Here is a 60,948-nt window from a genome sequence, read left to right on the forward strand (position 1 = left end):
TTTAGCCAGATGCTTAATCCCAGATTTCATTTTCCCTGGTTTGTTGTTTTGGCTACCCTCTCCTCCCGACGAGTCTGAAACGTTATGCGACTTAAAATCATTGGTTTCTAACTGGTGAGTTACTTCAGATGACTTAAAATCCTTGGTTCATGATTGGTCCGTACCATTTGATAAATCAGAAGTGACCGCGGCTGATCGGGCTGCTACAGCGCCTATGTTAAGCCCAGCACTGCCGCCACTCGTAGCCGCACCTAAAGGAGATGAATGATGAGTATTTAAGACATTAGAGAGACATCCAGAGAGGTACTTAGACATTAGACTTTTCCCATAATTTTTCACATAGATAAAATTGTATAGAACCTGGGAGGCACTAACATATATCGGAAGACTCAGAAACATTACAAATTTAGATAGATGTAGATTTTTTATGATACCGCTTTGGCAGAATCAGTTATTACCATATTATTAGTAATTTTAGAATTTAACCCCTTGAATAAGATGATTTAAAAACACTTTCAATATAACATTATCTTACTAAAGGAAACTGGTTATAGTATTCAAGAGTAAGTTATTGTACTCAAGGACTTAAGTCATCGTGCTCAAAGGGGTTACACTCTCTTACTCAAGCGGCTCGTTCATTGTACTCAAAGGGCTAGTTTATTGTACTCTTTGGATATAATTTAATTAGTAAAAGCCAAGAGCGCCCCCTATTAGGTTGCGTTGAGAAGACAAGGGTAAGCAAGCCTTTATAGAAACATATAAACTACTGGTATTTTCTAAAGCACTACAGGCAGTGGAAAGTTAGGTAGGATATCGGCATCTTATTTAGAGTGTATAAAGTATTAAGTGAACATGAGACAGAACATGTAAATTTGTTGATCAATATTTTTTTTTAATTACAGTACATCATAATAAGTATTGCTACACATATGCAGTAAGCAAGGACGATGTATATAGTGGCAGAGGTGTCGAGTAGTGAAGTAACTGTCCTTAAGTACCTTTAATTAAGTAGATTTTTCAAAGATTTACCATCTAGAGAGAATATTTATTTTGAAGTATTCTTACGTATAATTTAGGAAAAAATACAGTACTTCAACTTAAGCACAATGTTGCCAAAATCTGTAGAGTATGAACTACTTTCTTGTATAAAGAGAAAGACGCTAATAATACATGTAAACATTATAGGGGTTAATTCTATTGAGTGCATCAGTGAGAGAGTAAAGTACTAGTAGGTTACTATATATACTTCCCAAACCTGTTTACCGGTACACACACACACACACACACACACACACACACACACACACACACACACACACATGCACATTAACAAACACAACTGGCACAAGAAGCATCCCACATCTTTAAGACTAATCTATATACCTTAATATACTTCTTTTTTTTCCAACCCAAACACCATTTCTACCTCACTACTTCCTGCCGTCCCTGTACCTCACTCACCTGCGGGAGGGGTGTAAGAGAGAACCAGCTTTAGGGTGCCAACAGTGGGGGAGTCAGTGGCATCCAGGAGTCCCAGGTCATAGTCGAGGGGCGTGCCTGGTGCTGCGTGGACTACGTTCCTCAGGGCGATGGTGGCCTTGCCCAGTAGTCTGCAGGAGGCGAGGAGTTTACAAGGGCGGATCCATGGGGGGGTCCTGGGGTCCGAACCCCACTTTTCACCAGAAAATTCCAGTACTTTTTCTTTAATGCAGTTTTGTACTCAGGCATTTTTGAATAGTAAAAAGTATTTACTATTGACTTCAGAATATCCCCTAATATCAAGTGCGCATGGCTTCAAAATGCCCATGATATTGGTCAGATTAAAAAAAAAACATTCTGGAGGGGGGGAATTACAGTACACCCCCCCCCACCCGCACCCCAAAAAAAATGCTGGGTGGGCTCCCTGTGCTCGCCATGTTCCCCCACCCACAACTTCTTGGACCCCCTTTTGATATTCCTGAATCCTCCCCTGAGTTAAAGCATTCTGAACAGTACATTTTTTTTGTTACTTTACTGTATAATTTATGATAATGATTCTACTTCCTGGTATACCGTAAATTAGTATCTTCATATCACAGCATTCTGAGCTGTACTGTATCATAAATAGTCATTTTTCTTGAATAAACTAAATGAATATCTCCTTATATCAGCATTTTGAAATGTTTCATACTAGTTATGGAATAAAATGAATCACTATTTCCTTATTACTGGACTGTAAGGGGCAGGTAGTGCCTGCTGGATATAATGAATACCTCTCGTGGTAACAAATGCAGTTCAGTTATTTTAAACTATCATGCTTAGATAGAATAATATATTCATTAGCTTAGTTTAGAAGAATTTTAGTTGAGGAACACAATTAATAGAAAACAGACATGCAAACAACCTTATTGAGTAATAATCTCTTACCTGTTTCTCCCTATTCTTTCATAATCTTTCACTGTAATATCGATGCACTCGTCTGCTCGCGGCGCCTTTGTACCCAACTCCCATTTTAAGGTCTCGTCCCATTCTGGGTCTAGTGTCCCATCCTTTACTTCCGTTTTCTTTTTTTCTCCTGTAAAAGAAAATGAATAAAGAGAGCCATTATTTTATCCCTAACTCTTCTAAGTTTGTCTAACATGATTTTTTTTACGGGGATTAGCCTACCGGGCTTAATCTAGCTTTCTAATGTTATACTGATTTTAAGAGAAATACGAAAATAAACGAAAAAACCCTGTAAATACAAAGTAATGAATGGTCCTAAGTTAGGTTAGGTTGGTCTCACTGGGTTTGGTTAGGTTAGGTTAGGTGGTTCTCATTTGGTTTAGTTGGTTTGTGTTACTGAACTACGTCTGATTAGGCCTGTATATCCAGGTCTTCATCCATTTATTACTCAGTACTGCTATTAGAAATAAGTTTAATGGAAACCGTCCACCAGCGGCCGGGCTTCATTTCACTTTTGTTGTCCACAGATGGGGACAACAAGGTTACGATTTTAATACTAGTAAAATTGGAAGTCTGGGATTACGCATTACACGTGTTTTGTTTTTATTTCATGTTACTGATCGCAAGTGTATGATCAGGTCACGTAGCGGTGTGTCTGGTGTGGCGTTTGGGCGGGGCACGATAAGATAATTCGATTTTAATTGGCCAACCGTTACTGAGACATTGGTCTGTTATCTGACGGTCGCAGGCAAATGTCTCTCGTTATTCTTTCATTATATTCGATACCTTAGTTGTCAGGAGAGACGTAATAAATGAATAAATTATATAAACCCGTCTAGTTCAGTTTTTTTTTTATTCACTTAATAGTTTCCCAATATTGAGTCTGTAAAATATCGAAATAAGAACATAAAATTAATATAGGATTTTTTCATATGACTTATGTAATCATCATGAGTTACACCTGTATGTCCCACCAGTAGTTCCAACAGGTAGTTTTCCTCCACCACACCCAGCATAAGATCACACCAGTACACACGCTTACACTGTACATCTAACACTGGATCGGAAATTGCACATAAGAGTACTGACGCCATTATAATTTGATCAGTTATTAAATTGCATGATAAGAGATACTGAGATACAGTCATCTTAGAAATAGATGGAAGGGTGACAGTGACAGTGAGGGAAACTGACCCTGGAAGTCTATGGTGACGTAAGGATCACTCTTGCCAAGCGTCTCCAAATTCTGTAGGTTGGAGGCGCTCACCACCTTGATCTCCAGCGACATAGTGGCGTTCTGTGGGAGGAGACGAGAGATGTTAGTGAGGACCTTTGAGAACTAAGAGGAGAGAGAGAGAGAGAGAGAGAGAGAGAGAGAGAGAGAGAGAGAGAGAGAGAGAGAGATTTAAACACATACAGAGATAAAATAGTATTTGATATAACTCGTTAAGACTTCGTTAAGGGAACTGTGAGTGTAGAATGTAAGAGACGTTACTTTAATACTTTCATTACTTCAGTCAACCTTAAACTACACACTTTTTCCTCTTATTTAAGTAGAATTTAGGGATACTACTTTAACTTAAATCGATGTTTGGGTTAGATTACTTATAGTACTTCAACTTTAAGTAAAAAAAATAAGTACTTTATACACCTGTGTGAGATTGTGTAATTGTGTGATGGTAAAGTTTAATAATGTAGAAGTGTGTGTGTGTGTGTGTGTGTGTGTGTGTGTGTGTGTGTGTGTAAGGCTGGTATACACACTTCGTTATAACTGACTTTTTTCCACCAATCACAGGATACAATTAATGACGTCACATCAAAGGCCTAGTGTCATTGGTGGCATCTAACAAATGACCGTAAACTGTAGACCCTGACTGTGAGAGCTACACATAACTGCCCCCATGTTCCCTCACGCAAGCCCTGAGAACCTAACCTAACTATACCTAAACACTGCCTGCACCAATTGTCACGGGATAAACTGTGATTGGTCCAAGTAGCGAGCTGACATAAACACTAGTATCACCCTGTGGTGTTTGAACGTGGGGCTTGGGATGGGGTGACTGGGTGGCGTGGGTGGTAAATGGGTGGTTGCGTGGGGTGGATAACTGGGTGGTAAAATGTGGCTGGTGTGGTATAACTGGTGGTAAATGGGTATTGCGGGTGATAATCATGTAAATTGGTGGTTGGTAAGATAACTGGGCAAATGGGTGGTTGCGTGGGTGATAACCAGTGGTAAATGGGTGCACAGGTGATAACTGGTGTGAAAATGGGGTGGTTGCGTGGGGTGGATAACTGGGTGGTAAATGGGTGGTTGTGGTGACAAACTGGGTGGTAAATGGGTGGGAGAGGCAAGGCCAACTGGATGGGATGTAAAGGACCTTATTTTAATGGAATATGAAGAACAGTGGCCAGAATGTGTGTGTGTGTGTGTGTGTGTGTGTGTGTGTGTGTGTGTGTGTGTGTGTGTGTGTGTTCCTATTTAAATCAAGGAAATACAGTTATCAGGGCGTATTAAACTATGGTAACCGGACGCCAGGTTTCAAATTAATCAACAGAAAAATAATGAGACTTCGAGCGACTGTATAAACGTTTGGATAGTACGAAACTAAAACAAAAGAAGACAGACAGACAGACAGACAGACAGACACTTGTTCCTCGTCACCTACACAAACATATAAAATCCCCACAAACAATCCTGGTACCAATTCCACCCCTATCACACTAAACAGTAACTCTATCTTGTCCTACTTGAGTTAATACCTTCTCACGGCGATAGAGGTGAAAATCACTCCCGCAGGCTTGTATGTCTCGCCTATATGAATTCTTCCTCCTCCTCCTCTAGCGGCCACAAGCGTCGTCTCTATACTATAGCTGAGAGTTAAGTGTAAGTTGTTAGACATCACACTGACTCGCCTCTGGAAGTGGTTGATGGTGTACATACTCACACCCACTTGTATCAATCGCCGCTATCTTAAACCACGTTATCAAGAAGCTTATGTTCTTTATCTCACACAAACACATCATTAATATCATTATTATTATTATTATTATTACACACACACACACACACACACACATATATACACATACACACACACACACAATAATAATATCTATTTAGTAAAATTACCATACGAGTTTACAATTGGTTTAGCATATATTACCGATGCAGGTATACAGTTCAGTATGTGTATAGACAACGCAGGTATACAGTGTACATTCCCCCAAAAAGTACCTTCACGGTGATAGTCCGATGAATTTCACAATGAACACTGTGACTCCTGTTCTCTCGGTAGGGTTGTCAAAATCATTCGTCCTTTGTGTCATATTCCTCTCTCTCTCTCTTCTCTGAATCAAAATAATAGTATCTTTTATTAATTTTTTTATTTCTCTTTATCGCATTAGGTAAAGGCGAGAGAGTGGAAAAGTGTGTATGTGTGTGTGTGTGTGTGTGTGTGTGTGTGTGTGTGTGTGTGTGTGTGTGTGTGTGTGTGTGTGTGTGTGTGTGTGTGTGTGTAATAAATAATAATAATAATAATTAACGGTTTATTGAAAAAATTCTGCAGCCCGAAGGCTGAAAATATACATTGGACATAAATGACTTATTACATACATTGGTGGTTTAACAAAAGCCTTCATTAGAGAAGGGTAAAGGAACATACAGTGAACATACAGATTAATGTAGGTGTTGAACAGTAAACTCGTAGTGTAGTAATTCCCTCGCAGATGGTGTTATGAGGAGCCTCACGTGGTGTAGTAATTCTCTCACAGATGGTGTTATGAGGGACCTGGCGTGGTGTAGTAATTACCTCGCAGATGGTGTTATGAGGGGCCTCACGTGGTGTAGTAATTCCCTCACAGATGGTGTTATGAGGGACCTCACGTGGCGTAGTAATTATCTCACAGATGGTGTTATGAGGGGCCTCACGTGGTGTAGTAATTCCCTCACAGATGGTGTTATGAGGGACCTCACGTGGTGTAGTAATTACCTCACAGATGGTGTTATGAGGGACCTCACGTGGTGTAGTAATTACCTCATAGATGGTGTTATGAGGGGCCTCACGTGGTGTAGTAACTCCCTCACAGATGATGTCATGAGGGACATCGCGTGGTGTAGTAATTCCCTCACAGATGGTGTTATGAGGGGCCCGACGTGATGTAGTAATTCCCTCACAGATGGTGTTATGAGGGACCTCACGTGTGGTAATTCCCTCACAGATGGTGTGATGAGGGACTTGACGTGGTGTAGTAATTCCCTCACATATGGTGTTATGAGGGACATGTGGTGTAGTAATTCCCTCACATATGGTGTTATGAGGGACATGTGGTGTAGTAATTCCCTCACAGATGGTGTTATATGAGTGAGGTTTGGTCTTAGGCCTTCCTATCGTAGACGGATTAACACATCGCTGGTTGTTGTTGGGTCTCACGGGCCGTTATCACTGGGTACCTGGGACCTCACTGTGTGAAGGTTAACTTGGGTACAACTGTTACTGTTGAGTTGTTCTCACTGACTTACGCACTGTTCACCACTGTTCACCCCTGTTTAACACTGGTTCCGTTCCTTTCCTAAATGAAATTGTAACTTCTGGCGAGAACTTGCTGATATCCGGTGGGGAGGAGGGTTCAGGGGAGGGAGTTGGTATGGGCCAACTTAACAGTTGACCTGTGTGTGTGTGTGTGTGTGTGTGTGTGTGTGTGTGTGTGTGTGTGTGTGTGTGTGTGTGTGTGTGTGTGTGTGTGTGTGTGTGTGTGTGTGTGTGTGTGAGCTGTACCACACTAGCAGGTGAAGCCCAAGTGGTGGTCGGACCCTAGAGTGATGAAAGGGGAAGCTAATGCGTTGATGGAGTGCTTTACATGCTATAGGACCGAGCTTGTTTGACTGCATCTTGCTTGTGCTTGTTTGACTGTCTCTTGCTTGTGCTTGTTTGACTGTCTCTTCCTTGTGCTTGTTTGACTGCCTCTTGCACTTCAGTGGTTCAAAGTTGATGCAATACTGTAATAATAATAATTGAGTGTGTGTGTGTGTGTGCGTGTGTGTGTGTTCGAAATATATATTCATAATTACAACCAGGTAATTAGGTTCTTCTATATCTGCAGGTAGAGGAAGAAAACAAAATTAACGTATGAATCATTGGCGAATCCGGATCGAGAGGTTTGAAATGTCATCCAAGAATCGCTTCCTCCTCCTCCTCCTCACCCGAACCTTCAAGTCCAAACACTGACCTTCTTGTCGTTTCTACTCTACAATAATAACTAATGCCAGTTCAAGCAGTCAACAGTGCCTGGCGTTCCCATATACTCAAGAAGATCATGATTATGGTAGCCACAACTGACCCCCGAAAAAAGTATCTGGTTGTTTTGGCGGTCTTTTTAAAACAACATTAACTATCTCAATCGCCATGTTGATAATATTCTCACGTCCAGGAAATTGTACAGTATATGATTCATTCTCTTCCTCCATCCTGTATAAAAAAATCCGATACGATATCAAACAAGGAAGTGACTCATCATATACGAGAATCAACAATAATGTGGTGTTTTAATTCACTAGACGTTAAATTGTTGCTTAATTATAATTCTGGGGTTAATTTACGAGAGATATTTAAAATGAAGTTATATAGCCCTGTGCACTTGTAATAATGTACAATATAATGACTACCTGTTATACCTTCATTATTTTATACATTGTTCTACTTACAGGAAAATATTTAAATAGTCTCAGTAAATGGTGGACGTGTCTACCATCTGTAAGATTTATTGTGAGTATAACAAAGTATATAACGGTTAAGGTAGAACAAGGAATCACTACATTGTTAATTATTACAGGTGCACAGGGACTTTTCGATCACCTTCTACAGCCATGCAAACACTATGATTGAGGCCAGGTATACTGAGGTAGAGGCCAGGTATACTGAGGTAAAGACCAGGTATACTGAGGTAGAGGCCAGGTATACTGAGGTAAAGACCAGGTATACTGAGGTAGAGGCCAGGTATACTGAGGTAGAGGCCAGGTATACTGAGGAAGAGGCCAGGTATACTGAGGAAGAGGCCAGGTATACTGAGGTAGAGGCCAGGTATACTGAGGTAGAGGCCATACTGAGAGGTGAGGTAAGTGGTGAGGAGATGGAAAGTGTTATGAAGGTCACCGTCCATTGTTAGCGACTCATTGTCAGGATCTGAGAACACTCCCCCTACTTCCTCCTACACTCCCCCCCCCTTCTTTCTCTACCCCCTTACCTCCTCCTTTTTCTCTTCCCCCTTTACATCACCCTCCCCCTCACCTCACCTCACCTCCTCACCTTTTCCCCCCCTTTACCTCCTCCTCCCTTCTCCCCACTTTTTTTTCCTCCTCCTCCTCCTCCTCCTCCTCCTCCTCCCACACTCCACCTCATTCCCATCCCTCCACATCATCAGAATATCCTCCTCCTCCCTCCACCAGAAGACGTCGAGGAGGGGGAGGGGGGCGACTGGAAGGAGGGGAGGGAGGAGGGGGGCATGTGACTGGAGGGAAAGAGGTGGTAGAGAAAGCAAAGGAAAAAGTAGGTTGAGAAACTGAAGGAAGGAAGAGATAAAGAAGCTTTTGGAAGGAGAGAGAGAGAGAGAGAGAGAGAGAGAGAGAGAGAGAGAGAGAGAGAGAGAGAGAGAGAGAGAGAGAGAGAGAGAGAGAGAGAGAGAGGTAGGCAGTGAGGAACGAAGTATTAGAGAAGAAATATGAAGAAATAACTAAAGAATATAGAAACAATCGATAATTACTGAAAATATTAAAGGAGTGAGGGAGAGTGACAAAAGGTGTAGCGAGAAGGAGAAGGAAGGAGAGGTAGAAGGAGAGAGAGAAGGTGAGGAGGGGGGAGGAAAGAACTAATTACAACAGGAAGTGAAAATTGTTTTAGTTTCTGGTCTACTGCTTGTAAGGTTCAATGTTGTGTGTGTGTGTGTGTGTGTGTGTGTGTGTGTGTGTGTGTGTACAGCGTTGCTTCTTGATAACGATAGCATTATATCTTTTTTTGCCGGAAACTAATAATAAGGTAATAATTCTCAGGTATTTCCCCTGGATTTGCTTTGTGTCTGTCTGGCCGCCACGTATCATTATTAAAAACTCCCAGAAAAATGAGAGCCATTGTTTTAAAAGTAATATGTATGTGTAATGGCTTTGTTGACTGTACTTGGTCGAATTGCCATGTTGTTTACTATCGTTTATATACCTACACTGTCTAGGTTCATTGTTTATATACCTGCACTGTCTAGGTACATTGTTTATATACCTGCACTGTCTAGGTACATTGTTTATATACCTGCACTGTCTAGGTACATTGTTTATATACCTGCACTGTCTAGGTACATTGTTTATATACCTACATTGTCTAGGTACATTGTTTATATACCTACACTGTCTAGGTACATTGTTTATATACCTGCGCTGTCTAGGTTCATTGTTTATATATCTGCACTGTCTAGGTTCATTGTTTATATACCTACACTGTCTAGGTCCATTGTTTATATACCTACACTGTCTAGGTACATTGTTTATATACCTGCACTGTCTAGGTTCATTGTTTATATACCTACACTGTCTAGGTACATTGTTTATATACCTGCACTGTCTAGGTACATTGTTTATATACCTGCGCTGTCTAGGTACATTGTTTATATACCTGCACCGTTCAGGGGTACATTGTTTATATATTCCGCACCGTTCAGGCAATACATTGTTTATATACCTACACTGTCTAGGTTCATTGTTTATATACTCGCACCCGTCTAGGGTAATATTGTTTATATACCTACACTGTTCAGGTTCATTGTTTATATACCTGCAATTGCCCAGGTAATATTGTTTATATACCTGCACTGTCTAGGTTCATTGTTTATATACCTGCACTGTCTAGGTACATTGTTTATATACCTGCACTGTCTAGGTACATTGTTTATATACCTACACTGTCTAGGTACATTGTTTATATACCTGCACTGTCTAGGTACATTGTTTATATACCTGCACTGTCTAGGTACATTGTTTATATACCTGCACTGTCTAGGTACATTGTTTATATACCTGCACTGTCTAGGTACATTGTTTATATACCTGCACTGTCTGGTCACAGTATAGTATGGTGTGTCCAGGAAGCAGATTCACCCACTGACATTGAACGATTAACCGGACCGGAAGGTGCGGTAGAATCAGTGTCCGGCTGTACCTGTAGTTGTGTGTGTGTGTGTGTACGTATAAAGAACTGATGTGTGCATTCCAACAAAATATATGCAGATTTAGGTGAGGCAGTCGTATGTGTAGACAAGCTTGTGGGGGTGTAGATTCATGTGTACGTGTAGACAGACATGTGTACGTCAAGGAGCTCTATCGACCACGCCCATTGAGCTATTACGGCGACCTACGATAGGAGATAGGAGAGGGGTGGAGGGAAGTTACTGGCCTTTTAAGATAATGGTAAGGCTCTAGTGCCCGAGAGAGAGAGAGAGAGAGAGAGAGAGAGAGAGAGAGAGAGAGAGAGAGAGAGAGAGAGAGAGAGAGAGAGAAGCTCCATTTCCATGTTAAATTTAGCGTAAACATGTTTCTATGATCAGTACAGCACCAACCAGGATGAGAGTTGACGCTGATGCACGATAACATGACAACAAATACCTCTCTCGTGCTTCCATACATCTTAGGAGACATAGATACAGTTCGACGTTTTTTCAGATGTTTCCTCAACCGGTTTGTTATTCCTGCTGATAAACGAAGGACACTTACTCCCCTCCTACCAATGTTTATACAACCAATAATAGCACATTAGTTCACCATTACACCACGATCAATTAGCTTACCAACTGCAAGATTTACCTCTAAAATAGCCGACATTACCGCCAGAAACTATATAAATTTTTATGTTTAGTTAGGACTGGATCTATGACATTTTGCATCCACTGTTACTTCCTGGTAAAACTGTAAACAAACCTCTTTCACGTTTATAGAAAAAAAGTTAAAACTTCATTAAATTCTCTGTTATTGCCAATATGTTCAGCATTAATGTATCGCGTTGTAATGAGAAGGAATTAATACAGTATTGGATACCCCTAGAGGTCGCATTATCGGAGTTCTATACATTCACGTCCTTCCCCTGACTTTCATTCGGATGGTTGGCCCACCACTTTACCCCCCTCCCCCGCCCCCGCACTCGCTGTTATTAAAAACCCATTTCCCATTAGAATTTGATAATCACTAGAGTTAATATAATTTAAGATAATGACAGTGTTTCTGAGTGCATTAATGTTTTGAAAAGTGTTGTATTAAATGGAAATATGACGTAACAGTGGAAATCGTTGGTAGTGAAGGCCGTCTCGCCGCCGTGACTTTTAAACGAGTTGCCAGCTGATGTTACCTGTTGTGCGCTGGAGGATGTTTGCGGTCTCTTGTCAGGCTGGAAATTGTGTCTTACAGAAGGGATACACACCGACCAAAATAACTTCCCGTACAACAAACCAATGTGCGGAACCCGTTGACAGGGAACTGACTCTTACACACGAATGAAATAAGACCCAACTGTAGCGTACCAATAAGAGTGTCAGGGAAATATGAGCCTTATGTATTTTAACTCAAGATACATACATAAATACGTCCCCTAAACCAACCAATGAGCGGAAACTGTGTATAAGAGATATGTTATTACAGGCCAACGTTGCTCTTCGTGGTAATGACGGCGGCCACGGCTCGAAATAAGAGAGGTACCGTATCTAGTTGGCTCACACAAGTCCAACATGGATTCGAACCTGTCCTAAGACTTTACGTAGTGGATAGTTGCTTTCTTTTACGTTGCTTAAGGGGGAAATAGAAGGATTGATTCATAAAGTCATAACTTATCTAGGTCATGGCTGAAATGGTGTGGAAATGGTGCTGAGACTCTACACGGTAATGGAGGGAGAGTGGGTGGAGGACCTTCATCTCTTCCTTTTCCTCACCCTTCCCTTCTTTCCCTCCCTTTTCCTCCCACTTCCCTTCTTTCCTCCTTTTTCTATTCTTCCCCTCCCTTTTCCTCCTCTTCCATTCTTTCCCTCCCTTTCCTCCCTTCTTTTCCTCCCTTCCTTCACCACTTCCCCTTCCCTTCTCCTCACCCTACAGATGGTGAAGGGGGCATGAGCCGACCTTGTATGGCTGTACTCCTGACGGTGTTCAGGCGTTGGTCCCCATATGACCCTCCCACACACAAACACACACACACACACACACACACACACACACACACCATTAACACAGGTACAGTATATCAGAACAGGTGTAGATATACAAGTACAGGTACAGTATAAGAGTACAGGTGTTGGAGGTGAGTGAGTCAGTGTTGGAGGTGTGTGAGTCAGTGTTGGAGATATGTGAGTCAGTGTTGGAGGTGTGTGAGTCAGTGTTGGAGGTGAGTGAGTCAGTGTTGGAGGTGTGTGAGGTCAAAGGTGGAGCCGGGCAGGTGAGCTGGTGTTGAGGTGAGTCAGTGTTGGAGGTGAGTGAGTAAATGTTGGAGGTGTGTGAGTAAGTGTTGGAGGTGTGTGAGTAAGTGTTGGAGGTGTGTGAGTCAGTGTTGGGGGTGTCGGTTTACCAGACGGTCAAACAACCACTCACGCCCACACAGACTGACACACGAGCGGACAGGCACCCACAAACAAAAGACTTACACACATATACACGCTCATATATACAAATACAGCTATTCATACACAGCCATGTACACACAATACAGACAAACACACGCACATGTAAACACAATCATATACAGTACACACAACCATATACACACACACACACACACACACACACACACAACCATACACACACACACACAACCATACACAAGCACACACACACACAGACACACACACACACACACACACACACACACACACACACACACACACACAACCATACACACGCACACACACACATAAGCTATACACTATATATATCTCAGTGCAGGAGACACCAGCACCAACCCGTGTCGGCCATCAGTGTAGGTCAAAGAAACCCAGGTCCTAACAGGCTCACAACCTAACCTAATCTAATCTAACCTAAGCTAACCTAATCTAACCTAACCTAATCTAAACCTTACCTAACCTAACCTAATCTAAGCGAATCTAACCTAACCAAAACTAAGCTAATCTAAACCTTACCTAAATTAATCTAACCTAAACTAACCTAAGTAATCTGACCTAACCTAATTTAACCTAGGTAACAGCCTTTCTGTGGTTACTATTCGCCAGACGGTGGTTCTTATCCGCCTGGCTGTAGCTCTTCCTCATCAGATAGTGGCTATTATTATTTAATATACAGTAGTTGTTGGCTATAAATCGCTAAGTGGTCGCTATTTTTTTTTTTTTTTTTGCCCAAATATTCAGTATAAATCACCAAATCACGAATGTGTAAACCTACATCACGGACGCCACTTAAATCACATCTACTTTCAACTAACCGCGTCTAAATACATCTATTGTCTACGCGTCTAAATACATCTATTGTCTACGTTTGTCGATTCCTATACGTCTATCCGTACCTCGGCTGACGACAACCACGGTTCCTGCGAGTGGGAAGGTGAATCTCCCAGTGAACACAACACTGCGCGGTCATGGCTACAGAACACCGAGTCACGCCCGTAGTGTTTGTGGCCGTGATCCAACAGGTGTGAGGAAGCTCCTATCACGCCACCGCTGGCAGAAGGTGTGTGAAGGTTGGTCTGGCGTGGATTTAATAAGCTTACGTTAGGTTAGGTTAGGTTAGGTTAGGTTAGGTTAGGTTAGGTTAGGTTGTTATTTCGAGGTGGGGGGAAGGGGGCGGAGTATAAAGTCACACGTTACTTAGAATGATTCCGCTAACGTTGTTCTCGTGGTGAGAGAGAGAGAGAGAGAGAGAGAGAGAGAGAAACCATGAAGTAGAAAAATGAAGGAAGAAGACAATGAGGGAGTGGGAGAAGGGGGAAAAGGGAGAATATGAAGGAAGTGACAGAGGAAGGAATGTGAGAAAGAGGGATGGGGAGGGAGGAGGGAGGAGGGAGGGAGGTAGAGAGGGGCCTGTTTCCTGACCCCCTTTACCGAGCGTGACCTGTGACCTGTGTGGGAGGAGGATGTGTTGAGTCACGCTCTGGGGAAAGGGGAACAAAGGGGAGGAGGAGAGGGGAGGGGAAGGGGAGTGGAGAATAGGGAGAGAGAGAATGGAAGGTAGGGTAGGGGGGGGCGACGAGAGAGAGAGAGAGAGAGAGAGAGAGAGAGAGAGAGAGAGAGAGAGAGAGAGAGAGAGAGAGAGAGAGAGAGAGAGAGAGGACTTCCATGACGTCATTGAACTTTAGAAAGGAATGTGATAGGTGGAGAGCCAGCAGGATCTAGTGACGTCACCATTGCCAACGTCACTACTGCGGGGATGACGTCATTGAACTTTAGAAAGAAATGTGATAGGTGGAGAGCCGGCAGGATCTAGTGACGTCACTACTGTGGGGATGACGTCATTAAAGGTTATCGGAGACGAGAGCGGTTCCCTCAAGGATGTATTGACACCACGATACCTGGGATACAGTGGTACCTTGGTATACAGTTTAGGTTAGGTTAGGTTAGCCGAAACACTCTGGTACTGTATTTGCGTATGAGTGTATGTTTATGTATTTGTACCTGTATAACTGTAACTATCATTCTGTAACTGTCATTCTGTTCCTGTATTACTTATTCCCTGTTTGGATAACTGTATTATCCGTTACTGTATCCAAACAAAACTGCATAATCCATCAATGTATTCCTATAGAGCTGTATTATCCATCACTGTACCCAATTAAAACTGTATATAGGTGTATAATTAATCCATCACTGTATCTCTATAAAAGAAAATAATCCACATACGTCCCCACCTGGATACTGTGTACAGACATGGAGACCTACCCTAACCTAACTTAACCTACCCCTAGAAAAAAAGGTGTAACGCAGAGCAACTAAGATGATGACTTAACTCAATTATCTCGATTATCCTCGTACAGACTGAGGGACCTTGGGTACTAAAACAACTCCTCAGACAACACACAGAGGAACAGATCTCAGGGATAAGTTTAAAATCTTGAAAGGAATGAAAAACATGATCCCCAGGCCCCAGTTTTGTGAGACGCACCGCCAACACCAGAGGGATATAAACTTCAAGCTCGCTAACTCCAAGATATCATTAAGGATGACTATAAGGAAGTATTTCTTCACCTAAACCCAACCCTAACCTAACTTAATCAAACCAAACCAAACCTAACCTATAGAACAGTATATCCAACCCAAATTGTGGTAGAATCAAGAACAGAACTGAGCTTGAAAATGGCCCTAGACAAGACTATCAAGAAACTGGCCTTCTTCCTTCGGCATGGCCACCTCCTACTTTGAATGGCCATTAGGTACAATTAGGTAAATGACTGAATAAACCAATGATTGTATCCCTGTAATAACTGCATTATATCCTTGTTACATAAAATAATTCCATTCGCATGCCTGTAGTGGGACGTCATCGGCATTAAAAGGGAGTATACCGACCCTTTGGTGAGGAGGAGGTGAGGTGGAATGTGTTGTGGTAGTGAGTCACAGATAAGGTCATACTATGTTACTGGAGAAAGGGAGGGAGGGAGGGTAGAAGGAGGGAAAGAAGGAGGGAAGGCAGGAGGGAAGGAAGGAGGGAAAGAGTGAGGGTAAGAGGGAAATGAAGGAGGAGGGACGGAAGGAGAGTGGAAGAAATAAGGGAAAGAAAGGGAGTAAAAGAAAGGAATGAGAGAGAGAGAGAGAGAGAGAGAGAGAGAGAGAGAGAGAGGTACAGTAATTACCATATTGCCACACAAACCGATAAAAATACAATACATTCCATTTCACACACAAAACAATCCACTTGAATGTATACTTAAAATTTCGTTGTGTGTGTGTGTGTGTGTGTGTGTGTGTGTGTGTGTGTAATGAGTGATTGTCAGACCAAAGCTTACAGCCCAGAATTATGTCACATATAACAGCGAGTACACCACAGACCTCGTGGTACCACCGCATTCCGGGCTGACACACCTCAGGTCGACCCAAGGGACTTGACCTCGCCCGCTAATGACGTGAGCCGGTGACCTACAACCGCACCTAGCCAAGACACCTGGCCAGGACCACACCTGCACACAATTATCCAGATCAAACCAGTTTATTGTTAATTGTTAGAGGTCAAAAGCCGGCTGGGCCGACCCCATATAAAGGCCCTACAGTTCCGTCCACGGGCATTATCTTTATCATTATCATTCTGGTCAGACTGATTCTCATTCTGGACCCTGTCATCTCTCTCCCGTTCGGGTCGTCACTCGGTTCACTAAGGAGAGTCACGCACGTCCCCTCCCCAGGTCGGGAGGGAGACCTCCCGACCAGACGGCATCGCCAGCTAAGCAGACTCTCCCATAGGAGGCAGCCCAGCCAGCACTCACTGGGCCTACGTCAGGGTACACGTGAGTCTTGTCAGAACGTCCTAGGGTGAGTTACCTACTGTGGGAAGTGTATTCATTCAGGTGTGTCCGAGAGTCAGTGTCAAGTAACGTAAAGCATAATGTGTTAGTACCCCGATATAATAGTGATATTAACGTGTCCATGTCATTGAGTGAATTAATAAATAGTTGTATCGAAGAGGTGTTTAACAAGTTGTCCCTTTAAGAAGTAATATACGTGTATTGACATACGAGATAAGATAAGCGTAGTGACGCTGTGCAAATAACATCCAGGCCACGCTACCAAGTTTCCTATCTTTACATTCCTATACTCTATACTCTCTCCTATATATATATATCTTCCTCTTCTCTGTTTATTCTGTCTCATTACAATGGTGGCAGCGAACTATGACGTTAACCCACGCTCCCCTCGTCCCTTGTTATTGGTAACAGTGTACTTAACGTAAACCCATGCCTTCCCTCGGTTAGCCATAACACCTGGCTCGTTAGTTCAAAAGTGCGTAATAAGAAGTTCCTGCGTAGTAGCGTGAAAAGTGTCCTAGTGTGTCTCCGTTACAGCTCAAGTAAATGTCTCTCGTCGTGGTAGGCGCGAATTTTTACTAGAAATATGTTCAGTGCTTAACGTAATTTCTCAGTGTCACCCGCTATCTGTGGCATTCTCAGTAGCCCAAGTGCAGTTTGATTGTTGGTCAGTGTTGAATGTAGCCATTGTGTTTTAGTGATGAAAGCGGTGTCTGTACTAACTGTTATAACTTAACATGTCTTTTAACCTACATCCTCCTCCCTGTCCTAATCCTTACCTCACCCTCCTTACCCTTCCTCCCATCCCTGCCCTGCCCTGCCCCGCCCCTCCGTTCCGTGCACCTCCCCGCCCCGCGAAGCCTAGGTCTGGCCCGATCAACCGCGCCTCGGCTCCTCCCCACCTCACCCGCAACGCACCAGCCTGGCTGGGCCTGGCCAGCCTCGCCTCGCCCCGCGCCGCCCCGCCTCGCCCCACCCCGCTCGGGTGACCTCACGTCCTTCTGACCTGCCCCGCCGCTTGACCACACTAATCCCCCGTCTTTTGTCCCGTAAGCTGTGTGTTGATGATGATGGTTAATATGAAGTAATATTGCGATGAATGCAGAGCTTCACTCAGTGTATTTTTATGCTATTATGATTTGTGATGTACTCTTTGACGCGCAGTGATAAATGATATTTAGTGTAGTGCGCAGAGCTTCACTCCCCGACCCAGCCTGATGAGAACATTGTCGTGACGGAAATGATAGTTGCCAAACATTGACCTATCGTATAAAGTAAACTTTTTTTTTTGCGAATGCACTTCCAACTAATCCATCACCCCTTTAGGATTGTTTCTCTGTCAAATGTCACACACAGTACCACCCATGGCCAGCCGGACGTCAACCACAGTACATACGAGCAGAGAAGAACCAGCATGATGAAAGCAGCGTGATGAATGCAGCGTGGTGAAGGCAGCACGAAACCCACCACACACCACGTCACTTCTTTCAAGTCCTCCCTTGGTATAGGATTAAGAAGATTTTATATTTTTCTACTTTAGGAAGTAAGGAGTGTGGAATGGATCGCCACACAACGAACCCTGGTGAGCCCAGCCAGGGAGGGATTCACCACTGTGGAAGGTGTAAGACAGGACGGTCTTTGGTCTCGCCGACACTCACGTACGGAGGGCGAGCCCTGGTCCGCGGAACCTGCCTTACAGTCATCTAAGGAGACGACAGCCCAAACAGTGGACCGGCTTTCATCCCGGCCGGAGAGGGCCGGCGGCAGATGAACAGAAAATCGTCTGGAATATGTTGAAAATGATGATGTTGCAGAGAAGAAATGCAGATGAAGCAGAAAAATTCATCTGGAATATGACGGAAAACGAAGATGTATAAAGAAACTCAGATGGAGCAGAAAAATTCATCTGGAATATGACGGAAAACGAAGATGTATAAAGAAACTCAGATGGAGCAGAAAAATTCATCTGGAATATGAAAATGAAGATGTATAGAGGAAGAACGCAGATGGGACAGAAAACTCGTCTGGAAGAGTATAGAAACCAGGAGGAAGTGAGAAGAAGTCAGAAGGTGTGGAGAAACGACCTACAAGGTGCGGTATGTGAAGAAAGAAGACAGAAGACAGAAGACAGAAGATGTGCTATGTGAAGAAAGAAGACAGAAGATGTGCTGTCCTGACATCACAAGAAAGCCGATGATGAAGGACCAACCGACTACAGCTGCTGAGCTGCCGCCATCCCCTGTTTTTCAGATACCAGCCGGATGGAAGACGTGAGCTATGCCGGACCCAACTAATGTACTGATGTTGTTGATGTATAATAAAAAGATATCAATCCCCTAATATGTGAAGTAGGAACATTTTTTGTGTATTTTGAAGTATTTTCTCTGATTTTTGTTGATGTTTACTACAAAGAATGTCTTTTTTTAGTCTCACTTTTTTCTATGAGTTCATTTGATCAATGTCTTGGACTATGAAACACGATGTTGTAGCTATATTACTGACTGAGATGAATTATTATTTTGACATGGGCTGATAAGGAAATGTAACACCTGCTATTGTTTGTAGAATGTGATTTGCAAGGTTGCCTCGGACACTATGCTACATATGAAGGATTTTTTCATTCTATGTTCACTTGCTATGTTTCCTTTTTCTCCTGGCATAGAAGCTTTGATCTTGGCGGGAGGTATAGTGAGCTTTGTCAGATCAAACTAGCGCCAGTAGAAAAACATACACCTATGAGATTGTTGTTTGTAAATGTGAAACTATGTTATCGCCCCAGGGATTATCTTTGACACCACACGTGATGTTGCTGTCTATATGTGACATCAGTCTCTGTGATGAAGCTTTGGTCTTGGCGGGAGGTGTAATGAGTGATTGTCAGACCAAACCTTACAGCCCAGAATTATGTCACATATAACAGCGAGTACACCACAGACCTCGTGGTACCACCACATTCCGGGTTGACACACCTCAGGTCGACCCAAGGGACTTGACCTCGCCCGCTAATGACGTGAGCCGGTGACCTACAACCGCACCTAGCCAAGACACCTGGCCAGGACCACACCTGCACACAATTATCCAGATCAAACCAGTTTAGTGTTAATTGTTAGAGGTCAAAAGCCGGCTGGGCCGACCCCATATAAAGGCCCTACAGTTCCGTCCGCGGGCATTATCTTTATCATTATCATTCTGGTCAGACTGATTCTCATTCTGGACCCTGTCATCTCTCTCCCGTTCGGGTCGTCACTCGGTTCACTAAGGAGAGTCACGCACGTCCCCTCCCCAGGTCGGGAGGGAGACCTCCCGACCAGACGGCATCGCCAGCTAAGCAGACTCTCCCTGTGATGAAGGCAGCCCAGCCAGCACTCACTGGGCCTACGCCAGGGTACACGTGAGTCTTGTCAGAACGTCCTAGGGTGAGTTACCTACTGTGGGAAGTGTATTCATTCAGGTGTGTCCGAGAGTCAGTTAACGTAAAGCATAATGTGTTAGTACCCCGATATAATAGTGATATTAATGTGTCCATGTCATTGAGTGAAGTAATAAATAATTGTATCAAGAGGTGTTTAACAAGTTGTCCCTTTAAGAAGTAATATACGTGTATTGACATACGAGATAAGATAAGCGTAGTGACGCTGTGCAAATAACATCCAGGCCACGCTACCAAGTTTCCTACCTTTACATTTCTACTCTCTATACTTCCTATTCCTATATATATATATCTTCTTCTCATTGTGTTTACCCTCATTACATGTGTGTGTGTGTGTGTGTGTCTGTGTGTGTGTGTGTGTGTGTATAACTCTCCCTTGTTTTGGTTTCCTTCTGATTCATTCATTTCCTGGACTCATATATTTTTCTCTTTCCAAAACGGTTCCCTAATCTGCCCACTACTACACTCATCTGTCACTATACCGGAGTACCTTAAGCCTCGGTTCTGGGTCCACCTCTCTTCCTCTACATAACTGATCTGGTTAATTCTTCATCCCTCCCAGCACCACAGACTCCATTACTGATGACACTAACATACATACATACATACATACATACATACATACATACAGTACATATACCCAGTCATCTCTTTCAGCATACAACTAAAATACCTTCAACACAGATCTAGAATCATAATGCAATGGGGGTTTAAAATAAGCTGATTACTTACAACACAAACAACTTTTGTTTCGTAAATAAGATCATTATCAGCCTCCACTTTCTCCCATTCAGTAACAGGTCCATTATATACCAGCCACCAATGTCGCTTGTCTTGGTCTAACTAAAAGTCATTTTTAGCTTGTCCATAATTTACCCCCGTACAGAATTGATCATCGTGTGGTGGCTAAAGAGAGCTAGTTGAATTAGATCTTATTTACCAATCAGAAGAAACAAAATAATCTTAAGGGAGTTTTTAATCCATATTTTGCTTCATAGCTTTACGAAGAGAGTTATTTTAGATGGTTATTTTGACGTTAGAGCCTCTCAGAATCCAAACTCTATACCCCCAACGGAGCTAATGAGAGTTACCCAGTGTCTAGAGAAGGGAAGCTCTTGTTAGTACCTTTCAGAACTATGGCTAAGAATTATTTCATAACTCCGGCCTTGTTACATTGATCATCTCTTACGTAAGAAATATATATAACAGTAATTTATTATCTTCACAAAATTTAGATTATTACGGCATTTATCTTATATAACTTCCGGTACACACACACACACACACACACACACACATACATACCATGTGCTAGTGTTGGTCTTATCTATAAAAAAAACTATACACACATTTCCTTTAAATACAATATTCCTTATTAACAATTATTTTAAACTTAAACATTCATACACAAATGAGTTTTAAAGTATTTTCTGTGTCGTATCTTTGTTCAGTTAGTGTTGTGTTGTGTTGTACAGTTATTATTGTATTGTGTCATGTTGTGTCGTGTCGTGTTGTGTCGTGTTGTGTCGTGTCGTATCGTGTTGTGTCGTGTTGTGTCGTCGTGTTGTGTCGTGTTGTGTCGTGTTGTGTTGTGTCGTGTTGTGTCGTGTTGTGTTGTGTCGTGTCGTGTTGTGTCGTGTTGTGTCGTGTCGTGTCGTATCGTGTTGTGTCGTGTTGTGTTGTGTTGTTCGTGTTGTGTCGTATCGTGTTGTGTCGTCGTGTTGTGTCGTGTTGTGTTGTGTCGTGTCGTGTTGTGTCGTCGTGTTGTGTCGTGTCGTACACCCGTCAGTCCGTCACACACTTTCCAATTATGTGGCTACTTCAGTGATGACACGTGTATAGAATGACCTACTTATCTTTCTGTTTCCTGCGAGCACACACACACACACACACACACACACACACACACAGATACTCACTAAAACACTTTCGGTCGGTAACGTCAGTTTTTGGGACTTTCCATCTTGCGTTATTCTCACCGAGATAAACAAAGTGTTGCTATATACACCGTTACTATTTATTTAGAGCATTTATAGTTAATCTAGATATAACTTTTTCTCACTTTAATAACAACTGTAATTATTGATAAAAAAGTTTATCTCATTAAATACAATATTATTTTAGTCAGAGAAAGATGACATTGTACTCAAAAGGGTTAAGAACGTTTACGCAATTTATTATTATTATTATTATTATTATTATTATTATTATTATTATTATCATTATTATTATTATTATTATTATTATTATTATTATTATTATTGCCCCCAGGCCCTGATGTGGGTCGTTGACCTGTGCCCTGGTGGGCTAATCCCCGTAAAAAAAAATATCAAGGGATTAACATCATACTCAATGAGTTAAATACATCATACTCGTAGCGTAAATTCATAGTATACTCAAGGTGTTGATTACATCTCTTACTCAGTGAGATAAAATTCAATGTAATAATATTCAACAGGTCATCATCGTACTCGAAGGGTTCAACTAGGTGTTTCAACCAATCCTTAAGTTTAACACATGCCAAGTCTTCACTATTTATGGGGAAAGACGGCAGCTCACCTTTTAGTTGCCACGCGGACGTTGTCAGGTGAGGGCGTGTGTAGGCGTGGCGCGGGTGTATATGTTGGCGATCATGAAGGCGTGTGTGTGTGGGTGTAGCACGGATACAGGCATGTGTGTGTCTGGGCGTGTGTGTGGGTTTATGGTAAGTATGTGTTGTGTCTGGGCGTGACTGTGTTTATTTCACAAGACACACATGCTTTCCTGGCCTTGCCCCTCCCGCCACCCCAACTAGAAAATTGCAGTAAATAGTTTCGTAAAAATACAGATCTGTAACCTTGTGCAACTCATGAGAAAGTGCTGTAACTCAAGGCTGTACCGAGTGTAATTTTTCTATTATAAGATTGTAATTTGTATTTATTTTGTTTTGTTCTTAAATCAGGGAAATATACAGGTAGCTTACAGGTAAAGGTTAAGAATCAAGAATGGGTACAGAAACAAGTAAGGTTACAGAAAGAAGTACAGGTCCAGGTAAAGGTACTAACTCAGGTACAGATACAAGTACAGGTACAGTTAATGAGATCTCAGACAGTTAGCAATACACAAACACGACTTAAATTTCACTTTATATCACGTCTTCTCTTCACACACACACACACACACACCTCGACCTGAGAACACAAAGCGTTACCACCACTACCACCATCATCACCACAATCACCAATACCACCACCATCGTCACAACCCTCACTACTGCCACACAAACATTACAACTACCACCACTACTACTAAATCCACCACAACCACTGCCACCACCACCATCGCACCAAGCACAAATAACAACCATCACCTTACAAAATGCTATGACTTGTATGTGAGAATGAACAAGTCTCATAACTCCCAAACTATTACCACAACCCACAATAACTTATACCATAAACGCTCACAAACCACTAACCTAACCTAATGACCAATTGTGTGAGTGTGAGGTACCGTATTTCGAGGTCACAGGTGGCAGGAGTATTTCTTAAGACAATACAGGATGGACGAGTTCTTCATGGTGCAGGCAGGAAGGTCTCGTGTTTACAGAAGATCGTCGTTATTATTATTATAGTTTTATCGTTATTAATATTGTTTTTATTATTTTTTGTATTATCATTATTATTTTTAATTATTATTCGTATTATTATTATTATTATTATCATTATTATTATTACATTTATATATTTTGTCTTTCCGATAAAACACCTCACCGGCATACTCGCTTATTCAGCCATTCAACATTAGGGTGAGCTGCGAGGGTTGTGTGGTTAAGTGACACCTGGCGACTGTTACTGGACAGGAATACCTTTATCTTAGGTAGCTGTTACGATACCACCTCACACACACACACACACACACACGGTCCAACCTTTTCTCACATCACTTATCTACACACTCTCTCTCTCTCTCATTTTTTTTATTTATCTTACTTTTTCTCTTCCCGCTCTCTCTCTCTCTCTCTCTTCTTATTTCTTTTACCTTTCTCTCTCCCTACTCCCTTCATTATATTTATTTTACTTTCGTCTTATTATTATTATTATTACTATTATTATTATTCATTTTATTCCTCTCTCTCTCTCTCTCTCTCTCTCTCTCTCTCTCTCTCTCTCTCTCTCTCTCTCTCACACACAGTAACAACAAACCACCAAATAATTGCAGCAGGACCGTCACCACACAAGAATAGCCAAACGAAATATTTACCCACACATCGTCCTTGTCACCTTGACTTTAAAAGCTCCCTGGTCTTATTTTGTTCATTCTTACTCTACGTTCTCGGGGTAAAATAGATCACATGAAGATTAGGAACCCCGGACGATTTCATCCAAACGCTAACCTAATCCAAACCCATACCTAATCTAAACTAACTCCACTTACCAGTACTCTAAACTAAACTAATAAGATCTAGCCTCACCTAATATAACCTAAGTTAATTTAATATAACCTTATCTAACATAAACCTAACTTAAACCTAATCGAAACTAGCCTAACGTAATCTAACCTAACCTAACCTAACCTAACCTAACTCCTCCAGAGAGCGTTATAGTTTGGTTACTCAAGTGAAATAAGCTGGGGGCAAATCTTCGCGGGATCGAAAGATTTACTCTCAAAGATTCCCTAGTCAGACTATATCCCAGCTGGTAGCGTGAGAAAGGGATTTAAATATGTCCACGTGATCCCCGACATAGAGATGGGTATACAAGTTATATAACGTTAGGAAGGTGTAAATTTTGTCTCTGAAACAAGACAAATTTCGGCAAAAATACCAACGATACCAAAAATGGCTTAAAAATCGTTCTGATGGACCACTTATCTACAGTTATGAGGAGGAAATGAACTTACATCACTGATAATCTAAGCTCTGAAGATCGGTCACTCAGTCACTGTCACTCAAGAACTCAGGTATAATTGGATGCTCGCTTGATACGTACTCATATAAAGTTTGCCAGCAGATACAACCAACTTGTGTGGTGCATTCTTACACATACGGAAATCAAGAAAAAACGCACTTATTTATTGACTTATGTTACTTAATAGTGTTTTAAGACGAAAACTTAATACATGCATGTCTACATCGTCTTAAGACTCTATAAGTAATTCCATTCTGCACTTTAGCCAGCGAATATGTGGCTTTGCATGACAATCTAAGCCACCCGTTACTAGCCTAGTATTAAACTTTCACAGGCAATACAAAATTTTTAATATCATAAAAACGGATCACCTGAAGACTCACCACCCCAGTCTATTTCACCTTAAGATTATTCATCCTAACACTATTTTGGGGGGTTAGGTTAGCGTTAGGGTGGTTAATCTTTAGATGAAATAAGCTGAGGTGGAGATTCTTCAGGTAATTAAAAATAACTTATTCCTCCCATCAGCTCATAAAGCAAGCAAAAACGCAAACAAAACAGATCCTATGCAATGGAAGGCGACGTGTGGCAGGCATCAAGAGGCTAGGCAGCGTGTTTAGCCTAGCCTTCGCTCCTGTGCAAACAAACCGAGGATTATCACACCACTCCAACTCGGTGACTGGACGTAATAGCACTGGACGAAATAACCTTGAACGAAATCACACCAGTTTAAGTACCTTTAATTCTTTAGTCCGTTAGTTGCTAAAGTTCGGTTTGGTAATGTTAGGTTAGGTTTTTGTCTAGGTTAAACTAAGTTAGATATGATTAGGTTTAGTCAAGTTAGCTGGAATTTTGTCTTACGACCGAAAGATAGATGAATTTAGGAACAAAAATCCGAAAGGAAGAACCAAATGAGAATAAACTACAAAGAGCTTTAATGCGTGGGGAGGCAGGACATCATCCTTCGTACAGGACTCTGGAAACCAGTGGGCGGGGCGAGCGGCCGCACTGGTCAGTGCAAAATAATGTAATACTACTGTAGATACATGACAATAAATAATACAGTTTTAACCATCACCACCAGGGGTGGGGAGCATATTACACACGATATATTTGAGGAAACTGGAAAAGACATGTACTGTAGTGACTTACATTAGAACATAAGAAATTAAGGAGTCTGCAATAGGCCGGTTGGCCTGTGCATGGCAGCTCCTGTCCAGTTACTTCCACTCTATCACCTGCTTGATAAGTTAATTACAACTTCAAAACTTGCAGCTGGAATGTTATAGAATCTTTCCTGTCCCTCTGAGTACACCTATAGTATATGCCGAGCAGAATGGCATATTGGAACAAAATTTGGGAACACAGTGTCTGGGCTTGTTTAGTCAACAAAGACGGCGGCGCCGAGCGCGCGGTAGCTGCAGGGATATGACGTTATACCGCCTCTAAATTACCTTGGTCTCTCACTGTATGTCAAATACAACTTTAAAATATTAACAATAATTCTCTTGTTGCACATCGCTACAAAACAACCTCATGAAACTGAGTACGGAAGTTTTAAACCTCCTAAACCAGGGGTTCTCAACCAGGGGAAACTGATACTAATATGGAAATAATAAAGGATTTTCAGTATTATATGCATATTATTTGGAATGCACTTTTTGAGGCAGACAATCTTGGAAAGGAGGGGGGAATGACATTCTGACATATGGTGAAAGGGGTGCATGGGGCAAACAAGGTTGAGAACCACTGTCCTAAACAGTCATCTTGTCATTCTTCAGTTTGTATTGTGACTCAAATGTTTAACGTTGTAACTTGTAACCCCTCCAACCGTGATCAACTGATGACGTCATAGGTACACTGCTGTCTATGCAGCTGGGGCCCCGATGCCCTTGACTGTCCCAGGAGAGGGCAATATACATTGTGAAATTTCTTATCTTAATTTTTTGAGTAAGATCAATTTTCGTTTGTAATCCCCACGCTCACCTCTTCCTCTCACCCAGGACATATCAGATAAACACGCGAACTCCCTATCACGCAACAGATAACTACACACTTATATCCTTAAATATTTTCTCTTGTATTTTTTCTTGTAATTGTAGGGCCTTTTAGGGTCATCAAATGTATAGAAACACACAGTTTATTATTATTACACACCGCACTGTTCCTTCACCTTCGTCACCCATCCCATCCTCTTGACTCACCTCAACCTTCTCCACCACCACTTCCACCATCACAACTCCCACCATTACCCCTAGCACCATCTCCCACTAGCAACCTACATCATAACCAGTACACCCACCACCATCACCACCCCCACCATCAGCACAACCATTACCATCACCACCCCCACCATCAGCACAACCATTACCATCACCACCCCCCCCACCATCAGCACAACCTAATCCACAAACATTACCACCATCACCAGCATAACCACGATCACCACCGTTATCAGCACAACCACCACCACCACCACTAGCACAACTTCAACCAATAAAACCAGCAGCATAACCACAATGACTACCACTAGCACAGCCACCACTAATACCACCTCCACCACCCCAGATTCACTTCACCTCTAACACACCCTCAGCAGCCCTATTCGAGTCACAACAAATTCCCTCACCCCCACACACCTGTCCTTCGTCAGTGTCAAAGCCATTCTTACAGTCTGTGCTAGAGAGAAATCGGAAGGTGGAGGTGGAGTCAGCGCCAATACTGAGGTCACTATTGTTTGTATTAAGTATACTGGGTACAGTGTTTCTTGGGGACTGTTGTTGTTACGACCTGTGCTGGAGAAACCTCATTCAATAAACAATGTTATATCCTGTACCTCAATCACCCGTCACCGGTGAAAGAATTCTTACTACAGTCATTTAGGATTACTTGATTTACAGCCATACGATGTTGGAAGCCTCAAACAATACGAAGATAAATATCTCTGGTTCCTGCTCAGACGTTGTGGGTCAGTGACCTTCACAATCTAACTCTATATTGGCACCCACAAGGCGGAGGTCCCTGCCAAATATGACCACTGAAACCCCAGTAGTTCTTCCTGTTGGTGCGGGAAGGTAAACAGACTGGGGTAGATGATTTATGTATTTTATGCAGACGGTAATGAATAAATAGTAGATGTGGTTACAGTTTCCATAAAACCCACTACGCTGTACATCAACACCTCACACTGCGGTATTCATAAATTGACATGTGTTTTCAGTTCAACAACAAAGTGCAATACCACACTGGACTCCATGGAGACGCCTTCATGTCACAGTCAGTGTAGGCGCAGCTAAAGGTCAGCCGGAGCTCGGAGGTCAGTGTCAGGACAGTGTAAGGGGCAGCTAATAAGTCAGTGTATAGACTCACACCTACAGGCATACTGTACTCTAAACACTGCATAAAGTACTGTACGTGATGGGAAAGATTCAATATATACAATTAAATAGAGTAAAAACGGTCAAAATGTTGAAGTAATATTTAACAGGTAAGGAACTTAAACAGTGTAGGGAACTTACCGTGTGTTAACGATGGTTACAGTAAAGGTAGCGCTTCGCCTTGTGTGATGTTACCCGGTTGTCCTCAGCTGCTGCCTGGCATCACTGTGTCTCACACCACTGCTCGCCACTCTTTTCTTCCAGTTATGTTTCCTATTTGTTGGAATTTGTTTGTTTAAAACAATTATACAAAGAAATTGTGTATAGTGATTTATGTTCCATAATAAAAAAAAAAAACTACAGTACTGTATATTCGTTCGTTTGGTTTAAGTGTTGTTTCAATCTTTGTTCACGGATTATCTGGACATTTTTCAAAGATTTTTTTTCTATTTTTGCCTCATTTTACATAAAAAAATATATACGTATCTGATTTATATTCTCTATTACTGGCCTCAGTGGGTCACTCATTAACCTTATTATCATATCCTATAATTCTTGAAGACAATCCACAATAATCCTGAACCACAACCATCAATATGTATTTGTCTTCCACTGAATCCTTTCCTGGCACTCAAAGATGATAGTTTTTTGTTTTAAAAATCCGTGAGTATCAACGAAAGTATACAAAAAAAGAACATCCTACAGCTAAAATTAAGACAGTCGTCAATTTTTTCTCTTACCACCGCGACACCTTGTTAACGTTCATATATCCACGAACAAAATCTACATTCTGTACATATAAACATGTATATGAATATACCAGAAAAAGCCTATTTGTATTGATGAAATGCATTAAATATTACAACCTCGCCTCACTGTCAAAAATAAACGCGTATTCACAACGAGAAGTGAAGTGCCCCCATCAACCACAATTCATAACCCAGCTGTATAAACAAAAGCGGATAATCTCTGCAGATTATATAACGAGCTCTTTCCCATGCACGTTATTGTGTATCTGATGAACGACTTTAAATGAATCGCTGAGTGATAACAGACGGGGGAAGGAAGGGACACACACACACACACAACACCCGACCCTTACACAACACGCCACCGAGACACACTAAGGTAAAAATATCAACCTTACCCCACCAGGCCACCACCACCAAGTCCACCCTACCATGACGGAAGAAAATGGGAACCACTTGCCGCTTCCTGCTGCGGTAACTAAATTAATAAAAGAGAGAGAGCGAGAGAGAGGTGATATTTGGGCTTGTGTACAGGATGATGTTGTGGGGAACGAGTTGTTGGGTTCACACTCAGGATGGGATGGAGAAAGGAAACTCACAATGTGCTCTCTGTATACATATTGTATTGGATGTACAATGGAGCTTGGTGCTGGGAAGTGGCAGCGCACTTACAAGCGTGATGTAGAGAGAGCTGGTTGGTGAGGGTGCTCAGAGGAGGACCAGCTTGTGGGTCGCCATGCTCACCGGCGGGAGCGAGGGCCGCCAGGCAGGAGGAGGAGGAGGAGGAGGAGGTGTCGCTTGCTGGTTGGTGTAGGTAGAAAAGAGATAGGTCACCACGAGGTCAGGCCTTATATAGTGGAGGTAGGTGTGGCTTAATAGTTGACCTCCGTCATGTAAGGCGGCGCTGGTTGACCTAGACCACGAGGCATACACTGGGGAATTCGCGGGGTCGGCTACTCAGCAACAAAAGTGTTTGTAGGGGAGGAATCCACTACAATGTAAATTCTAGGAGAGCGGGACCGGACTCAGGTTGTATGGGGGGGGGGGGTCCACAGTTGGACCAATAAGTGTGCATATAATATACATAAATTTTTAAAAGTACAGTACAGTAATAAAAAATATGTTTAATAGGATAGGATAATAGAGTACTCCGATAATGCAAAAACAACGTGCTGGTCTTTTACTAATAATTATGGACTATATAATGTACAAGATCTGAATATTTTCAAAGAAAAATTTATTAAGACTGTATAGATTGCACACTCGTCATTACTATACTTCAAACCACAAAAGTTAACACAACAGATCTTAATGCAGTAAATCAATGTAACCACAAAATTTAACACAATACGATATATTAAGGTTAGTTACCATAATTAACACAAAATCAAAGCAATTAAAAAAAATCAGGATGTTTAAATAACTGAGCAAAAAAACACTAGCTGACGCTGTTGCATCATCCAAAATACAGTATCTCCTAATTCCTTCTGCCTTGGAGGAGCTAAATCAAAGCTAATTATCACTTTATTTATGTCCATGTTTCTCTAAGCATTCAACAATGCTAGACCATCGAACTGTACTGATTCATTGTAGAGTGCAGGTAACTTAAGATTCCTCTTCAGTCAAATGCTCACATCTGGAGTTAGTGGATAACCGCTGAGGTCACAGCTCAAGTTAAAAAAGCTATCTATGCAGAAAATTCCCATTGTTAAGTTCTTTAGATTAAGGGTTGTACTTTTTTTACTTTAATTTTATCCTCTTCACCACTGATTGGCTCGTTAGCTGCTTGGGCGATCGGTCACGTCTCTGTTAATCACTGTTGGCAAGTACTGAGCATGCACCGGCTCCTGAATGTACCTGAACCCGCTTCAGTGTTGGTCAAGTCTTGTTTTGAAAGAGCTCACACTCGGTGCCGTCACAACACTTTCTGGTAGATTGTTCCAAGAGTTCACAACTCTCACTCCGAAAAAGTTTGCCATCACAGTTTTCTGGACTAGCGGCTTCTTCAATCTTGAGCTGTGACCCCTTGTGGGGCGAGCGTCCGCCAGCTCCAAGTAAGGACACTCGACTGTGTAGTGCCCCTTGAGATGCTCATACACCTCAATTAGGTCACCCCTTGCCCGTCTGTAGTATAAGCTAGGCAAGTTCAGGCGCTCCAATCTCTCAGGGTAGCTGAGGTGCCGAAGTGCAGGCACCAATCTGGTAGCCCTCCTTTGAACATTTTCAACCAACTGACAGTCCCTAGCATATCTCGGGGACCAGACGGGGTGACAGTACTCCAGATGGGGAAGCACTTCACTCTTGAAGATCGTTACGAGGGACGGACCGCCTAGATATCTGAACGACCTTCTTATAAGACCCAATAATTTATTTGCCTGATTTACCTTCTTCTAACAATGGCCCGAAAACTTCAGCTCATTGTCAACATACACACCTAGGTTCTTCTCACATTCAGTCACAAATAGTGCAGTTTTTTCATCTCGTTGGGACATATGATACGCCTTCTTACACTTGGTACGCTCCAGGTGCATCCTCTTACACTTCATGACATTGAATCTCAGCAGCCATTTCTTCAACCATTCTTGTAGCCCACAGAGATCCTTCTGCAGCTCTTCGCAGTCCGCATGGTTCTTGATTTCCCGAAATAACTTGGCGTCATCGGCAAACATTTATATGGAGGAGTGTACGTCAGGCATGTCATTTATAAAACAAACAAACAACAGTGAGCCCAACACACTGCCCTGTGGTACCCCGCTTGTGACAGGCACGGATGATGATTTCGTGCCATTAATCACCACACACACACTGCTTGCAGTCGTGTAGAAAGTCTTCTATCCACGCGAGGATATTTCCCCGAATTCCGTACCCTTCCAGCGCAATCACTAACGTCGGGACTCGAAAATACGTAATTTGAAAAAATTTGAGTACGACTGCGGCGGTTGTATGTCCGGGTGGTCGTCAGTCGGTATATATATATATATATATATATATATATATATATATATATATATATATATATATATATATATATATATATATATATATATATATATATATATATATATAGATAGTCACGTCTTGCCATCACATTTTGGCAGGTAAACCATTGCTGACACACGGGTGCCGTTCACCCTGGCGTTCTCGTCTACGTTGCCAGCTCCAGCAACAAAAGGCATCATCAATCAGCCAATCAATATTGCGTAGTAAATCGTGACATCACAACCCGGCAACTTTCCCTGTGAGTCGTGCCCATTTAAGGCCTGGATATTAGGGAAGGAATATCCTCTTCTCTCCCTCCAACAACCTACAGCCTGTGTGCTTAAATTTTTTCCAGCACAAACCTGAGCCACATTTCTAACCTTTCATATATTTCATGCCAATCTTATCGATTCCTTGCCAATATCCTTATCTCTTCAATTTTTCTTTCATCTGTATCAGCATTATTATATTACATTGAGTCTTTTTTTGTGATTAAGTACAGTACAGTATAGTAATCCAGAATTCTCCTACAATATTCTTTTTGAAACATTTATAAAATCTTTTCACATTCCTTTCTTCACATCCATCGCCACTGCAAATTTATCAGAATACTGTATTCTCTTGCATTCTTTTCAGTGATATCAAAATATACCCAAAAGTTAAACTACATTTTCCCTATTCGGTACACTATAGTTCAGCATATATATAACATTCTCCATTTTACACTACAGGTAATGATCAATTTCAACTTTAATTCAAAACATAAAATTATCTAAGACTCACTGGAAATGTTACAATAATCAATACAAGGTATTGAAAAAGTTCTTGATATAGCCTGTCAGTCCATAATCTGTTGTAGTTTCTTTTTTATGTACAATAGTTTGAGGTGATATAGTATCTGGCTGCCTCTACTTCTTCCAGGTGTGTCCTGTGTATTGTACATCATCAAAACTATTGTACAGTTCTTACCAGGTACTTTTGTAATCCACCCAAATTTTAAAAATTTTGATTTGTTTGTGCAACTCCATTAAACTTACTGTATTTATTAATACATATGAAAAAAGTTGATACTGACTGGGAAAAGAAAAAAAATAATATCTTCTTTTACTTTAATGATCTTAGTTATGAACCCTGCACCTTATTCGTCAGTAGATACTATTCTCTTCACCTCATCCTCACTCAGCTAACAGCAAATCATCATCCACTGACTGTCACTCTATCTCTGTTACAATGTGTCATCACATGACCTGTCCATACTTTCATGTCTCATATTGTTAACCATTAAGAATTTAAATAGTGAACATTAAATCACTAAATCATGATGAAATCCTCTATTACAAACCACACTCACTCCATCGTTGATTAATTCTCACACTGTACCATCTTTCTCACTTTTTTGTTTGTTTTTTTTTGTCCTAGTAATTTTTGGTGGTTGGAAGGTAGTCAGGGAAGTTGCACATGATGGACACACGACACTGTAACTGCTCAATACTGTGTCCTGTATCATAACAGTCACCCTGTAAAAGAAAATCAAATGATATGACAGGCATTTCCATGCCCCAGAGTTGCTGAGCTTTAGTGGTATGCATGGAAGAATCAAGGCGTTGAAGAGAGGGATCCCCTGTGACAAGATGATGCGATGGAAGAGGATGTTCACTGATACTAAATAACATACTGTACAAAAAGGTGAAATAAAAAGCAATGATACACATGACAATATTTACATCATATACAAACCTTGTGACATACTGCAATAAACTGTATAGACCTAATCATTATAATATCAGATTTAAGAAAGTCCCGCTCATCAGTTGCCCAACTATCTACTGATGCCAAATATGATTGAAAAAATTCAATAGCACAAAATATATTTAAGGAATGATTGACGAATACTTTACACATCAATTCATAAGAATCTTGTGTAGTGCCATATAAACCGGTTCCCAGTATAAGGTGGGTGGCAGTCTCTTCCAAACAGAACATTCTAGTGAGGCTGGGGTTTGAAAGAGGTTCTATTCTTGACTGGGAAATGGAATATGGCATGGAGATAAATTAACACTGGTGAGACCACATTGATAACTCTAGTGCACAAACACTGAAAAAAAGGTAATAATGATGCCTTAAGGCACCAACAAATACTTGCAGCTTGTTTACTGACTTCTTTATATTATTGTAAAAAACAAAACATCCTAATGTCACAACTAAGAACATTGCTATCTACATTTATATTTTGCATTAAAAAACAAATTCCCCCTTCCCCATAATCAAAACCTAAATTGCAGACATCACATCATGATGGGAAGCATATTGAAAGAAGCCTAAAATTGGAAGCAGATTGTCAGACAGGACATCATCAAGGAGCAAACGTTGTGCTCACAATACAAAGCTTTCTTAAACATTATTTTTTACCGTATGGTATTTAGATGTTGACAAGAATTACAGTAACTTCAAATAAGTAACAGGTTTTTGTATTTTATCCAACTACAGTAGTACAGATTTTTGCTTTTTACTTAATTTATACACAATGATTTATCAAACTGGCTTATATATTGTTTGGTCTAGCATATTTTATCAAATAAATTACACTGAATAAGTTCTGTAATGTGATTTATTGATTGAGGTTTCTAATGATGTATATTCTTTTGTAAGTGTACAGCAATACAATACAGGGGTACAGTATTGTGTATTCCTATATATATATATATATATATATATATATATATATATATATATATATATATATATATATATATATATATATATATATATATATATATATATATATATATATATATATATATATATATATAGTATATGGAAGTATTTTTTAATTGTGCATATATTGTATAATATTCAATGTATCAATCTCACATCCACTGCTCCTCAGACCTTACCAAGTCTAAATAATCTGAATGAAAATAAACAGAATACAACCAAGAGTAACAATATGAACATCATAAACTTAAATTACGATTTTCCAAGCAATTTAATTGCTGGAGGATTCTGTCCTTGTTTCTGCACTATGATCCCAAAATAAATAAAAAATTATTAGAAAAAAAGAATAAACACAAAACAGTTAAATACACGGCTTGACACGCACACATTTCTATCCCTGATAAATGGTTCACAGGTCACAGTCTGGTGGTACTTGACAGACATAACAGTAGAGAGAATTATTGTTCATTACATTACCTAACATGGCCCCCAACTTCTCCTCTGAATTCCCTTTTCCATGTGTTTCAAAACTTCAATTAATAACCAAACAACATTTTTTTTTCACAGCTCTAAAATAAGATAAAAATCAAATGCAAAAGTTAAAGTACATTAATTTATGAAAAAAAGTATATATATATATATATATATATATATATATATATATATATATATATATATATATATATATATATATATATATATATATATATATATATATATATATATATATATATATATATATATGTGTGTGTAGATGCAACATTCACATTTAAACAAAAAATAAAGCAGACCACATTCAATGTTTTTTTTCTTTCTATGTACCTGATTTCTAACAACAAATAGAAAAAGTTAAATTAATATCATATCTTACACAGGATAGTCCAATTGAGCATCATAACATTGCCACTTCCTATTTTTTTACAAAAACTTTGTATGCAACTTCAGTAAGCAGGGTGTCACCTTCCTGACAGGAATGGATTCTTAAGCTCTGCACATACAGTATACTATGGGTAATGATATTTCACATATCCTTACTTGATAAGGAAAATGGAACCCTGACCTGAAATTGTCACTGTTACAATTAATAAGGAGAGTACAGGATGGTCACAAGATTTGGGAAGTGAAGACTACAATAATTTGATGTTAAAAAAATTGGAGACAATCTCACTGGCATATTCAGGAATTGAGTACTGTAGTTAGATTGCTTGTAGGGGAAGCAACTTTTAAAAGTAAAACCTAAGTACCAACATGAGTGTTTCATAGCGCGAGAGCTCTCTTACAGCGCAATGTCATCAACATTTAATTACAAGTTATCTATAAATATACAAAATTTAAAGTGAGAATGCAGTGAAATGACAAATTAAGAGTTACACTGGTGATGGGCATTAAGGAGTATTAACACATACATATATTTCTCCCATCAAAGATCACTAATAATGCCAAATTCCCAATACTGTATTTGATAAATATCCATCTAAAATACACTAATGTTCCTGAAACAATTTGACTTTCATAAATACTTGATTGATATCTACAAAACCAAATCTTATTTACCCAGTTGATGACAATTATAATGTAATGGATTTTATTTTAAAGAAGACATGGGTCTATTCTGATGTGTTGTGTGTGAAGAAACAAAACTTCTCCCCGAAAGCACTACCGTGGGAAAAGCATTTGGTATCCCATTCAATATTTGTTTACTTTGGCCAAATTCACACTACAGTTGTGGTTCAAGGCACATGTTTCATTCCTAAATGTTGAATGACCTAGATGTTGCAGTGCTGGACAATACTATATTAGTACAATTACAATACAACCCAAATTTCCAACGACTTTTTTTCATTTTTTATTAATTTCCATTTCTATCATCTTGTTACTTCCCCTTGCTTATAATTATCTATATATTTTCAACTTTCTACTTCTCTCTTGCGTAATTCTGCGGAGGAACCCTCATAGTCTTCACAAATTCTTTAGCAAACAAGTAGAGAAACATGTACATACTGGGATATTTAAAAATGTAGGCAGTCAGTAGCTGTAATGTTTGTGCAAGATTCTGTGAGCACCACCTGATGATGACACAACCCCTCCCAGCTGTGACTTGTAGACGAAAGTTCCTGATGCTACTTCCTTATTTCTTTATACATGCCCTAAATGATATGGTCAAAAATCATATATTGTAAACTCCATCATCAACAATTATATAAAAGAAAGAAGAAAACCACATCACACAAGAAATTACTGTGTCTCCATATTCCTCTACTATCATTCCGAGGTGACTAAAAAGTAAAAGGGGATGACTTCAGATATACAAAAGACAGACAGAGATAGTGTAATAATAGTCCCTCAATTTATCTGATATCCCTTGTTAATGAAACTCTAGTAGTATCCCTAAACAGCTAAACACTAAGGATCAGTGCTGATTTTCATTAATTTGCCTATACAGTAGAGCATCTCACTGTTAAGGGAATGTGTGCGTTAACATTCCCAGCTTCACTTGTACCCATTTATATCTGGGTTGAGTGTGACATACACATGGTAATGTCCTTCACCCATGAACATGTTGCTCTTGCCAGTTTGAACACAAGATGATGCAGCTTTAAGTTCAATATCTAACTATTCAGAAACTGCACCCAGAATGACACATCTCTGCCTAAATAATAAATCTTTCCTCCAATCTCACGTAAACAAGTTTTGGTCAGATTTTTATATTCCTTGTGTGCAAATTGAATATTTTACAACTAAACACGGATAATATATTTTTATTAATACCACACTCTTATGAGGCTCCACAGCCTTGTTCTTGTCAACCAAGATATGCCTGGTTCAATAATAACACTTTAATAAATGCATTCATTCTTGAAGTGATTTGAACATTATATGAATCCAGATAAAAATCAGTGGTAAGCTGTAAACTTTACCTTAAAGCATAGTGCCTGCACTATGGAAATAATATTGAGAATCACTACACTGTGAGCTTGACATGTTGCAAAAACTCACACATGAAGTTACAGGGATGGATCAACTGTTATATACATATATTTGTCTAAAGGTTAGTTTAAAAACAAGTCAACTCAACTACAAGTCTCTTCTCTAATCTAATTATTCTTTTCTAAGAGAAACAATGTCTCTGAATATTTTACGTATTAATTACCAACATTTCACTGTACACTGATCCAGCAATAAATTTGTCACAGTAATGCAAAGCAATATTTAGGAACTAATGTGCTGAAATTCTGGTGGTCTGTAACTTCTATACATTGTTGATCTCACTGTAGCAATAATCTGAGAATAATCAGAATGATAGCGATATTTTCCTAAAGCACCCGAGTGATTTTATTCTGATCAATTTACTCTTATATTAATCCTCACACTGGGCAGTCCATTGGTCGCAGATCTGAATTCCCATTGAGGAGGCAATGTGTGATTTATATCTGGTGTGAGCCAGTACAAGCAGCAGTCATATCCTCACCAGCTTGTCTTCAAGATTCAACTGGCTCACAAATATTCTAACCACAGGGGAAGGTTTACTTATCCTCGTTCAACCAGGCCTGTGTGGTAGTCACCCTGGGTCAACTTGTAAATTCCTAACTGTACTAAGTCAGCCTTACTAGAATATAGGTTACACAGAGAAAATAAAACCTCTGTGAACCTCACTCAAGGAAATAAAATATACCAAACAAAACTTTTCGTACCATTTTTGATGATGATGACTTGGAGTGTTATAAACCCATCAACAATGCCAAAAAAATGTGTAATAACTGTGAAGAAAATGAAAGGGCACCTAAAACTTTTAACACAAGGGAGGCAGTACAAAGAGGAAGTAAAAAAAATAGAATAAAGTAAAGTGAGGGGAAGCATTAAAATAATTGGAAAAATGGAAAACATCTGCATTATCTCAAAAAGACTCTGCAATCTGAGAATTTATGGCAGACCACTGACACTACAGTCTCACGTGGCCAAGAAAATAATCAATTGGATACAGTACAAACTTCTGAGGACTGCTCAGGTGACTAAGGCCAACAGATTTGTAACACAAACGAGATAAACAAAATTTCTCAAAATATTCCAAAGAGCTAAATATGCTTCTGTAGTGCAAAGCATTTTCCTATGTAGTGAAATTCAAGGAAAGTTAAAAATCAAACAAATATGTGGCAGCAGAAATGGGGTCAACTTGAATCCATTTGTATCTAGCACAATCACAATATATTCAAATAAAGAAATGTCACTAAGTTTCTTCGGTGTTTTTTTGGAATGAGGTGTTGAAAGCTATAACTCATTAACTTCACACCCTTAACTGTCATCATAAATGACATTCTCGCTGTACAGTTCATGGGTCCTCTAGTAACCTGACAGCTGAGTATTGAGCCAGTAACAGTCAGTTCTCTCGAGTTAACAACTGACCAACAACAGCTCTCGATTGACTGTTACACAATAGAGATCTAGACGTCTTTTTTAATACCTAGTTTATCTAAGCGTCACAGTTTAAAATTATAACAACAATGCAATATAGGCTGTTTCCACTACTCTACTAATACAGCCCTTTCAAAATGTATTAATTGTGCAGGCATGGGTAAATGGCTGATGCAGTACAGTAATATGAGGAAAGGCAGATCCAGGAAGAGGGTGAAGTATGGTAAAGCTGAGGACATTAGAGAACAGGTAAGCAAGTGTAATGTCAAAGCTATGACATGGACACCTGACATTCACAATGTTATAAAATGTGATACAGGTAGGTAGCATTTGTATCAAGATATGACAAGGACAGTAAACACACATACAGTAATGATGTCAAGAGATGAAGAATATGTTTAACACATTAAGGGTGATATCAATGAGGTGATTGGGGGATAGCAAACAAACTTCTGATGATTTAAGATGTGATACAGGATGTGACAAACAAGTAGTGTTGACACAAGAAGCTAGCATGAGTATGGATGTCACAGATAGGACACTGGATGATCTCACATATACAACAAAGGCAGCTGATGTTAGCTGACATGGGCATCAGTGATTGGAAACAGATTTGATAACTTTCTGATAAAAAAATGGAAGTAAGGGCAATAGATACTGAAAAAAAGAGATAGGACCTATGAGGTCCAAATTCTTACTGGTAAGGTATGAGCTCAAGAAAGCATATAAAATGTGGTATGGCAGATCCGCTGATTTGTCACTGAGATCTAGACCAATCCACAAGGTTAAGACAACCCAGAAAAAAAAAGTACATGTCTTTAAAGAGATGTGAAAATGGCTTGTGCATATTGAAATATGGAATATTGTGCAAGAATCTTTAAATACAAAACATTTAAGGAACAACCTAAAATGGTTTCTACTGTACTGTACAGAACACAGCAGACACAATTATACTACATGAGATATCATTCATAGCCATCACAAATACAATGAATGTTGTGTGCATAGGCAATCATTTGCTATCAAAATACGACATTTATCGCCCCTGCTGTACAAAGTTTACCTTACAGGCAGAGTATTGAACTTCATTATAAACCATGCAGAGTGCTCCTCCATCCCAACGGTTAGGAAAATAATATATTCCCATTAAAATAGCTCACACATTTCATATTATATTACTATTGTCAGTTTCTTCAACGTCAATAACAAAGAGAGTCAAATTTAAATATTTGTATCTTAAAACTGAGACGCATAACACCAGTCTCTCAACTGACCTTCTAGAGCCAAACTTCATTTACACTCACAAAAATACAGAGGGTTTGTACAATGTCATCAGTATCTTGTCATTCATATTTTCAAGCCAAGGCAAAAATGGAAAATATACTGTATAAGATAAAGCTGAATGTCTTTGTTTCAACATGTTCTTCATCTAAAGCAAATGTTCTTCCCTTTCTCTCCCCCTCCCCCTGAAAAAAATAAAGATAAAAATAAAATTTAACACATACATACATACACAGCTAATATACCCCCCAAGATAAATCTGCATGTTTCAAAGCAAGAGATACACTTAGCAAAAGACCCATACTAATATATCACAAATTTACAACAGAATACTGGGCCAGTATGACACCATACCTCCCTCTCATTGACAGAGCAAAAAGAGGCCATTTAATAAAATAATAAACAGATTTCTGCATTTTTACAGTATACCTTTAACATAAAATAAATTTGGAAAAAAATTACTCTACATCTTTCATATATTTCTCTGACACCATACATACATGCAAGCACATACACATGGTAGTTCACTAATATCTATCAAAAAATCTCTCCTCTCATACATTTATTATAATTGAAAGAAGCTAATATAATTCAAGACACACTCTTGTGGGTGTAGTGACTCAAGCCTTCTCACCCTTGGTTCTGCAGCAGAAGACCTGTAATAAATACACGACTATTACTCAAAATAATTTGATCTTGCTGTAGTGACATCTGTAACACACAAATTTTTAAAAAATGTCTACATCAACTTCCAAGGTACAGTAAAGCCTCTGATAACAATGGCTCGACCAACAACTTTTCATATTTAAGACCCTAGTTAATTTAGGACCCAATTCAATTTACGTCCTTATTTCATTCGTATTTACTGTACTGTACAACCAAAATATAATAAAAATAAAATAATATTACATTTTCATATTAATAAAGACGAAATCCCGATATGCATTTAAAAAAAATTAAATAAAAATTACTGTAAAAAAATGAAGAGCGCCTTGCGCAAAGAAGCTGCTTGGCTAATGAGTGGTAATGCGCATCGCCAGTAAACAACAGCTGGAGCTTGGCGGTCCCTTTGTTTTCACGCATCTGAACAGGAACAGGAGAAAAACTTTCTCCGGTTTCTTACATAATTTTTGCATCCCTATTCAACATGAGCAAGAGAGCAAGTGATGGTAGTGTTATTTCAAAAGCTAATAGGAAGTGTATAAGCTTAGCCAAGAAACTAGATGTGCTAAAACGATATGAAAAAGGTGAGAGTATGTGGATATTATATGGAGCAAGCAATGAACATATTTTCTGAAGTGGATCCATTAACAAAACAAAGCATTAAAATTTAAATAAATGCAAATGACCTCTATATAAAGATATGTAATGAGAAAAGAAAGCAGCTGTGCAAGGTTCTTTCGACAGCTTTATTATTCAAAGGCCTAAACCATCAACTTCAGCTACACCATTAAATTCAGCATCATAAGCAGCTTCAACATCAACTTCAGGTTCAGTAACAGTTTCAGCAACAGCTTATGGAAAGCTACAGCTTCAGCCAGAGTTGAACCTGATAACTTCGTCATCTAAGTAAAAACTCGCACAATATTCATTGGCTGTCCTTATGTTTGAGACTTTACTACCATTGGTGAGTATAATTTTTGTTTTACATTCGTAAATATTATTAAAAACATATATGAACAGTAAATAAGTGTTGCTTTCATATTCATATGCAGATATATGACGATATGTTTTCACATGTACGCACTTACTGTACATACGTTGGCGTTCCCAATCGTCTCGCTTTATTTCTTTACCACTAGTGGTTAGCTACTTCTAGTGTTCCATTTATTAACATAAAATAACATTACTTAAAACATACATACAGGTATTCAATTTTTTTTAATTAAGTTCACTACAGCTACAGCCAGGGTTTTATTTTCTTCAGTTTCTTATGTAGAACCATCATCACTCACGAAAACAATGCCGTCTTGTCTCCTCGTGTGTGCTTTAACATTCTACGTATTATTGATGAATTGCATTGTTCATTTCACAGATTAATTCAATCAAATACATATTCAGTAATAAACAATAATGAATCTTTTGTACATATTCTTAAGATACAGTATATGACTAAGTTTCCTTGTGTACGCATGTATACATTGGTGTTCCACTATCAGTTTCACTTTTTTCTTAAATATCAGTGGTTACTTCCACTGTGCATTAAATAACATTAATTAAAACATACATATTTTTAACATTAATTTTACTACAACAACAACCAGGGTCTTATTTTCTCCAGTTTCAGGTGGATAACTGACATTATGGGTGTAAACACTGACAACAATGCCATCTCTTATCCTCTTGTGTGTTTTAATATTCTACGTATTATTAATGAATTGTACTGTTCATTTCGCATATATAAAGATTAATTCAATCAAATACATATTCATTAATACACAATAATGAAACTTTTTTACATATTCTTAGAAAGATAAATGACGCGGTAACCTTAAATGCGCACGTATATTTTGGTGTTGCCAATCCATCTCTTTTTTTCTTTGCCATTAGTGGTTAGCTATTTCTAATGTTCCATTTCTTAACATTAAATAACGTTACTTAAAACATATATATAAATTTTTTTTACATTAATTTTACTACAGTTACAAACAGGGTCTTATTTTCTTCATTTTCTCCTGTAGCCGGGACGGATTCCCGGCTGTAAACACAAACGAAAACAATGGCGTCCCATCTCCTCTTGTGTTACCATATTATTATTCATATATAATGTATAAGGTGCATTCAGAAACATTATTTAAAGAATATAGTTTGCAATTTTAATTAATTGTATTGTTTTGGGGGGAAAAGAGGGTAAAAAGCCACACAAAAGATATGAAAAGGTCACACTTGGGAACGCATCTCATTATTATGGCTTTATTTTAATGGTAATTAATGATTTGCGATTCGATGATTCACCTTACACTGCAATATTGGAGGACACATTACCGTCATTATTCGAGGTTTTACTGTATAACACTTCACTAAGTTCATCAATGACTTCTGAAGCCAGTGTGAAAAAAACAAAAACAAACATGTAACAAACTTTGAAGACTACTAAAGGTTAATAATATATCAAGACTTATGGCTGTTTTTTGTTTTGTGTGAGAGAGAGAGACTAACTTACCACCTTATGTTTGCTAGCAGCATTTCTGTTTCCCTTTCCCTTTTTTAGGATTATGGAGACGCACTGGATCACTGGTGTTGGTCTGCCGATCCTTCTGTTCCTTCTTAGTTTGTAATACCATCTTAGTCATCACTGTAAACATCTGCAAATATTCACCCATTATATAATACATCCCATCTACTTTCATCAGGAGACTATACTGATACACAATAATTACTGTTTTAAAGTATGACAGCAAGAGTTTAGGTGAGAGACAGAGAGAATGATTAACGTAGTAAAGTGGATGAATACTTTTACTTCACTATGGAACTGTTCTTATCAAGTAGGCCCAAGGAACACACAATTTCTTGGGGGTAACTGATTAGAATGACCTCTCTGGAGTTTCAGGAACTGTGGGAGGAGAAATGGCTTACCTCTTCAACATTGATATTGTCCTTCGCGCTAGTTTCGAAGAGATTGATATTCATTTGATCAGCGAAGCGTTTGGCATCTTCATAGAGTACAACCTTCCTATCTGGGCAATCATTTTTGTTCCCCACTGAAAAAAGTAATAATTTCAAATTACTATTAATAAACAATAGTCTGAAAAAATAATTAAATAGCTACAAAAAAAGGTAAAATTAATATATTCTTCATTAGGCAGATTAAACTGCATACTTACCTTTTCCTTTAAATCCATTCAACAATGCAGATTCAGAAAAAATATTGCATTTTTCACTGAGATTTAGGCTTAGCCATCTTCCTGCATTTCAGGAGACTCGTGCTTCATGCAACAACAAAATGGTTCACTTTTTGCCACTCTACAAATCCCTTTTCTGTACCTTCTTTACAGTTATTTTCTTGTGTGTCATCTTTTAACAAGTCATTCAATATACATCTACAAACACGCATATTTCAAAATTTATCTTCTTTTATTTATAGTTACATAAGAATAAATTCAATTATTAACCATACTATATTTTGTATATGTGCAGCACTTGTTCCCTTATCCTCTGCCCCAGCTGGCTTTGGTCTTCAAATTCATCCAGGAGGTAACCAACCATCCTTCTTTCATGTGTGTGTGTGTGTGTGTGTGTTCTCATCAGTGGTGTAGTCAAGATTGACCCCAAGACCATGAATGAGACCCTTCACAATTTTAACTTTTTTGGATCACCTGAATAATAGCTCCAAGCTTAACCAGCCTGAAGTTTAAACACCCAGAAACAATCTTCTAAGTGATCCACAAAGGCTACAATTGCAACTGGTCTCGTTCACAGTCTCGACTACGTCACCGATTCTCTTATGGTTTTGAGGGGCGGCTATGTATAAAATTTATATCTACCATCTAATTGCAATTATGATACCTTCGTCCCCTTTAACAGCTCTCTTTTAGGCAGGAGGATGGAGTGCTGCCCTACCAAGTCATAACCAGCTCCATTCCCTTCACATCTTCCCCTATGATACTGACTGCCTTCCCATCACTACAGCTTCTGTAATCTCAATATTGTTATCTCTCTTTGGTATTCCATCACCCAGAGTTTTTCCCTCTTGGAGCCACCACTGATAACTTCTCAAAACTGCAGAATCTTCCTCGATCATTCCAGCTCACTATTTATGACTCTGAAATGACACCCGTATTGTAGCACTTATCCTCAACTCATTCACCAACCCCATGTCTGCACGTCAACATAAAACTTTCATCACAATATCAAGCATAATATCCTCATTCTTTGAAGGCTTTGATGCAAATACCAGAAGGAAATTGAGAACCTTCATATCTGTCTGGTCTTTATATTCTACATCTGGATTCCATTCAGCATCCCAGTGTCACCTGTCATCCCTAGAATTTCATATTTTCATTTACTGATCATCAAAAACTTTTCCTCTTAACATTACCTTTGCATCTTCCAACCCATAAACTCAGGTCATTATGTACTGTATAACTAAACCTTTCTTATAATCATAATAGATCTTATTTTAATTATTTATTTTTCTCCAATCAGTATTTGCACATTAAAGATTACTTGAGATAAAGAATAAGTCACAATCATGCACACAAACACAATCCTACAATAGTGTGTCTTCCACTATCTTAACGGAGTGACTCGTGAACAGTCTCCGGAGTGCCATACTACAGTATCTTTACACAGGTTAAGTCATTCTTCCTTTCTCAGACGCCTACTAAAAAGTACGATACAGTAGTATCAATCATAAGAGTGTATTCCCAAAGTAGGCACCGAATGAGGTTAGAATCTGGTAATGAATTTTGCAAAACTTGTTTCCAAAACATCAATACTGAACATGATCAAGAAAATGGGTAAACATTATTCAGTATACTCACCAACTATTTAAAGGCGTTAGCAAACACGAGAGAGAGGCGGGCAGCATAGGTGGCATGGAAGTGTGGGGAATTCTAAATGAGGGTTATTCCTACTGCACTTAAGTTATTAAAATGCACTATTAATTAGGACTTAAAAGTAATAGGTAGTAAGTAGCTTAATAGTACACTTATATCACTCCAATGCATCCTTCTTTACTGTACTGTATGAATAACAGCGGCAGCCCCCCAAAATTACAGCGCACAAAGTTGGGACTACTGTACTGTACTGTACTCACATGTAGGTAACAGTACAGTATGTGATGGTGTTTTTCTCACATGACAGTACTGCATAAAATTATTTAATACAGAATCTTGATTGACTTCTCTTAATAGGTCCTGTTACAGAAACATGCCAGCCAAAGGCAAAGCAAATAGTTTTACAGTATACACTACTTAAAAGGTAAGTTACTTCAGCCTTGAATTAGTGAGCATCATACATCATATACTGAAGTAGTACAAGGTTATGAGTAAACCAAATGGTTAATGCACTCACTCATTAGCCTGAATAGTTTACCAAAGAACACATTACAGAAGTAAATAAAAATAAACCACACTTTTAGCACAACATACAGCTGCCACATCACTGACAGCGCCAATTTAGAACTATGTACAACCTTTGAGCCTGTTATAGTACATTTTTGTTCATTAACTTTCATGACGAGATAAGTGAAGACTGTCAAGTGACAGTAAAGAGGTCTGGCTGGGGCTGAACATATCCACCAGGAGGAGGCCTGGATGTATTACAAATATTATCTAACTTAACCTGTGTATGCCAGGTTCAGCAGCTAGAGGAAAAAAAATCACACACACGCGCGCACACACACACACTTACCAGATAATATCAGCAATGCTTTTTTTAATGAATATATAATCCACCTCAAATAAATTCAATCTGTCCATCCTGACGACTTTGCATGCCAAACCTTGACACAGCTAGTTAAATCTTTTTTTACATAAGTGTGTCAATTTGAGCATTAATAAATGTTTTAGGAAAATAAATTAAAATCAGGAGTTACAAATGGCAGCTATAGTAACCAAATGGGTGTTTCATTCTAATTTAGAAAACAAAATTCAACAACTAGATCTCCTCTAACTTTATGATGAAAATGTAAAGTTTTATATCAAAGGTGTAGATACAGGTATAAGCTTCGGTCACGGGCACATTTTCAATACCAGGTTTGATAAATCTTGGCCCAGCTGTACTGTTGCATATTTTCTGAGTCATTCACAATGCAAGTTTCAGTATTACAGATGCAGGACCACCAAAAGAATATTTCGTGGTACTTACCCATATGCACTAACAGAACAAGTTCCATTAAACGTTAAGAGAATATTTTGTGTTAACAGAAAAATAATGGTTGCCCCTTGTGTAACGAGGATGGCTGGCCAAAGGGCCACCTAGGCGTGATTTTGTTTAAGGTGTAGAAGCTGTCGCCAACACAACAACCACACCCTAAGTTAACAAGTTGCATGACCCACTGTCGAGGAATAGTCCAAGGAGACCCGACAACTCGCCAACTGCACTGACTAACCATTACCCCAGAATACGATCTGCAAATCAATTAACATCCAGGTTCTCAATTACTGCTGGGTAGACAGAGGTTCGATACCTGGGCAGGGTGAAATTATGGGCAAGTTTCTTTATGCCATTTGCCTCCGTTAACAGATACACAGACAAAAAAACACACACACACACACATATTCACTCAGTGCCAAACTCATTTTCGTCAAACACTCATCAATTTCTGTTGACACAAACAGAAGTGTGGAAGGTGTAAAAAAAGTAAATAAATAAAATAAAATTAAATAATAAAAAAATAGGAAGAAACAAAGTAGAACTGAAGTAGAACCATGACATTTCTTAATTATAGAGAAGAAGTGAATCCCAACATATGCACATCAGTTCTAGGTCTTCACCCTCAAATGAAATAAACAGTATTATTGCCACTGTTCATCATTCTCCTCCACCATCACAACTTACACCATTTTTCTAAACATGGAGCACAAATATGAAACAAAAGATTCCTCGATTACAACAACTACAACAGCCACCAATAAAACTAAGCACCATTCAGACAGTGAGTTACCAATATTTTGTCCTTCTTTTATCAGTACAGTACTTATGTATCCTATTCATCTATCTGTTCCTGAACTTGTAAGACATTAAGTAAATCCAATAATCACTGACTCTTGCAGGTGACAAAAGTACATGAAGACTTCTGCTACCATAGTGGTTAAATATTTCATAGCATTCATTTTACACATATTGTAATACTGTAGTTTGTGGAACCACTTCGTTTCTACTGCACGTCGTCATCTCTCGTCATCCTATCTGGCATGCTCTACTGACACACTACTATGGCCTTAATCCTTCTATGCAGTCTACTACCAGACTTCACTGTTATAAATCGTTGTCATCATTCATTAAACAATCCAATATAGCCATTGAATCTAAAGATACTGTACTTTCACCTACACAAACCTTCTAAGGTGTTTGGCAGGCTGTAAATATCTGTCATGTTGTTATTCATTGCCCGAGTCTCTTTATTCCTAAGAGACCTGATAAATAAGAAAAGAGCCACAAATGGCCATCGTTGACAGCTTAGTTATGACCCCAAACATTGGAAAACTTTGTCGACAGTCACTTGTACAGTACATACTCCTAGGATTCTTAGTTCACACAAACATTTGTAAACCATTTCTTGCATCAGGTTACATTCCGTATGACTTACTTATTTCTACTACATGCATCTTTGACTTCTCTTTACTCTAGCATCATGTATTATTAAGAGATTTAAAGCTTTAGAAAATGCAAATATTAAACAAAATTAAATATTGCAGTATCTTATTAAGTGATATAAATGTACCTACAGTATACACTATCTGAATTATTTTTACAGTGCTATTTCAGCTGTTAACACTGGTATTTAGGCTATACTGTATCACACTGGGCAAAAAACAATCAAGGGTTGAAGGAAGAAATAAAGTTTTCTACCATTTCACAAGTCATAAAAATAAAATTGCTTCTATAAGACTACGATACTGGATTACTACTTCAAATGGCTCCACTTCTGTATTTCAAGGATCAGTTAGTAATAAGTTTCTGAACAAAATTTAGGGACAATTTTATGACTTGTGTTATAAGAAGTGCTTGAAACCAATTCCCCATGCAATGGTTCAAGTACCATCAGCTAAACTGGCAGAAAGGATACCAAAAGTCTACATAACAAAACTATAAATTCATACAGAACCTGCAAAGGCTTTTTTAAATAAGAATAAAGTGAACTTAAAAAATGTTTACCCAACAACACTAAAAAAAAAGAAAGAAAAAAAAAGACCAGTATGTTCACAAGTGTATTAAACAGAGTTAAATCAAATAACAGATAAAATCATAAAAACATAAAATCATAAACCTTAGGAGTGAGAAAATATGTATACATTATCCATACCTAATATTCTGTTGACTACTTCACAATTTTGTTCAATTTCGTGGAGCCAGCGCTTTACATTGGCAAAGCTCTCCCCATTGGTTACATCGTACACTACTATTACTCCGTGAGTCCCTCGGTAATACCTGAAGGGGAGAAATAAAGCATTAATAAACTTGCTCTACCCAAATTATGTCACAAAGATTCACAACACAATAATAGTTGACAAAAATAGATAGGTAATACAGTAATTTATTAGATTAAGACTACATGCCCCCACCCCCCCAAAATAATACAGTACTGAGATTAGAGGAAACAGTGGTGGTCTCGGTTAATCATGGCAGGGGAAATCAGTGGCAGATCCAGGCTTGCTTCAAAGATGGCCTGACGCCATATACAGTACACCCATGGAGTCCCCAGAACACTCTCACATCATTCAAAAAATCAACCTCTGTTCTTCTTATCTGATAACAATGTGTGGTGAAGATGGGTGTGTAAAAAAATAAAAATGCTGGGTAATAAATAAAGAGACAAGGAGATTCAGAATTGCTAAAAGTGTCCAGAGAACTGATGAGGTTTATATGAATATGGTACAGGAGAAAGAGACGTGAAAGAGTGACAAAAAGAGTGTATATTTACGAGACAATTTGGAAGAAGGGAAAGGGGAAGACCAAGGAGGAGATGGAAGAATGAGGTAAAGGATGCACTAGAGGAGAGGGGTTGGGCATCCAGGAAGCAATGGCGTGCATGACCGACTGGAAGGCACAGTATCAAGTGATGTTTTTGGGATGGCTGTATTGGTGATGGAAGATGCTGGAGCTGTGTTGAGAGTCGGGGATAAACCAGGAATTTATTGTAGAAGGAACATATTGTAACAAACAGTCTTTCTTGTAGAAGTAATAGTGATTGAATGAAAGTGAATTAAATTTTTTTGCTCTTGACTGCAGATACCCCACATTACAATAACAAGGAAAGGCTTAAAAAGAGACAACAAAAATTATATAAAGGGAAGAAGGTAAATACTGGTATTACTACAAACAATATGTTGGTGGGTGGGATTAGAGGATAATGTTGATAAGGTGGTCACTGACAGGACCTCTTCAGAGTCCAACAGTTGGAGAAGAGGAAACGCCCTTTCCTACTGATGCTTTTTATCTCTGCTCAGTTACTGAGAAACAGTACTCTCCTCACACCCTCTCAAACTCCAGATAATGCAACGGCTCCATTTCCTTACTTCTTTCAGCTTTCCTATCAGTGACTACAGTATTTTCCAGGGCGACCCATCACCCTATACATGCATTTCTACTTTTCAGTGAAAGTAAACAACAACTTCATTCATGTGACTGTACAATTCCATTACAGTGGCTGCCTTTAAAGAAATTTATGTCTATGGTCATGACTTTCATAAAAGTATCACCAGAGCAGAACTAAAACAGAACCAAGAAATCCTGACGTGAATATATGTTGTGTCTACTTCAACTGGACACTGAAGAAGCCAAGCGAAAGAAATAAATTTTATTAGGTTACAGCTACATCTGCTGTATGCAACTAACCTAGTTTTAGGACTCACCACTGTTAGGACAGAATATGCTGAGCTCAGTATATGAGTATCTATGCTCTATGTCAGTACATTCTCGGCAATGGTTTGTGTTGTAGTAAGATTAAAATTATACAAAGGACCTTAAATAGCAAGTCAACAAAAAGATTAACAACAGATTATCACACACTTAAAAGTACAACCACATAACACTCTTTAAGCTGTGACTTCACGGTGTGCTGTGCTCCAAGTCTAACTTCACTGCTAGAAAAAAATCATTGTTATCTGTTCTAGCTTAACTTGTCTACCCAAAATACATGGAACCAACCCTCCTCAACTTCCTGAAATAAAAAGTACAATCATCATGTTGCACTGTTGCACATTATAAATCTGGCAGGAAAGTTTTAGAACGTACGTGGATGTGATGGTTCTGAAGCGCTCCTGCCCTGCAGTGTCCCAGATCTGTAGCTTGACTCTCTCCCCATCTACTTCTAAAGTGCGTATCTTAAAATCTACTCCAATTGTGGTGATGTAGTTGCCTGTGAATGTGTTGTCTGCAAACCTTAGAAGTAGAGAACTCTTCCCAACACCTGTGAATATAAAAACACTGTCACATCACACATTTCTCGACACCACTGTACACAGTTCTTGGCATATACAAATACAGTACAGTATAAAAATGAAAAGATGATTAACTGTAGCTGCTGTAAATACTGTAAAAACAAATTACACTACACCTATATTAATAAATAAAATTAAAATGATCAATATTGAGCACAACCCCAGTATTGTAATACTGGACAGGTGTAATCAAATCCAAAAATATGTCCAATTTTGTTAAACTTTAACTATTAGAACATGAAAGACTTAGACTGGACCATAATGTACACGATGACTTGATCCAAGCCCATGTTGAGTTAAGATGAAGTCTAAAACCTGAAAAACTGATGGATTTTCAGGATTACAAATTCTAAGATTTGTCAATGCAATACTGTACAGAGATTCCCAATTTATGAAGAGGTTCTGTTCTTGAAAAACCTTTTGTACTGTACAGTACAATGATTTTTCAACAATCAAAGAAAATTTTCCCCTATGTTCCCATTATACTGCAAAGCAGGTGTTCTCTTATGCCTAAACTATGCTACAAAACAAATTTCCAAAATGATTATAAACCACTAATAAACACTAGGTGCTGATCACTAGCAACGGTGCTCCATGTCAGACATGTGGTTTACACTTGGAAACATTCACCAATGCCCGAAAAAATTCCATAATTTTTTTCTGGGAATGTTGATTCGTCTCAATAACTGGAAACCCCTTGAACATGGAAAAATTTTGCACCAATTATTCCATCATTCCAGCTATTAGGGATATTACTGTACTGTATATACTGTACTGTATATATGTATATACAGTACAGTGGTGTAGTGTACTGTACATATATGTGAAATACAACCAAGGGCAAGATATTGAAACGTGTTGGCACTAGCACCTGGAGGCTGGTCACATATCAATGTAACATGAATCCCAGCCACACCTATCAAGTTACACCCTGCTGCCATACACAAGTCACATCAGGTAACTAATTTGATAAACAACAAAGTGACTTTTTAGACTGGCACTACTGTATAAGCCCATCTTTCTTGAGTGTTTTACTGACCCAGGCTGTAAATACTTTTCTCCACCTGAATGGATTGCCTTCCTTTGCCATAGCCGAGTTATACTATATATATATAACTCTGATGATAAAGCATACTGTACATGGATGAATTAGATTCATTGTTCCTAAATCATACAGAGATAAGATTTCACCTCACCACACGAGGCTCAGGAACAATGAGAGAATGATGGAAGCTACCTGGGTTAAAGCCACAAATTCAACTACAGTACTACCCTGTACTGTACAAATACCACAGACAAACAAACACAGATGGGGAGCAATCATTTACTGCCATTCGAGTAGTTCTAAAATTTCACCAATGAAATTCCACACAAATGGTATTGAAAAATGCTACTTATAATTGCAATTTTGTTTTATGATTGAGAGAGTGGAAAATGAATCATTAATGATGGAATCATTGCTGCCATATCTGAATAATGCACAGCAATAAGATGTTGTCAAAACAGCAACTCATCCACACACTCTGTTTCATGCTTCTGTAAAAGGTTGTTGAAGTTTAAGGTAGAAGGGCCACAGAATTGTGGGTAAATGCCTTCACATGCACTTCCTTGCTCTCTTAGCACAGTATATGTAGTTTCCAAGAGATGGTCTTTATTTCTACGAGGAATAATAGTTCGTAATGTATAGCAAAGAGAAATAACAAGTTTTGAATTATTGTATTTACAGTATACTGTATAACGGAACAACTATAGGAACAGTAATCTATCCGTGATCTGCAACCACAAGATCAAGTGCCTTTTTGCAAGACAGAGAAAAAGAACATACCCCAGTAAAACTCCATAAGAAGCCAAGCCTCAAAGGCTGAGAGTATCATCAGTGCAGTCCAGTTATCTCATTAATGACCCTTGTTGTCATCTAAGAAACAGAAACTTTATGGGCCTCACATTTTAATTTATGATTCAGGAACTCTGATTACTGTATTGTGTTGTGTACTGTACGCACTCTCAATACAAACCAGCAGCCTACACAGGACAAACAGACAGGTACTTTTATTCTAACTGGTTATCCAAACTGAGAACTGAATTCACTTTGGTCTAAACTAAGAGTTTTATGATTAGATAAACATTACTGTATAAACTATGCCGAGGGCAAATAAGGCACATCTTACAGAGGACCCAAATGAAATGACATAGGATCCTTCTAAGCATCAATTTATTTTGGGGGGATTTTCACAAACTAGCCTATCTGGTCACAATAGAGTAGGAATGACTCGCAGTTAAGGGGAAAAAAATAAATAAAAATCAGAACTTTCCCAAGGGAAGATCATATTAATGACAACCATTTAATGATCTACGAGATCACGATTCAGTACAGTATTAATGGTTGGCTTTCTTTCACATTTATCATTCGCATTAATAAGCAAAAAAAACCCAGTGAAACATCCATATAACAGACTTTTATCTCCATATACAGATGGAGGTCTCACATCTAATGAACCCTCAAAATATCAGACTTTCCTCTCCATATAGTCCATTAAATAGAGGTTTCACTGTAATGCCAAGAGATCAAGGAAAAAGCAAATATTAACTTATGAGAATCATGTATGGGTACAGGCCAGAGTGTCCTACTGCCTAGTTGGGTGTCAAATCATTTGGTTAGGATAGGTCAGGTTACTTTAGGCTAGGTTAGGTTGAATCACTTTAACTTAGGTTAGGTTAGGTTTGGTCATTTTAGATTGGGTTAGGTTAGGCTATGTTAGGTTAGGCAACTATTTAGTGGGAAACTTCAACTAGGACACTCCAGCAGTGGTACAATCTGACTATGATTCATGCTGTACAGTATACAGTACATTCCACAGGAAGCAGAGACTATACAAGCAATTAGTAAAAAGAAATTAAAAATAGAAGAGAAAAAGACTGTATATTAATCTACACCACAAAGATGCCGGAAAACATGCTTTTTGAAGTGAGACAGTTTGTATGAGTACGGAAACACAGAAGAAGGCAGAGCATTCCACAGTTTGGCTGTGTGAGGGAAGAAGGATGTACTATAATGGGTTATTCTAGTGTGGCCGACATCCACAGAGAATGGGTGGGCACCGCGGGCAAGACAAGTGACATGAGCCCACTGCTTTGCTGGCGGTACACAGGGTGCCAAATCCACTGAACATTGCCTGTTAGAGTACAGTACATGTAAAAGAGAGAGAGTGAAGCAACATTGCGGAGCTATATAGTACAGTACTTCACATAAGATTACACAAACCAATCAGACCAAATTAATCATTGGATGTTGTCATAAATTATTTAGTACTGCAACCGGTAAAGATTGGATTTACGCCCAACTCGCTTTGTTATTACAGTACTAAATTATTTATTTTTATTTTAACGAATGACCTTTATTTTTTGGGCTAATATCCATTTTATGATATACGACCCATTTAACACTAGCCATTTTTTTTAGCTGATGGCACAAGGCCTGACCCTCATGCAGCATCATTGGCTCATACATAATGTTTCATTAATATTGATATATCACAAATAAATCCATATATAACTGCTAAGGATACCCAGTTCTGGCTCACATTAATGCCGAATTTAAGGTCTATAAAGTTATGCACTGTAACTGCTTAAAAACATTAACTTTCAAGATATGAGTGGAAAAAGTTTGAAAAAAGAATATTTACGTCGAAGTCATAAACAAATTCACACTTTAAGAGAACACAGTCGGAGTAAATCCTTCTCTTTTCACTAAGTATTATGTATATAAAGACAAAGAGACCAAACATATAAAGTAACGGATAGTAACGACCATTTTATATAGAGTAGAATTATGTGTAAACACTAAATACAGTACCACATTTTTGTATAAAGGTGTCATTTAAGCGAACATTACAGAGAGGTAGTGTGCCTGGCGGAAGAACTGCTCAGGTGAACCTTTTAATCTCTATAGTATGGTACTCTCTTTACCCCCAAAATAATAACTTTCATTTCAATCAACCCATACAATAACTATTTCTGTGAACCCGATTTCGTACATTGTGAATTATGTTAACGTTTAGTAGACCTGATCCGGACACGACCAAGACACAACAATATTGACGGATTTTAAATTTGTCAAACACATTTTAGTGGGATATTATATTCAAAGCTGTTTATGTGCACTTCACATGATCTCATTTGACCAGAGGATAGTTAAAATTTCTCTCGGTATTCATTCGAGTGCAGTGCAGTATATAGCTCCTCCGTGATCTATACAGTGAAAACGTAAAAAAACAAAAAAAAACAAGATGGTGGGGGAAATCTCCACCATCAGCGAAAAAAGGTTAGGTCAGGTTCTCAAAAGTTTGTTTGGTATTTTTCAAGTGTTTTAACCAAGCAATTTCCTTCACCTTCAAAGCCCTGCCCATTTTGGAAGGATTCATTGTCATTACTGGTGTTAAAGGGGTCAAATCTCATTAAACAAGATTTAGTCTCCAAAATAAAGGTCATATTCCTTAAATTCACAAGAAAATACATAGAAAATACTATGTTCGTAATAAAAAACAAATTAGGCATAAAATGAGTCTTTACCCTGTAGCCATCTTCTTTATATTCAAGACATCCAGAGGCACCAGATATTACTACCCCTTAAATTTATATATCATTCATAAAATTATTGAAATTTACCCAAATAAAATATTCATATTTTCTATTTTCAACCTGTAAAAAAATAAAGGCACAGTACACAGGTATGGTTGCCGTATGCAAAACGTCAATGTCTAATAGTAAGGCAGCATAATGCACATGTGTGGTGGGCAAACTATAATGATCGTTACAAAGATGGCCTTCTTTCTCACTAACCTAACATAATGTAACCTACCCTTCACTATAACCTAACCTAACCTAACCCAACCTAATCAAATCTAATAATAACCTAACCATACCATTGATAACACGGTCCATCAATACAGATGCTATACCTATATCCACTACGAAAAAAATCCTTTCTATGGAAGGAACCGATGAATCCAACCTCAAACGGTTACGGCAGACAGATGATTTTATGACCGTTATATACAATTTATCCTTCTATCATAACTCCCTCACTGGATCTACATTATAACTACTGAATGACACATCAATCAGTAAAATTACAGTTTTGGTCATCCACCTATTTGGAAGTTGAAATTAATCATTCAAAATACACCAAGAACTTAACCTAACCTCACCCAAACCTAATCTACTGGATGACCAAGACGATAACACTACACACCAAACATTACTTAAGATGAAAGTGGTGACCGCCTCTTTAACCTTCATGATACGCCCCACTGGACACAACTCAAGAGTAATACTTCACAAAATCCCACCAATACTAGTTACTAAATTCATTACTCCCTGTTTAGAAAGAACAGATAAAGTTTAAGGAAATATTACCACATTCACCTATGACAGCCACTGCTACACACACAAGAATCAACAATAAGTTTCAAACAATTTCAGCAATAAGGTTAAATAATTCATGACTTGGACCATATGTTCACACAACCCCACACGTTTATTTACATCCATGTGTGTACTGGTGAGAGAGTGATGGGAGGAAGACAGTGTTAAGCTACATCTTAGGAGCACTGGGGTGGATCAAGTTAAAATGACACCAAGATAAAAACAAGGTCTCTCTTATACTGTCCTCCCTACTTCATCTACCTCTCTAACCCACTCAAATACCTTCCTTACCTGAATCTCCTATTATCAATAATTTGAAGAGGTGGTCGTATTCTTTAGACATGGTGAATAAGACCACATATAACGCCCTATGTACACTTGTTATTATTTTCTCCTGGGATGAATCATAAACTGACTGACGGAAGTTTAAACTGTTGCTTGACACCAATATTAGTCACTTTACTCTCCAGTTTATGGCGGGTTGTGGCACTCCGGGTGACTCAGAGAATTTATTAACCAGCTAAAGATAATTTACAAATGCACAATAGAATTTGGAAAACGTTGGGTTATTAATATAGTCCTTTTGAAATACTTTAACGGTACGAAGTGACAACTGGTCGACCTCGTGTGTCCGATTCCTCTGACTGACTCACCAGCCCTTGTCATGAAGGGCGTGTAGTGATATCATGTTCGATCACTTTGATGAAAAACTGATATGGAAATATTTTATAATGCTATTAGTATATGAAAATTCAAAATAAACCATTTGCTACTGAAATATTAAGTCCGTTTTTTTCATCATAATGACAAATTTGGCTTTTCAGCCGTCAAGGATATCGAACACTCTCCGTTCCAATGATAAACTTGGTTGGCAGCATCTGCAAAAAAACCATATATACAGTATATATAAACTGTATGCCACAAAGTCAGTGTTATACTCACCCATTGGTGTAATTTAGTTTATAAAATCATTTAGTAGCTAAAAAGAGTATTTATATTTTGACTGATTAATCCATAAGGGAAATGTATTTCAAAAGTGACAGTAACTTGCACCACAGGCGCAACCAATCATTCTGAGTAGGAAAGAAAATGACACCAAGTTAAACACACAATTAACAACATATCTGTGTGAGGAGATGTAAGTTACTGGGAAAAAGTGACATGTTTCAAAACGGACTCATTTGTGATGGGTGTGACCTTCTGGTATTAGAAATCGGTCATCAATGATTTTACTTCACCTAAAAGTAAAAGTCTAAGTTATTCTTTATGACTTCAATTTTACATATCTTATCTAATCTATACAGATTTCATATGAGATAAAGTTTTTTTAATAAGAAGCTAATGCAATTAAAAAATTTAAAGAAATCAGTTTGTGCATTCTGGCTTCGTGATTGTGTGCATTAATGCATTAACGCATTTATACATGCGTTCATATAAGTTCAAATCCACACATGTAATTTACTGTATATGCGCTAATGTGTGCTTGCAAATGTTATGATGTATTTTAGCATATTAACCTAAGACATTAATGCGTGCTTCCTGAGCGTTTATTTTTTGTTCATGCGTTCATACATAATATACCCGCTGATAATGTACGTATTCGGATGTACTGTATTTGTGTAAATTAAAGCGCGAGTTTTTTTTTGCGTTTTTTTACCACACCTTTATCCTCCATATAGAGCGATGCCCTGTCGAGAGAAGGTAACGATATTAAAGATTTACTTGCCTTGCTTTAGTTACGTGTTTTGGGAGTTCTTAATTACACACACACACACACACATGCATGCAATGAAACCCCTCCATTTCTTTTTATTGATTTAACAATAATGATACAGGCAGAAGAAGGGTTGGAAAAGGAGTGTGATTGAAGTAGAGGGTTGTTGAGCAGCAGATGTGTGGCCGCGGGCAGGATTGAGTCAACGGGTTACATCCTGTTTCCAAACATTGACAGGAAACAAATGACTAAAGGTAGGCTGTAGGTCAGGACAGTTAACATAGATGTCAAGCGGATTTCCAGGTGATTATGTGATCATACCCAGTTAAGGTAAAGTTTCTGTACAGCTCTGACGCCATTTTAGACAATTTCTACACTGCCACACCTATTTCTTCGGGAGTCTCGTAAGATAATTTCCTGCGCACTTGGTTTAGTAATAGAACGTAGGCTATTCGGTGTATACGTTATTTTTGGACGCCATTTCTTCATGGTGTAATTCATCTTTCCTGAACGTATGTAATAAAAATAGTCTCAATACAGTTTTGATGCCACTATTAGATGTTATATATTATGTTTTAGCAAGTTCCATTAGTTGAGTGCGTTGTTACATCATCAATTACGAGGAATATTATCCTTAGGAACCTCTGAGAACCTCAGCTCTCTACAGCTACAGCACTAGGGCGGGAAATATGGACCGGATGTTACGCTGAGACTCTACTGTAAGTTCAAACGTTCTTGAATGCCACTGAATGTGTAATGAAGAATCGCTCTGTCTATTGATATTGTATACACCAGCATTGTCTATTATACATGTTGAACTGCATACCTACATTGTCTATATAATTTACATACACGTAGAAACGTATACATACATTGTCTATGTACATGCTGAATCAATGTAAACTTGCTTGACGATTTTACTGAATATATTTGGGTTAGCGTTAGGTTGGTTAATCTTCAGGTGAAACAAGCTGGGGTGTCTAATCTTCAGGTGATCCTTGAATATTTTGTGGAAGGGATTCAACAACCCTCTTATAGGTCAGCACTACAAGCGACATCTCAACACCAACCACGAGAGGATATAAAGGAATAAAAGTATGGCGTTGATATCAGTTACATCCTAGTCCAATTAGGGAAACGCTTATACAGTTTTTCCACGAATACCAGAAAGAAAAGTGAAAGGGTAAAAGAAAAAATAGAAAAATTAAAAAAAATCCTTTAATTTATGACTTTTTTATATATTAAAGAAAAAAATTATATCATCAAGGCTTAAACTTATCCATAATAAATTTACCCATCACGACCGCAACTAGGAAAAATAGGTACTATAATGATGAAGGAACTATATGTCATTCAATACCCTACCAATAAATATTAAACAGTAATTATCTAGCCAAGGCGCTCACAACCTAACCTAACCTATCTCTACACACTCTTAACTGTCAAATGCCGAATGTATTAGTTGTTCAGGACTAGAGACGCCCCACTCTCCTTCCCTTCTTCCCTTTCCTCTCCAACCCCCACTCCACCCTCCTCCTTCCCCTTCCACCCCACCCACCCTCCTCCCTCCCTTCCCTCCTCAACCCGACCCCACTCCACTCCCTCCCTTCTCCCCAATGTAAACACTTCAATTAGTAAAGTCCCCGCAGCGGCAACCAAGACCATCAGTTGCTGCTCAGTCACGCACAGACCTTGGTGGTGTCGAGATAACCAAATTCCCTTAATTAAGAATGAGATGGCATTAGATAGATTTGAATGAGTCTGGCGTGTTTACCATAACATAGAGAGATAACTTTAACATACTATGGAATAATTTAATGATGTAGAGTTTTAATTAGAGGTTATTATTATACAGTATCCTTTTGTTTGGGGATAATATGGATTTTCTGTATTTATACCTGTAGTTATTTCAATATTTGTACTTCTACCTGTACCTGCCCTGATACCTGTAATTGTACCTTGCACCTGTACCTG

At 38.9% G+C, this 60,948-nt stretch overlaps 2 protein-coding genes across 9 annotated transcripts in view; both read right to left on the bottom strand.

Annotated features, from left to right (window-relative positions):
* LOC121879104 (myoferlin-like) overlaps positions 1-29,710 on the bottom strand; it is a 43,561-nt gene extending 13,851 nt beyond the window's left edge. Inside the window, exons 1-7 of one of the 5 annotated variants that reach the window (XM_042385614.1) lie at positions 29,671-29,710; positions 28,736-28,867; positions 3,619-3,721; positions 2,407-2,554; positions 1,462-1,610; positions 165-251; positions 1-74 (exon numbers count right to left, since the gene is read on the bottom strand). The exon at positions 1-74 is cut by the window's left edge and continues 25 nt beyond it. In XM_042385614.1, the coding sequence (XP_042241548.1) occupies positions 1-74; positions 165-251; positions 1,462-1,610; positions 2,407-2,554; positions 3,619-3,712 (552 nt within the window). In that variant the 5' untranslated portion in view covers positions 3,713-3,721; positions 28,736-28,867; positions 29,671-29,710. Of the gene's footprint in view, positions 75-164; positions 252-1,461; positions 1,611-2,406; positions 2,555-3,618; positions 3,722-5,184; positions 5,328-28,735; positions 28,868-29,670 lie in introns of those variants that run through there. The other 4 variants (XM_042385616.1, XM_042385617.1, XM_042385615.1 and 1 more) reach the window with 4 other exon arrangements.
* Positions 29,711-33,417: 3,707 nt separating this feature from the next.
* On the bottom strand, positions 33,418-57,889 carry LOC121879129 (ras-related protein Rab-35-like). Of its 4 annotated transcripts, none has more exons than XM_042385714.1 (8): positions 57,552-57,880; positions 51,631-51,805; positions 49,700-49,824; positions 46,212-46,214; positions 44,305-44,429; positions 43,892-44,033; positions 41,363-41,384; positions 33,418-33,839 (listed from the first exon to the last, which is right to left on the bottom strand). In XM_042385714.1, the coding sequence occupies exons 1-6, from the start codon at positions 57,601-57,603 to the stop codon at positions 43,905-43,907; spliced, it is 609 nt and encodes a 202-aa protein (XP_042241648.1). In that variant the 5' UTR covers positions 57,604-57,880; the 3' UTR covers positions 33,418-33,839; positions 41,363-41,384; positions 43,892-43,904. The 4 variants fall into 4 exon arrangements, with proteins under 4 accessions (XP_042241648.1, XP_042241650.1, XP_042241649.1 ...); XM_042385715.1 differs by lacking the exon at positions 33,418-33,839 and adding an exon at positions 38,719-40,913; XM_042385716.1 differs by lacking the exon at positions 41,363-41,384 and having other exon boundaries at positions 57,552-57,881.
* Positions 57,890-60,948: the final 3,059 nt, after the last annotated feature.

This window comes from Homarus americanus, unplaced genomic scaffold (assembly GCF_018991925.1).
Source record: "Homarus americanus isolate GMGI-L3 unplaced genomic scaffold, GMGI_Hamer_2.0 scaffold4060, whole genome shotgun sequence".
In the NCBI taxonomy this organism is placed as follows: domain Eukaryota; kingdom Metazoa; phylum Arthropoda; class Malacostraca; order Decapoda; family Nephropidae; genus Homarus; species Homarus americanus.

Excerpts from the sequence above, each read along its gene's own strand:
- LOC121879129 (XM_042385716.1), bottom strand. The coding sequence starts at position 57,603 with ATGTCTAAAGAATACGACCACCTCTTCAAATTATTGATAATAGGAGAT. Across the intron at positions 49,825-51,630 it reads TTCAGAACCATCACATCCAC|GTATTACCGAGGGACTCACG; the intron begins GTACGTTCTAAA and ends TCTCCCCTTCAG. Across the intron at positions 44,034-44,304 it reads ACAATATCAATGTTGAAGAG|ATGTTTACAGTGATGACTAA; the intron begins GTAAGCCATTTC and ends GAATATTTGCAG.